Source organism: Procambarus clarkii, chromosome 47 (genome assembly GCF_040958095.1).
Source record: "Procambarus clarkii isolate CNS0578487 chromosome 47, FALCON_Pclarkii_2.0, whole genome shotgun sequence".
NCBI lineage: Eukaryota > Metazoa > Arthropoda > Malacostraca > Decapoda > Cambaridae > Procambarus > Procambarus clarkii.
This window is the reverse complement of record NC_091196.1, coordinates 21,782,482-21,833,684: the sequence shown is the minus strand read 5'-3', so window position 1 is coordinate 21,833,684 and position 51,203 is coordinate 21,782,482. Positions and strand designations below refer to the sequence as shown.

At 42.4% G+C, this 51,203-nt stretch overlaps 1 protein-coding gene across 3 annotated transcripts; it reads left to right on the top strand.

Annotated features, from left to right (window-relative positions):
* The first annotated feature begins 8,171 nt into the window (after positions 1 to 8,171).
* LOC123762920 (uncharacterized) lies at positions 8,172 to 46,782 on the top strand. 3 transcript variants are annotated; one of them, XM_045749700.2, is made up of 7 exons: positions 8,172 to 8,297; positions 22,165 to 23,708; positions 37,011 to 37,185; positions 39,724 to 39,814; positions 41,188 to 41,379; positions 41,726 to 41,892; positions 42,264 to 46,782. In XM_045749700.2, exons 2-7 carry the CDS (start codon positions 22,415 to 22,417, stop codon positions 42,502 to 42,504), a joined length of 2,160 nt encoding a protein of 719 aa, XP_045605656.2. In that variant the 5' UTR covers positions 8,172 to 8,297; positions 22,165 to 22,414; the 3' UTR covers positions 42,505 to 46,782. The 3 variants fall into 3 exon arrangements, with proteins under 3 accessions (XP_045605656.2, XP_069158191.1, XP_045605655.2); XM_069302090.1 differs by having other exon boundaries at positions 8,172 to 8,563; XM_045749699.2 differs by having other exon boundaries at positions 8,172 to 8,610.
* Positions 46,783 to 51,203: the final 4,421 nt, after the last annotated feature.

Below are 51,203 nucleotides of genomic sequence, written 5' to 3'. Positions count from 1 at the left end.
ATATATATATATATATATATATATATATATATATATATATATATATATATAAGGAGGGGTACTATATATATATATATATATATATATATATATATATAAGGAGGGGTACTATATATATATATATATATATATATATATATATATATATATATATATATATATATATATATATATATATATATATATATATATATATATATATATATGTCGTACCTAGTAGCCAGAACTCACTTTTTGGCCTACTATTCAAGGCCCGATTTGCCTTATAAGCCAAGTTTTCCTGAATTAATATATTTTTTCTAATTTTTTTCTTATGAAATGATAAAGCTACCCATTTCATTATGTATGAGGTCAATTTTTTTTTATTGGAGTTAAAATTAACGTAGATATATGACCGAACCTAACCAACCCTACCTAACCTAACCTAACCTATATTTATAGGTAAGGTTAGGTTAGGTAGCCAAAAAAAGCTAGGTTAGGTTAGGTTAGGTAGGTTAGGTAGACGAAAAAACATTAATTCATGAAAACTTGGCTTATTAGGCAAATCGGGCCTTGAATAGTAGGCTGAGAAGTGCGTTCTGGCTATTAGGTACGACATATATATATATATATATATATATATATATATATATATATATATATATATATATATATATATATATATATATATATATATATATATATATATATATATATATATATATATATTGTTGCACTATACCACAAGTTTTAATATTTTAAATATAATTACTAATATAATGGAAAACGCAAATATTAACACCAGAATCCAGAACATGTCCTGGAAAATAGGGATGTATGGCAACCTCAGCTTATCTGATCTGTTAGGTACAAACCGATAAGTGACTCGCTGCTGCAAAGATTCGCTGAGTTGTCAAACTATTATTTGTGTAATTTTAAGAAGGCCTTATGACACCAAGAACTGCTACATCGTCTAAACAGCTTCGCGAATCATATATAAACGAATCTGTTGGAAGTGCGGTCGGTAAACAAAGTGAGTTTACCATGCAATTTTTGTATTCCGTAATAGTTTCTTTGCATTTAACGTAAACTGTAAATAAAATGGATGAATACAGATAACAACAGTGGTTATTACATTTTCGAGGATGCACATTGCATTAATGACCAGATATAACAACTGTGACGACCTAATTGGTCTACAAATGTGTATATAACTCTACATACGATGCAAGTACATGGGCATATACATATGATTCAAACAGCAGTATATATACGTACATATATGATGCAAGCATAAATACACGACCGTATACACAAGCATTAAATACATACAGACAAACAAACCAGTCCAATAATAATAACTTCAAAAGTCCAATAATAGTAACTTCACCAGTCCAATAACAATAACTTCCCCACTAAGCTTTGGACTTAACTTATACCTCCGAGTCGCAACTCACAGTTCAAAATAAACTCAGTTGGTCAATACGACGGGCCGTGTCCGTCCGCGCTGGCCGCCTCGCCCAGATAGGTCAGTTTGGCCTTTATAACTGCCACACTCTTGCTCATCCGCCTTACATGATTGACACGCCAGATAATTTGTAACGCTGTTCCTCTCAAGCTGTGCTCACGACACTCATGCTGTGCTCACACCAGTCAAGTTATGCTCACACCAGTCAAGCTATGCTCGCAGCAGTCAAGCTATGCTCGCAACAGTCAAGTTGGGCTCACAACAGTCAAGCTGTGCTCACAACAGTCAAACTGTGCTCACAACAGTCAAGCGGTGCTCACAACAGTCAAACTGTGCTCACAACAGTCAAACTGTGCTCACAACAGTCAAACTGTGCTCACAACAGTCAAACTGTGCTCACAACAGTCAAACTGTGCTCACAACAGTCAAACTGTGCTCACAACAGTCAAACTGTGCTCACAACAGTCAAGCTGTGCTCACATCAGTCAAGTTATGCTCACTACAGTCAAGTTGTTCTCACAACAGAACTTCACGTGATAAATAATTATCCCTTTAATGCGCCAATCCGAGCAGAATCACCATACAGTATAATCACCATACAGTGAATCACCACACGGTGAATCACCACACGGTGAATCACCACACGGTGAATCACCACACGGTGAATCGCCACCCGGTGAATCACCACACGGTGAATCACCACACGGTGAATCACCACACGATGAATCACCACACGGTGAATCACCATACGGTGAATCACCATACGGTGAATCACCATACGGTGAATCACCATACGGTGAGTTACCCTACAGTGAATCGCATGTACAGTTAAACATTGAGGTTCTGTTCCTGAACCGATTATGTGCCTTTGTAACCCTTTCCAACACCGCCCACGGGATGAGTATGGGGTGCATAATAAAGAAAGAACAAAGTTAATCGTCATACAGTGAATCACTATATAAGTGTCCCAACGTGTGGGACAGTTGCTATAACACTGTACAACTTTAACAATTTAAGAAAGGTACACAGTTATCTTCAAGTACGTTTATTGAGACAAAATACATCTCAGAGGGATAGAGTAGCTTAGGCTATTTCTACCCCCCCCCCCTAGTGCTCTATGCTCATTCAAGTTGTCTTCAATGACATCTATTCACATCGTTACAGTAATGGCTGGGATGAACAGATAAACAGCAGTGTAAATTACTCTTAGACTTGTATACATAAGAAAAGTCAAACTATCTTGTTGACATAAGTGTACCTTGTAGACATCAATTGAATACTATTTAACGTACAATTTGAAATGTGATATATATTGGTAAGTCACTTTGCAGTGGTTTATCCATTCCAAATTTAAAAAAACGAGTAATATTTTTATTATTTTTCAACTTAACTGATTTAATTATTTGTTAACTAGAACTGCAATTTCTAGAAAGGTTATTTTTATTTGTATAAAATGTGCATAGGTATAATGAAATGGAAATTTGTTCGGAAAGTTTATGGGTAAAGTATCCATGGATGTCAGCGGACACCTCAGGGAATGACGTGTACGATGAGGAAATCTTAGTGTCGTAACCAACATCACATTTCCTTATTAGTCTTCACGTATTTATTTCAGATACTTTATATTCTTTTATCTCCTCAGTATATGTAAATAATGAGAGCTTTCATGTAAAGTCCTAATGTGTACACACAAGGGTTATATATATATATATATATATATATATATATATATATATATATATATATATATATATATATATATATTAGGTAGGGTTGGTTAGGTTCGGTCATATATCTACGTTAGTTTTAACTAAAATTTAAACAAATTAACTTATACATAATGTACAAATTAACTATATATATATATATTTATAATTAAACAAATTAACTTATACCTATATATATATATATATATATATATATATATATATATATATATATATATATATATATATATATATATATATATATATATTTGTACCTATTTGTACCTAGTAGCCAATAATATGTTGTACCTAGTAGCCAGAACGTCGTACTTGGCCTACTATGCAAGGCCCGATTTGCCTAATAAGCCAAGTTTTGCTGAATTTATATATTTTTCCAAATTTTTTCTTATGAAATGATAAATCTGTCCATTTCATTATGTATAAGTTAATTTGTTTAAATTTTAGTTAAAACTAACGTAGATATATGACCGAACCTAACCAACCCTACCTAACCTAACCTAATCTATCTTAACCTAACCTAAACTAACACAACTAAGTCAATAAATTATGGTCTTAATATAAAATAATAATAATAATTCAAATAAACTATTTGAAAAGAACATATTGAACATAAAAAAAATCACTTGGCCTATTAGGCAAATCGGGCCTTGCATAGTAGGCTGAGAAGTGCGTTCTGGCTACTAGGTACGATATATATATATATATATATATATATATATATATATATATATATATATATATATATATATATATATATATATATATATATATGTCGTACCTAGTAGCCAGAATTCACTTTTCAGCCTACAATGCAAGGCCCGATTTGCCTGATAAGCCAAATTTTCATGAATTAATATATTTTCTCTAATTTTTTTCTTATGAAATGATAAAGCAACCCATTTCATAATGTAAGAGGTAAATTTTTTTTATTGGAGTTAAAATTAACGTAGATATATGACCGAACCTAACCAACCCTACCTAACCTAACCTAACCTATCTCTATCGGTTAGGTTAGGTTAGGTAGCCGAAAAAGTTAGGTTAGGTTAGGTTAGGTAGGTTAGGTAGTCGAAAAGCAATTAATTCATGAAAACTTGGCTTATTAGGCAAATCGGGCATTGCATAGTAGGCTCAGAAGTGAGTTCTGGCTACTAGGTACGACATATATATATATATATATATATATATATATATATATATATATATATATATATATATATATATATATATATATATATATATATGTATATATATATACCGATAGATGTATCCTGTTTCTCTGTGTATATACATTCAGAGTTTTCTTTAGACCTGGATAATGTTCACGACTAAATCATACTTGCTGGTTGGTCAATAAGTTCGTGTAGTGGCGTTAATAACTCTCCCGAGGCTAACAGGCCAGACCCCAGCACCAAAATAACGAATGTTAATGTGAAGTTTCAGCGAGATAAAAATGTATTTACCAATTTATAAGGCATATTATCGGCGGAGGAGGACATCCGGCGGAAGTTGATGATGCGAGGCTGCTCCGGGAACGTGGTGGTATTCACTGTTTTTCTGGAGACGCCTGAGTCAAAGGGAGAAGAAATGAGAGAATACTCAAGAATACTATATATTCTTGCGATACAACACAACACGTGGTTGGGTCATGGAAAGAAATACACGATATATTCCAGAGATACAACACAGACGTAGTTGAGTCACAGTTGCATTAGCACAGATGCATATAGAAGCAAACTTGGCACCTGACAGCTTCACTTACTTCACAGATGGATCAGTAGACCAGCAGGGACAAGAAACCGGAGCTGTAGTTAAAGCAGGAAACTCTGTAAATAGTTGGAGACTCTCAAACGGGTGTTCGATTTTACAAACAGAGATGCTAGCTATTCAAAAGGCTTTGGAACATGCTCTAGCTGAACACCGACAACATGTTATCATACATACAGATTCGAGAACTGCCATTGAATCCTTGCAACAAGAACACATATGTGATAACATCCATCTGATCACAAATGTCCATCACAAATCCATCAGTGATCACAAATGATAACATCCATCTGTCATATCATTAATGCAACACTCAAACGACAAGGCCGGCGGGTACTTAAAACCGACGGGTACTGGGTGCCAAGTCATGTGGGAATAATAGGAAATGACACTGTAGACGAAGCTGCAAAACCTGCAACTAAGAGAAGACATGTAGACATTTACATACCACAGAGTCTATCACAGATTAAGAAAGTAATTAGAAACAGAGCAATGCAAAAGATGTACAGTGACCACAACGCAGCAGTTGCAACATCAGGATCTGCGGGTTGGTACAGAATTCAACCAACTAGGAACCACTTAGTTTCATGAAAGGGAGCAGTAGAACAATAGAAGTACACTTACATCGCATTAGGCTTGGATACCCATGTGCATGGGAAATAGGCTTACAAGTTCTGGAAGATGTGAGCAAAAGCAGGCGATGAGTCACAATAACGTGGCTGAAGTATGTTGACCAATCCACGCACTAGAAAATGAAGGGACGACGACATTTCGGTTCGTCCTGGACCATTCTCAAGTCGATCGACTTGAGAATGTCGATCAACATGATTGGTCAACATGATAGAAAATGTCAGCACTCTGGAGAAATGCCCGACAGACCACTGGAACATTATCTAAGACAGTGCAGAGTTACCCCCAAACAGAGCGTCGCATTTGACGTATACTCCACATTTGACGTATGCTAGAAAATGGTAGCGACTCGCGATATATTGACTTACTGTCCCGTTTTCTATTATGGTTTCTTTTTTTTCTGTTTGGGTAGGTTAGGATAAGTCACTTTAGTACGACAGTGTCTTGACGTTGAGAAACCTTAGGAGGACGGGCTGCATCATCTGTATTTATTATTAGTAATTATTAATTAGGATCAGGAATATGTAATAAGCAAGTTAGACCTGAGAGAAGAACTTTTGCATTTTTTTTAATACCGAAATTTATTACTAAAGAAAACGAATATTTAGCTGCGTAAAGTATGCTTTTTATAATTCAATTCACTGTGTCAAGGTAACAGGCAGTCAGCATATACATACAGTACATGTTAGGCTTATATTGAAGTCCTTCCCCCCCAGGATCGAATTTCTGACCCTCCCCAGGATGCAACCCCCATTAGAGTTGCCTAACTGCCCGAAACGATATACGTGTTAGTGGCATTGCAAGAAATATCATTATTATGTAATCTCAAACCCATTGTACCTTATTGTAAATAATTTATTATTATAACTCTCGGGTGCCTATTTTCTGATAGGTGAAAAAAGACAATAGGTGAAAGAAACGTGCCCAACCATTTGTAACCAACCTGGGAATCGAACCCCGCGATTTCCCATGGGAATTAGTCTCTGTGGCGTAGTGGTAAAGCACTTGCCTGGTTCTTCGCGAGCTCTTTGGCCTGCGTTCGTATCCTGGCCGGGGAGGATTGACTGGGCGCCAACCTTTAACTGTAGCCTCTGTTTACCCAACAATAAAATGGGTACCTGGTTGTTAAACGATTTGGCGGGTAGTATTCCGGTTAAAAATTAGGATTAAGGACTTGCCCGAAACCCTATCCGTATTTCGCTTCTAGTTCATACACGGCATTTAAATGTTGAGTGTGCGGGTTGTGACCTAAAACCATAAGCAACAACTACTATTATCTTTTGAAAAATCAACGTAGAAAACTATGGCATCATTAACAAAGACCCCGAACTCCAATGTGTAATAATATATTGTTAATACATACAAGTTACAGTGTGAGGGCTGTTATTAGCTGTCAATGTAATTATAAGGTGTGCAGATTGATGCCAATTAGGGATGTAAATATTTCCCCTGAGGTCTGTTGAAATCTTTTGTGCCCTCTGTAATCTCTTGCGCTCCCGCTCACAGGATGAGTATGGGTGTATAATAAACTACCGCTCATAGGATGAGTATGTGACGCACAATAAACTACCGCTCACAGGATGTGTTTCATTTTTGCATTGCTATACTGAGTTACTGATAAAGATAGCTGTCAGTTTTTGAGTATCTTGTTTTGATAAGCTTAGTACCCAAATCCATGATCCTCAAGGCTCTTACCTCAGGTATCAAGGACTCTGAAGCAATGGGATAAAATTGTATTAATTCAGTTCTCCATACCAACGGATCTTGGATTTCCTGTGGGTGGTAGTGCTACTTGTATACCCAACATCGAGGTTTGTGTAGGTATCAATCAAGGTTTATTTGCACGTGTTTTTCCACACATACTGCCCACCGCTCTTGCAGGAGATTACTGTAAGAGAGTTTGTGACCATTATTAAGTCGATTTCACACAATCGACTTGATAATGGTCCAGGGCGGACCGAAACGTCGTCTTCTCTTCAATTTTTGGTGCATGGTTTGGTCAAAATTTTTTGTCACGTTATTGTTGTGACTTTTCATCTGCATGAGATTATTTACTTCCCAATTCCTTAGCTAGCGAGAACGACCCGGATTTGAACTCTGGGACGATTGCGTAACATTAAATTCCCTTATTCCTTACTGTTTACCCACCACAGTAATGGGGAACTGGATGTAAATCGATTGGTGGATTGATAGGCTACTTGTGTTAAAATGTCTAAATTTGATTTGTTACTATAGCATAGCAATTAAATAATTTGGATATGCTACAAACCATTTTGCGGCCTCTTTACTCTTCTTGTTCGTGGGTTCCTGACCCTCACCTTAGATCCACTCTGCTTATCTTACAAAAACATAGCCTAATAACGTTTTATTTTATTCTGCCTAAAAACTCCCTTTCCACCCCCCTGTCCCATCCCAAATCCTAATCCTGACCCCTTCCAAGTGCTGTATAATCGCAATAGCTTGGCGTTTTCCCCTAAAAGTTCCTTATCTTATGTCTTTTTCTTTTTTTGACGGACGAAATTTAAGAAAGTTGGGCTGTATATTGTGTGAGAGAGAGCAGGGCTGAAGAGAGCTGGTGTAGCGAGTGGCCAGTGTTGCTTCAGCCTCAGGTCGGGCCTGACGCCTCCACGCTCTCTGCAGGCCGGCCAACCACCATTGATTTCCTTCGTGTATAACAACTATGGCTAAATTTGACAATGTTCTTAAGAGAAGCGGCGTATTAATTAGTTGTGAGTAACAGGACTGAAAGTGTGAGAATAATTATGCAAAGTCCCGCAGTAATCTTAGCCGATTAACTACACTTTGTTATTTCTCCATCTGTTGGAGATGAGAACAGTGAAATATTTAGAAATTGTTATGGCTTAATAAACAAAATGATTAATTATACAATTTAAAAAAATAAATAAACTTTTTAAATTAAATTAAAAACTTTACGAAATACTGAGCAAATCCTAAAAAAAACGTGGATTCGGCTATATAGGCGTTTATTTTTTGCGTAAGTAAATGCCCACAAAAAGTGTAAAATGCCTCACAGAACAGTAGGTGAGTTGTGAGGAATCTTAAGTATCTGCCTCTCTCCTGTGCTCCACGACACTGCCTCTCTCCTGCGCTCCCCTCCACGACACTGCCTCTCTCCTGTGCTCCCCTCCACGACACTGCCTCTCTCCTGTGCTCCCCTCCACGACACTGCCTCTCTCCTGTGCTCCCCTCCACGACACTACCTCTCTCCTGTGCTCCACAACACTGCCTCTCCTGTGCTCCACGACACTGCCTCTCTCCTGTGCTCCACGACACTGCCTCTCTCCTGTGCTCCACGACACTGCCTCTCTCCTGTGCTCCACGACACTGCCTCTCTCCTGTGTGAGTCAAGCTTATCAACAAGTTAGTACTGTACTCCACTTCTGCTTCAAGTGAGTTTGGGTTTTGATAAAATAAGGTAGTTAGCGAGGGTTTATAACTTCATAAGTTTTACTTAAATTCTGAGTTTTTCTAATTCAGCGACACTGCAATAACATTTGCCATATACTTTAATTTGCATAGATTTTGAAATTGACTATAGATTTTTCTTGTAGTATATGTGCCTTAATTAAATTTTTGTATGCAATGCAGTTACCCCCGCGTATAATTAAGCAGAAGTAGTTAAGTAGTTTGCCAGATAGTTTATGTTGTAAGCAGGCCACAAATAGTACGTGTCATGTTAGAAATACTGTAGTTAAATATCATAAAGTTGTCAACGCAACTGCAAAAATTCTCCATCGCAAAAACTCTTCACCAAAATCTGGCCCCAACATTAAGCATCATTCAACCATCCCCAAACACGCCCATCACTCCGTAACTCATCACTATTCACTTTGGCATATGCTTTATCAAAGTCCACGAAGGCCATGTGCCCCACGGTGAAACATATAACTCCCGTCCATCATGGTACAATATTTGATCCCCACAGTATCTTTCACCACGACCTCTATTGTGTTCATCACTGACCATTATCTCCGTTCCTCTTCGTTCTTTCCTATAACTCTCCTGCCATGCACACTCCTCACCGCATTCATCAACAAACACTTTTCCTCTATCATATCCACTATTTATATTTCTCTGACACACACACGCGTCCCTAGAATGCAGCCCGGTGCAGCTGTCTAACTCTCAGGTGCCTATTTACTGCTAGGTAACAGAGGCATGCGAGGTTAACAGGGTAACAGAGGTTAGGTGAACAGAGGCATGCTGATTTATATGTCTCGCCACTGTGCGTGTGTATATGAGAAAGAGTGAGAGAGAGAAAAATACCTAGGGTCGATGTGTGATCAGCCCGTCCTCCTAAGGATTCCCACTGTCAAGAAAACGGTCAATTTAAAGTGTCCTCTCCTAATCTACCAAAGGGCCCAAAACAGAAAACGGGACAGTACGTCAGTTTCGCGAGCCGCTTCCATTTCCAGTAGTATAAAAATTGTTGGCCTCGTGTAACGCATACGAGCGAAAAGCGACGTTCTTTGTAGAAGGACAGGTTGGTGTGAAGGGGGGGGGGGGGGGAGGCAAGTGAAAAAGAACATGGGACGCGTAAGAAAGGATCGTGGTCTTGGCTGGTAAGAAAGACAGGGTAAGGGTGGGACGGAGATGGGTGGGGGCGGCGGGTTGTTGCCATTTGATGTCAGGATTTCTTTTATAAATGACCTGACGGTGGAAAATGCTTGAATATTTGAGTGAGAGGGGAAAGGGGTGAGGGAAGAGCACGAATGAAGCCAGGACACGGGGGAGGGAGTCCCAAGCCCCCAAATCCCATCCCTGCAGCAACGCCACCTGCCCTCCTCGCTCGATAGCTTATGGTTATCAAACGTTGAAGATAGCAACGTTCCACTTGAGGGAGGCTTCATGTAGGTGAGGAAACGAAGACTAAAGTGACAGGAAGAGGAGTCAGGATTTGAATTGAAGTTGGAATGAGTGATAAAATTAAATGGGAAAAAATAAATAGGAAAAAATAATTAGAAGGATGATTGGGGGGATCTTTTGCAGACGATGTGACTCATCGTCTGCAAAAGACTGAAGATATGGCTGAAGATGTGATGACCAAACCCTCACATTAGAAAATGGAGAAATGACGACGTTTCGGTCCATCCTGGACCATTATCAACTCCACGACTTGATACTGGTCCAAGACGGACTGAAACGTCGTCGTTTCTCCATATTCTGATGTGCGGTTTGTCATCAGGGATCTTTTGCTTGGGGTAAACATTAAACAGGTAAAGTGCAAACTTTACAATGCATTTTTGAAATATAGGTCACTATTGCTGCGTCCTTGACCCAGAACAGTTGCATAGGGGCGGCCTGCAATAGAAGCCACACTGCCCGGGTACACGAGCTTCATATAAATTACAGACTATTTCTTTATGTTACATATTTACATGGTTGATTTTTTTACTAACTAGCTTTCATTTTTCTGTAAATTTACAAATGCTTTCTTTCGTCAAACATCAACATGTGAGGAAACAGACTATAATTCGATGCAAAATCAAATGATTAACAAAAATGATTGATAACAAAATGATTACAGGAGCATAATGACTAAACTGGCAGTATATAACAACTAGCAGCATCAGAAGCAGCCACCGGCGCAACAATATTAATAGCCATTTAGAGAGTTTGACAAACTAGTTACGGAGCAGAACAGCTATAAAAGCTGTCAGCAATTCAGTTTCATATTAGGTTATCAATAAATAACAAAGCCTCATCATATACAGTAGTAAATAGAGATTGATAAGTATTGATTGTTAAAAGTTTGTCTGGCAGCATATCGCGAGTAAATCAAATTGTCGTTTAGGAACTTCTAAGGTTCGCATTCTTAATCTTAAGTACTCTTAGAATACTTAACATGCTCCTGTAGGATCCACTGGGAAGAAGTTTTGTGCTACGCAGAAACACGAACACGGCTTTTGAGTTTTTAATTACCATAAATTATTATCGTACTAGTAACACAACCTTACTTATACTTTCTAAGTATGAACATAAATTCCTTAAAGTTTTAATGCACTCACACGTTAATAAATGATAGCTTTTCAGGTTCACCTTCAAAGGTACTTTCTGTTCTCATATTAACATTCTGAATGATATATCTAGATTAGAAACGCTTGAATATTCTGTGGCTTTGAGCTGTATAGCTATTCTAGCTAAGTTATCTTAGATAATTACTCGCATGCTTCCTGTATGGTACACGGGAGAGGACTACGGAATCCTACTGGAAAGACAATACCACCACTAAACCAGTATGACTATAATAATAATTATACTCATACTGGGGGCAGGAAGCCTGTATATATTTGTACAATGGGTTTGTATCAAGGCCCTCCAGGGTCTAGCTACTGACCTTTCCCAAGTTGCCTAACTGACCCTTCCCCCACAACAGTTGCCAAACTCCAGGGTATCTGCAGTATTTACTGCTAGGTGAACAGGAGCATTTGGTGAAAGGAAACGTGCACAACCATTTCTGTCCCACTAGAAAATCGAATCCGGGTTCCCCGATTCAAGTGACAGGTAAAAGCGAGTTCCTTTTAGATTATTCAATATTTGTCAACTGGGTTAACTTGGAACACGCTGAAGGAAAATGTAACTCAAGACAAAACTCGTGTGAATGCTTGATGATGGTGGTGACAGGATGGACGTCAAACTTATTGACCTCCATCTTGTCATTATTTGTTTGTGTTATTAACACAAGCAAAAGCAGGAGAACTTGAAACCATTTGGACACGGTCTCAGCACACAAGTCACCAGCAATAGACACTGAGGCAGCTCTCCAGGATCTGCCAGAAGGCTAGGGACACGGGAGGAGAATCAAGAAGCCCATGTATCCAAGCGAATAGTCTTTAGCTTAGCGAATAGTCTAAGGTCCAGAATCTGGCCGGTGTAGCTACTGACAGGGAAACCTGCGAATGATATCGAAACGTTATACATGTAAAATGTACTACACCACAAGGGAGAATATGAGCAATGCTATTAACCCCGACCAAAAATGTTACTATCAAGCGTGTGGTGGGCTGGACCTGTCCCCTTGGCCGCCCCAGTCAGACTTGTAACGTGCGACTGCAGAGAAACTAGAACACAATGCACATAACTTTCTTTCCCCGAGGTCAAAATCATTACTATTCTGAGAGATTCCACGTCTCCGGAGAGTATCACACGTTTTCTGTAGGTCAGAGGAAATTTTAGTATTGCGTTGGTTTGAGGCAAATATCGCCCGCATTGAAAACTAAGCAGAGGCTACTGCCAGAGGCAGTAGCCTCTGCTTAGTTTTTTCTTAGTAGCCTCTTTTTTTACACATAATGGTAACGACGGTCAACATTTTGTACAGCAGAAATGATTTTTCGATCCAAAGGTAATCAATCGGGACCCTTAAGTAGAGAAAATTGGATTATTAGTACAAATTTGTCTGGACTCATCGATACAGCAAGACCCAAACTCCTGCCACCTTTGTAGACAAAATATTGAAGTTCTTGCGAGGCATAGATCAAGTGTAACATTTTGGGTTTACGGTTTATGCTCGGTGGTGATATGGAAAATGGGTTTACTGAGAATTATATAAACTATAAATAAATGTTATATTTTCCCTTTTAAATTGATGTAAATATGATCTTTATATTGTATATTATTTAATAAAGAAAAAAAGCCTTCGTTTACCAGAATGAAAGAAGAACTGAAACAGTTTCAGAAGAACTGAAACTCCACATCATATTAGACACTCATACTTCAACACGACGTTTCAGATTAAAGTCATGAGATACCCTATATCTCTAGCATTGTTCAGAGACAAATTATTGTGTGCCCTCAATTCTCTTATGATTGGAACTAACCATTTCACTCTTTGTTTGATGAATAGTTAAGTAAAAATGTCTACAATCTCATTAAACTGAACATATCTTTTAAGTGTAATCTACCTGTCACTGATGTCCCTCATGCACATCCGTCACTAAGAAAAATGATGATAATCGCTTGTTTCAAAAGCTGTCGCACGAAACATTTGCCTCCTCTATCGAAGTCTGCTGTCTCACGTGCACTGCGTCTACACCGACGGCTCAGTCCAATCGTCAACAGGAAGAACTGCAGCTGCCTCTAGGTATTATAGAAACTATAATTTGTACCTGGTTGATCAGTCATAAGATCAGTCACAATATTGCTCCAAACATTTAGATCTGACTGGAGAAAAATAACACTACAAAGGCCTGAAAACACCAGTGTAAAAATATATTATTTGTATAGATCTGAAGCCTATGTATATAGGCGGCACGAAACGTCCACCAGACAGTGTGACATAGCGGCTGCCAGGATCAGGCTGGGCTACCGTCACCTGTGGCAGGTGACTACACGGGACGAATCTCTCAACCCTGAGCATTCCAGGTGTAAACTCTGTGAGCAAGTACCAGCTCATGATCTCACACACTACATAATTGAGTGCCCAGCCATTGCCCCTTCTGCCCTGCCGGTATAGGGTACCTGGAGCTTTGTAATGGCTTTATTCACCCTCGTGTTCTAGAGGATATCTACATACTGCACCCAAAGTGTGCAAGCGCAGACTACAGATGACATGGCCCTGTGTGACTAACCGTCCTGCCAAGGGGGATGTCTTAGCATTTTATAGTTACCTCTTGACAGACGCTGTGTCATCCTTCACATAGTCTGGAATAGCTGCAAGTGCCCATGTACACAATATGGTAATACTAATATATACTCGTTTTCCAGTGGCTGTTTGATGATACTGGCGGGAAGCACACGCTGCATTCTTAGTCCCTGTCCTACATTCCCAGTTCTTGCACAGCTCGTGAAGCTCCGCATCTTGTAAAGCCTGATTGCGTTCCTTTCATGTAACTAACATTATAACCAATCTTGAATACTAAAGTTTCCAAACAAACTGTGATGAAAGGAGGAGAGAACATACAGATACAAGCGGGAGCCTCGCAAGACGTACCAAGTGACTAGTTGCATTCCTTGCTCCATCTCTGCGGGGAGTTGAATATCACTGTACTGGTATATTGGCATGAGTGTTCAAGTTATTATCTAATATTGGTCAAATTTGACTTTAGCGGATCTTACTGAGGAATACGCGGCTTATTTAGATTCGGATCAAATTGCTCTGCATTCGTGTTATTTTTAGCGTAAATGTAAACAATGAGGTGTGTCGTGGGTGTTGCACTTAGAATGAGACTTGTGTCACATGACAATGGTCGAACTCTTCAACACCATCTCGGTCGTTCTTAACCAGAGACTTCATCAATCTCATTACCCGTACCTGATGCCGTAGACATCATTTAAAACCAGTGTCGTTTGAGCCCTACTAGCATGACGTCAGAGAGTAAGGGGTGTCAAGAGGCACTGATCAAGAATAAGGTATATGACATCACCAATATTAGTGTGTCCCGCACTTATCATACAGTGTTGTTCTATCTGAACGTCCGCACGAATTTTTTTATTAGTCAAGAGATTCATTCAATATTGCTGGGATTACTGGAGACATGCGACCATATACGTTGCGTACAAAGATGGTGGAAACGTGAATTTCTAAATGAGGCTTCGGAACAACAGTGGCGGGAGGACAACGACGATGTCGGGTTACAAGAATTTAAGTGATCACCAAAAAATGTTTTTAAGGCTAGTGAGGCTGTAGCCATCGCGGGGCTTCAGTACACTGAAGAACATCTCATTTATCGAGTTAACGTTTGTGAGTGATTTCGAAGGAAGATAGACAGGATGGACATTGCCACGAGTGTATAGACTTGATGAGGCTGCCTTCAGGCTCAGTGGTGCTGGGAACCAACACATCTGCGCCTACTGGTCCCCCTCAGACGCCATAACATTCATGTGGAAAAGCAGAAAATTAGCCAAGACGTAATGTGTCACGGTGTCTCCCCCAGGGCTATTGTGCAGCCATTTGTCTTTGACTAGTACTGGGTGCCTGAACGCTGCAGTCATTCATTGTATATCTGTCATTCATTAAGTGTATGGAGTGGAAGAGATTGACACAATATTTCCATAGCTACGACAGCACTTACCTGCATCACCATTTCCAAGACTGGAGACGAGGGTTTGTGTGAATGCGCTCTCACCACAGCTCGCCGGAGCGTCCACCTGTGGGGTAGGTAGCCTGGAGAATGTTGCTTGCAGTAGCAACCTGCTACACTCCAAAATCTTTGGCTTGATATTAATGTGTCAATTGTGAAGCCCCAACAGAAGCCTTCACGCTAAATTGATTCTTTTGTGATTTGTCGCTATAGATCGACAGCGACTAGCTTTGAACATTTTGAACATCTGTCGTAGCGAACCATGTTGATGGTGCTGTACTACCAACAACAGTGCCCCATACAACAGCATCACAACTATATCCCAAACAGCGTTACCTACAACACCACCACCATAACTGCACCTCCAGCAACAGCACCACCAACAACACTTATCAGCCAGAGCAGAGTCTACACCACCATAACCAACAGCATCAGCAACAACATCAGCAGCATGATAAGAGGCATCCGGCCAACAGGTGTGACAGTGGGAGAAGATGACGTCACATTGTCAACAATAATCAGCTGTTTCCTCCGCGTCCTCTCCAGTCCCATTCACGTAACCTCATCATAAATACAAATAAAATTAGGCCAACGTCTTCAGAACTTGATACAATTATCTCCTGGAGAACATTTTTTGAGAGTAAAATTGTACTCTATATTGGCCAAAAAGGTTTAGAAAAGGTTGCTGATGATATTGAGTATAGGTGGTGATGGTGGCAATGACTACAGGTGGAGATGGTGAGTACATGTGGTGACGGTGACAGTGAGCACAGGTGGTAGCGCTGATAGTGAACACAGATGGTAGAGTTAATAATAGGTGGCGGTGGTGACACCTCAGTGCGCGGTGAGAATGATCACGTGTAAACCGAGAGGAAAATCACCATTTCACGTGTGTGTCAGGCGACGTTGCTAAGTAAACAACAGCTGGTGGTCATGGGGACACGAGGTTGGCACTGGTGCCACGCTGGCTAGCACCACAACGCTGACTGGCACTGGTGCCACGCTGGCTAGCACCACAACGCTGGTTGTGCTAGCCAGGAATTACGAAATATCACAATTGATATTTCGTAATTCCTTATTCCACCAAATGATAGAAAATAGCTAATATTCCCCCTCAAAGGTTGCTACTGTGGCCAGGACCAGACCTTGCAGTATGGTAATTACGACTGGGAGGTCACTGGAGACCTTCACATACTGGTATTACTAATGGCTCTCCAAGGCGGTTTGACCAAGTTCCATCCTGTCTTTGCCTTGGGACAGCAGGGACGCCAAGGAGCATTGCCACAGGTGGGAGCGGTCAAGGCGGATCAAGCTCTCTCTTGGTAGGAACAGCGTCTAGTGGAACCCATCGGTACCGGGAAGGTGTTCATACTACACATCATACCTTATGAAGCAATTTGTCACAACTGGAGGTAAGGAGTCGGCAGACTTCAAGTAACTTCAAGACTGCTTCTCTAAAGTGCCTGAGACAAAGGTCAAAGTCGGTGTCTTCGTCGAAACACAGATAAAGAAGATCCTGGAGTACAAGGAATTCCCCCCAAGAAGATCACTAGGAAGGAGCCAGCGACTTGGGGCAGGTTTGTCGCGGTGATTCAGGGCTTCCTGGGCAACCACAACGCCGGAAACTACTCAATAGCTCGGGTGATAGTCCCTCGGCCTCACTCTCGTGGGGTTCACGGTTCGAGTCTTCTACGGCCCAGGGGAATGGAATGTTTATTTCCGCGGAAATGTGGATGGCATTTTATGTTATTTTTAGTTTTAAACGCTGTGTTTATATGTACCTTGTGTGTGTGTGTGTGTGTGTGTGTGTGTGTGTGTGTGTGTGTGTGTGTGTGTGTGTGTGTGTGTGTGTGTGTGTGTCTGTGAGAGAGACAAAGCCCGACAGTAGGATACTAGCCACTTTAGTACAGGGATGAAGATTCAATGAAATCGGGGCACGTAGCCTCCTGCTCAAGAGGACTAGAAGGGAGTATTGAAGTAATTTCTTCCTCGCTGAACACAGGTGAGAGCCCCGATGATCACAGGGATAGCTGTATAACCAGGTGTCCCAGGTAGACACCTGCTGCTCTTCCTCCCGCTCTCTGGGGGACAGAAGGAAGCCCAGTGAGTCCCCAGAGGTGCTGCGAGGTCCCTATGTTTCAGGGGCCAGATTCACGAAGCAATTACGCCAGCACTTACGAACCTGAACATCTTTTCTCAATCTTTGGCGGCTTTGTTTACAATTACTAAACAGTTAATGAGCTCCGAAGCACCAGGAGGCTGTTTATAACAATAACAACAGTTGATTGGGAAGTTTTCATGCTTGTAAACTGGTTTAATAAATGTAACCAAAGCCATCAAAGATTGAGGAAAGATGGACACGTTCGTAAGTACTTGCGTAACTGCTTCGTGAATCTGGCCCCGGGTTAAGCGCCGACTTTACCACCAGGAAAAGTGAGCACAGAGCCCACAGTAAAGAGAGCAGTGACGGAGTGTCACCGGCGGAGCTCCACCAGGCTCTGCCCTTGTCGTCCCCTGTCACAATATATCATAATATTTATTAATTTTTTTACTTAATGTAAACGAAAAGACACAAATTCACTCGCTTTCTCATTGGAACTGCGTAAATTTCAAAATATTACTGTCCTGGGGCCAGATTCACGAACCAGTTACGCAAGTATTTACGAACGTGTACATCTTTCCTCAATCTTTGATGGCTTTGGTTACATTTATTAAACCAGTTTACAAGCATGAAAACTTCCCAATCAACTGTTGTTATTGTTACAAACAGCCTCCTGGTGCTTCGGAGCTCATTAACTGTTTAATAATTGTAAACAAAGCCGCCAAAGATTGAGAAAAGATGTACAGGTTCGTAAGTATTTGCGTAAGTGCTTTCGTGAATCTGGCCCCTGGTCTCAAAAGCAAAGATTATGCGGAATAATAGCCATTATCTATACTTTTTAGGCATGAACAATTATCAATCAACACTTACTACCCCAGGAACATAAATTGTGTTGCATTAATGGTAATCTGTCTGTGTTAATCTGTCTGATAATTAATATGCCTGCCTGGAAATCTGACAGCATGTCTATCTGTTAATCTGCACATTTGTCTGTATGTTAATATATCTGCCGACTAATCTGCCTGTCAACTAATCTACCTGTCTATTAATCTGCCTGAGGACTAATGTACTCACCTAATTGTGCTTGCGGGGGTTGAACTTTGGCTCTTTGGTTGGTAATGTATGTATGTGTGTGTGTGTGTGTGTGTGTGTGTGTGTGTGTGTGTGTGTGTGTGTGTGTGTGTGTGTGTGTGTGTGTGTGTGTGTGTGTGTGTGTGTGTGTGCACTCAGGGAGTGGACGGGGGGACACTAGTCCACCTTCCACCACTATAATATACCTGTAGTAAAAGACACGCAATGATGGAGGTGTGACCTTCCCTCCCCGGGGGTGAGGGAGCCAGTCCTGCTCATGTTAACCACTCCATCACTTCCCTCCACCTTCCTTACTGCACTTTACACCTTGTGCAATGCACCTTGCAACTTGCTTACTGCACTTTACACCTTGAGCAATGCACCTTGCTTACTGCACCTTACACCTTGTGCGATGCACCTTGCAACTTTGAATACATTTAGTAGTGTTCAGGCTTACACGACATTATCCAGTTTTTAAAACAGTTTTGCTGGAAGCTCCTAACACACTATTTTCTTCAACTGAATGTAAATGCCTTTTTAATCGCATTAAAAAAATGTTTCAACAGCCATCCACACACTACTGCCTTTTCCAGAGTATGAAACTTGATCCACAACACAACACTATTCAGTGTCGGGTAATGTGGCTTCCAGTGTTGTGATATGTAAGTTACCGAGATCCCCCAGGATGCTGGAGGAGGGGTGGGGGGTGTCTATTTTACTGCTGGGTGACCAGAAGAATCAGGCAAAAATGTGCCCAACCGCTTCTATACTGCGTGGGGATTGATCTCTGATCCCTCAAGTGTGAACCCCAGGACGTAGATCACTTATGATATATGTGAGCGTGTCCTGTAGTTACACGACGGCCACTATAGATGACGGCCTAGACGCGGACAGGAAGCCGGTGGCTTGTCAAAGGCACCCCCCCCCATCTTTATTGATCACGAGACAATACCTATTTTTAATTAAGATTTGTAAATTGCATGAAAGCTCAATAAAATGAGGGACATTTTTCAAAATATTTTCAGGAATTGGTAGTGTTATGGGGGATGGCTTGATTGTTTCAGGCGTAGGTTAGACGTATATAATAATGAGTTCGGGCGGATATAAATAGGAAGCGAAAGGGGGTGGGGTGGGGGGAAGGGAACTATCAGGATAAAGCGCCAAGCCATTACAATTATATAGCACTTGGAAGAGGTCAGGATAAGGATTTGGGATGGGACGGGGGAAGGGGGGGGGGGGAGAAAGAATGGTACCCAACTAATGGGACGGTCGGGAATTGAACGCCGACCTGCATGAAGCGAGACCGTCGCTCTACCGTCCAGCCCAAGTGGGTGAATATAGGAACCCAACCCCAATATGCTCGGGTATGAGGCAATGATTGTTAGGTGGTGGTGGTGGTGGTGGCGTTATCTGTGGTGTGGTGAGGGCTGGTGGGTGGGGGGGGGCGCACGCCACAGTCCGGCCCCTGCACGCTAATTGTCATGCAAGGTGAAACACCAGGTCGTGTGAGGCACTCAAGTACGCTTGACTCCACTCTGTTGACAACATGCAAGTACATGTCAGTGTATTTACATATAGCGTCATTCAGCTGCATATATTATCCGTTTTCAAACTATTATAAGAATAAATACAATACAAACTGGTTCTCGAAAAACGTTACGACCAGGGGCCAGATTCACGAAGCAGTTACGCAAGCACTTACGAACGTGTACATCTTTCCTCAATCTTTGACGCCTTTGGTTACATTTATTAAACAATTTACAAGCATGAAAACTTCCCATTCAACTGTTATTATTGTTATAAACAGCCTCCTGGTGCTTCGGAGCTCATTAACTGTTTAATAATTGGAAACAAAGCCGCCAAAGATTGAGAAAAGATGTACAGGTTCGTAAGTGTTTGCGTAAGTGCTTTCGTGAATCTGGCCCCAGAGCAGTCCAATCAGGAGCGTTCATTACGTCAGCATAGCACGTCCCACCAATCAGTGGCGGCATTATGGCTTTAAGTGGCGCAGGAGGAGTAGCGGTGACACGTTATCATCACTCGTCTCTTCTACTACTGTATTAGTGACATTGTATGGTGAACATTTCTCACCCTTCTTGAGCTTATCTTGAGATGATTTCGGGGCTTTAGTGTCCCCGCGGCCCGGTCCTCCATCAGGCCTCCCCCCCCCCAGGAAGCAGCCCGTGACAGCTGACTAACACCCAGGTACCTATTTTACTGCTAGGTAACAGGGGCATAAGGTGAAAGAAACTCTGCCCATTGTTTCTTGCCGGCGCCCGGCAAGCGAACCCGGGACCACAGGATCACAAGTCCAGTGTGCTATCCGCTCGGCCAACCGGCTCCCTTGATACCCTAACGCAACTTTCTCCGTCTTAATCATACTTCTTATCTCAGTACCGCTGGGGTTGTGTACTTGATGCTTTCGTTAGTCATCATTTCTGTGCTTTTCTTGAGCACCTGGGGCCAGATTCACGAAGCAGTTACGCAAGCACTTACGAACCTGCACATCTTTTCTCAATCTTTGGCGGCTGTGTTTACAATTATTAAACAGTTAATGAGCTTCAAAGCACCAGGAGGCTGTTTATAACAATAACAACAGTTGATTGGGAAGTTTTCATGCTTGTTAACTGTTTAATAAATGTAACCAAAGGCGTCAAAGATTGAGGAAAGATGTACACGTACGTTAGTACTTGCGTAACTGCTTCGTGAATCTGGCCCGAGGCTCTTTAACTTACACGCCAGACCTTGTGCAACCCGTGTCAATGATCCAGCAACATTCAGGGCTGCGACACCTTTATTCTCTCCATTTCGTTGTCGCATATACAAACAGTTTTACTATGCTGTTATCTCCTAAACCAAATTGCTTGTCCTAAATAAATAATTCACGTCAAAGATGTTTTCCTAGTCTCTCAACAAATATATTTTTTTGGTCAAATATATTTCCAATTAAGAGCAGGTTGGGTTAGGTTGGATAGATAAGTTTTTCATATAAATTGGCAAACCATCTTATTAGGAAGTAATGTGTCCGCAGGGAAGGGGGGTTATCTTGAGGTTATCTTGAGATGATTTCGGGGCTTAGCGTCCCCGCGGCCCGGTCCTTGACCAGGCCTCCTTTTTGTTACACACCTCCAGGAAGCAGCCCGTAGCAGCTGTCTAACTCCCAGGTACCTATTTGCTGCTAGGTGAACAGGACCAGCTGAATGAAAGAAACTCTGCCCATTTGTTTCCGCCTCCACCGGGGATTGAACCCAGAACCTCAGGACTACGAATCCCGAGCGCTGTCCACTCAGCTATCAGGCTCCTACTCGGCTGTCAGGGGGGCTACTAGTGAACGCAAAAATAATTCATGTATCTTTAATTACATTTTTCTATCTTTGTTTTCAGAGGCCCATCGGCGAGGAGCTCGAAGTCGGACGGAGGCGGACACGAACTCACATTCTTCACCAACAACAATCCATCACAACATTTAGTAGTTAATTGTGGAACGTTCTTTAGCACCTCCTGCACTGTTGACAGCCATTCAGTTCCCTGCCTTGATGCAGAACTGAAGAATCGATTTTAAAAAGGTAGGCGGAGCGTTGTTGGTTAAGTGGAGGAAAGTCAAAGGAATTCTCAGAATGAAAAGACAAGGTAGATGGGCAAGAAAGAGTTCGAGGCGGAAGAGGCTAGCGTAAACAGCTTTCAGCGAAATCTCAGCGTAGAAAAGGCCCTCAACCGGAACAACAGGAGCGCTGCGGAAAGTGATGGCGGCCATCCAACAGGTAGTGATGACAACCATCCAACAGGAAGTGATGGCGGCCATCCATCAGGTAGTGATGACAACCATCCAACAGGAAGCGATGGCGGCCATCCAACAGGAAGTGATGGCGGCCGTCCAACAGGAAGTGATGGCAGCCGTCCAACAGGAAGTGATGGCGGCCATCAAATAGGAAGTGATGGCAGCCATCCAACTGGAAGTAATGGCGGCCATCCACCAGGAAGTGATGGCAGCCATCCAACTGGAAGTAATGGCGGCCATCCACCAGGAAGTGATGGCAGCCATTTAATAAGAAGTAATGGCGACCGTCCATTAGAAAGGGAGGATGGCCGTTCATCAGGAAGTGATAAAAGTCATCCATTTTTCATAGAAGTGAAGGAGAGTGAACGGGGCGTCCGCTGTGACCGCAAATCCAACGCGTTCAGAGATCAGGCAAAGCATTTCTTTCGCCCATGGGCAGCAGCAGCGTCCGAGCCAGGGCTGCAGAAGGCAAAAACGTCGCGTCCAAAAGGGCGTGGGTTCTCCTTGTGTAATTTCCGTTGGTCAGGCCGGGAAGATAAGGAAAGGAACTTACGTAAGGTCGATGTTCTGCCACTAGACAAGGCCTCAACCCTCACTGGTATTGAAAAAAATGAGAACTGCATGACCCACTTAACCAACTTCACACTTTTCCAGGCAATCAACAACCCCGCCATCAGGAGCCACGAGCCCACGGCCAGCCTCCGAGCACTAAGTACGGCACCTCAGCTGCTGTCTCAAGACCTGGACGCTGAACACGGCCTTCAGGACCTCTCACCCATCTATTGCATCCTCAACAACCGGGATAAGGGTGTTGGGAACTTCAACTCCGTCTCCTACGAAATCAAGGACCTCAGTGTGCCCAGCGGACACCATAAATCCCGCCAGGATCATCTGTCGCGTCCTGGCACACAGGAGAAGATTATTAAGCATCACTGGTTACGTCCACTCACACAGCACAGACGATATCCTGAAGATAGCAAAACCATCTTCGTCGCGACCACACGTCTCCCCAACATCCTCCCGCCATTAGCAGTAAATGAGAACACGAAAGCTGTCGCCTTCGATGTTCTCAGTCTGGACCTTGAATCCTGGATGTCCCACCTGCCGTCGCCACTAAAGGACATCCCAATCAACCACCTCTTTATACCAGGTGAGTCGTGGGTGCTGTTGGGGGGGGACGTTGACGAGTGAGACCAAGTGCTGATGAATCTCAGGTGAGTGAGGCGACGTGCTAACGAAAACCAGGTGAGTAATGATGGCTGTATTGACCCATCTGGCGACGGGGGTGAGGTAGTGTGGTATAAAGATTTAAAACAAAGCAAACAATACACTTGGCTAATTTATTTACAACTCCTCTTCAAATCACTTTCGCACGAAGTGGCGTAAGAACCGGCGCCTTGGACCCTCCGAGTCACAACTTTTACCATACCCGCCAAAACCCATTCAAAATTCAAAATTCTAAATGTTTATTAAGGTAAAAATACATACATAGAAGATGAGTTACAAACATAATGGATTTATATATAGAGCTAGTACATACAACAACCTAAAGCCACTAATACGCACAGCGTTTCGGGTAAATTCTTAAAAATGTTCCTTAGTGTCTGTGAACAGTTCCCGGCGGCTGAACTAAGCAATAAAAGATGTAAAGGTCGCTTTCGCAGTCAGTATTCTAGCCTCTTGGAGTCTATAAGGCTAGTTGAACCTTTATAATGTTTGAACTATTGCTTATAACACATTTCACACCGATATTTTACATTTGACCACCATAATAAGTTGTAATCGCTTCTTTTTTAATAATTTGTATATTAAGAAAGATTAAATCTCAATACATTACATTCCAAAAGGTTTTCAAAACAGTAATCTGCCTCAGTAGCACTGAACCCCATGCTGGCCGAGCACAAGTAAGTCACGAGGTACGGGAAGAACCCGTGCTGGCCGAGCACCAGCACGTCACAAGGTACGGGAAGAACCCATGCTGGCCGAGCACCAGCACGTCACGAGGTACGGGAAGAACCCATGCTGGCCGAGCACCAGCACGTCACAAGGTACGGGAAGAACCCATGCTGGCCGAGCACCAGCACGTCACAAGGTACGGGAAGAACCCATGCTGGCCGAGCACCAGCACGTCACGAGGTACGGGAAGAAAGCTTCTTCACCGAACACTGAACGAAATCTATTTAACTATACCGGAGGCTGAGAAGGTGTTGACAGTGCCGGCGTGAGAGCGCGCGTCCACCTCCAGCCCAAGATTAACGCCTCTAGTTCACCCGTTGACCGCCTGGAGGCAGAGACGCCGACTCCAGCTGCCAGCTGACGCTCTCTTCAACACTTTGTCAGTAAAAACATTTAACACATTTTACGATTAACACAATTATTTATCTATTTTTCATCGCGTTATCATTTTTGGCAAAGTATAACAGTGTTATTGAAATTTATTTGAATTGATTAAAGTTCGCAATTTTGGTAATTTGGTGTTCGTAAAGTGTTATGATTTTGATAATGTTATTAATGCTATACAAGGTCAACCCGACCTTAAATTCCTCCAGCTTGTCGCGAAGGGGGCGAGTGGGGGGTGGTGGGGGCGAGTGGGGGGTGGAGGTGTGGGGTGTGGGGTGGGGTTGTGAATATGTGAGGAGGGAGAGGCCGGGACACGTCCGTCTCATGACTGATGCTGCAGGAGGCGGCGGGTGTGAGGCGGCGGGTGCTGCAGGAGGCCAGGAGGGCGACGTGGTGACAAGGGCGGCTCCTGATTAACTTGGTAAGGGAGTGTGCCGGGCTGTGGTCTGGTGCGGCGCCGTCACCGCCATCCCTCATGCAGGACCTTCTCTCTCACCGCTTGTATGGCGTGTGTGTGTGCTACATTCGAATAACACATGTTTCGTTTGTTAGGTAATCCAAACCATAGAGGAAGACACGGACACACGCACGCATGTACACACAAACACTCACGCGCGCGCGCACACACTCACACACAAAAGAGTAAATGCTCGATTCTGCAGGCCCAAATAGACGAGTACAAATAGGTGAGTTCACTCACAGATACATGTGGAGCACATCAACACAGACGAGGACCACACTAACACTACACGAGACATAATAACTAGAGACACACACGAATGGTTGGGGAAACTAGTGCTCAGTGACCAAGTTCACATCTTAGGCAGGAAATATAGCTCTTCTGTGAACAAGAAGAGCCACGTATTGAACCTAACGAGGAAGGCAAGCCAGAAACTTTTAGCCCCAAGGTGCATTTCAGACTTTCTTGAGAGTTCGGGGGTTGAAGAACCTTCCATGAAGGACAAGTTCGGTACCATCTTCAGTACGCACCGCTCTCCTGGACGGCCTACGCTCCTTAATATATCAGAGTTACGTATAAAGTAGAGAACCAGGAGAAGACTCGTCTCTAGCTTGACCCGTTATGGTTTGATTGGCTTGTACATCAGAGCCTTCAACGCCGGAGACCTTTTGGCGGCTTTACTGTTATGTAGAAGGCCAGTGTTCTTAGGGTTCCCCCTCCCCTACTGGACCAACTTTGTAGACACCCAGAAGTTAGAGACTACAACCCAAGGCGCTCAGTCATCAACACCCTCCACCAGTGACCACTGATCCTAGGCCGACTTGCATCTGCAACACCTTCACTCACCAGGTAAATACACGTGAACTTTAGTCAGCACTAGTCAGCACACACTTGGTTCTGGCGCATGCCTTAACCTGATCATTGCTCAGCATTAACTTTTATTCCTAATGGAAGCTAATAATAAGTTTACCAAATAAATGAGCTTCTCGGGTCAGTCTTCAGACGAGTTGATGTCTGACTACCAACTCAGTTTGTAACTTCACTAGGAACATCAGCACCTCTCCTAATGAGTCCTGGGGCTAGATTCACGAAAGCAGTTACGCAAGCACTAACGAACCTGTACATCTTTTCTCAATCTTTGGAGACATTGTTTCCAATTATTAAATAATTAATGAGCTCCGAAGCACTAGGAGAATGTTTATAACAATACCAACAGTTGAATGGGAAGTTTTCATGCTTGTAAATGATTTATTAAATGTAACCAAAGCCGTCAAAGATTGAGGAAAGATGTACACGTTCGTAAGTGCTTTCGTGAATCTGACCCCTGGGCTTGGTGTATACCTATATGTGTGCTACAAACTGAATCAATGTATAAACTGTAGTGTGGGTGAGGTGCGAGCGAGGGTCTCCAAGCGACGGGTGTGTTTACAGTGATCAGGGTACTGCTGTATGTGGCGGTACAGTGCCGCGCCTCGACGGCCTCCAGCACCCAAGACAATAAATACAGTCAGTTCAGTCAATACAGCCACTATGCTCCCATCCGTCACGGCACCTCTGGCCCGCCCCCACCACCACTACCGCCGCCTCTCCATTACAAATGGATAATACTGAGGTGAGGGGGATATTATTCTCATGAGATCTGTCATGTGGGAAAATATTCCTCGTCTCGCCTTCCATTAGTCTACAGAGCGACGCTGGGTAGGCCTAGCAATGTTTTCTCCAGCTTACTCTTCCACTGACCACACTCTCTCTCTTCCCTTATATTGTCTATCTCCTCCATTCTCTTTTTTTACGGGCTATTCATGCCTGTGCCACTTATTGGGTAGCTTGATCTTTATCCATCAATCATTCTCTTTCCATTATACGACATGTTAACAGTCCAGGAGAGACAGAAACGTCGTCGTTTCTCCACTTTCTGACGTGTGGTTTGGTGACCAGTCGTCCGGCCCCCGTCACAGTCCCCCCCCCCCACACCACCACCAAGGTCATGTCAGTGAGTCAAGGTTCAGGTCCCTAATATATTTATTGTGAGGAAATGTTCACTAAATATAAATGCTGCCATCCCTGACATATACAAATTGTTATTTATTATTGTATATATATATATATATATATATATATATATATATATATATATATATATATATATATATATATATATATATATATATATATATATATATATATATATATATATATATATATATATATATATGTCGTACCTAGTAGCCAGAACTCACTTCTCAGCCTACTATTCAAGGCCCGATTTGCCTAATAAGCCAAGTTTTCCTGAATTAATATATTTACTATAATTTTTTTCTTATGAAATGATAAAGCAACCCTTTTCTCTATGTATGAGGTCAATTTTTTTTTATTGAAGTTAAAATTAACGTAGATATATGACCGAACCTAACCAACCCTACCTAACCTAACCTATATTTATAGGTAAGGTTAGGTTAGGTAGCCAAAAAAAGCTAGGTTAGGTTAGGTTAGGTAGGTTAGGTAGACGAAAAAACATTAATTCATGAAAACTTGGCTTATTAGGCAAATCGGGCCTTGAATAGTAGGCTGAGAAGTGCGTTCTGGCTATTAGGTACGACATATATATATATATATATATATATATATATATATATATATATATATATATATATATATATATATATATATATCTACATTTGAGTGAGGTGGGAAGGGTGATGTGGCATTACATTTGAGTAAGGTGGGAAGGATGATGTGGCATTAGAGGATATTAATAGGGTATTAAAAGTATCAACACAAGACAGAACACGAAACAATGGATATTGAATAGAAGTGTTTGTAGAAAGCCTATTGGTCCATATTTCTTGATGCTTCTATATTGGAGCGGAGTCTTGAGGTGGGTAGAATATAGTTGTGCAATAATTGGCTGTTGATTGCTGGTGTTGACTTCTTGATGTGTAGTGCCTCGCAAACGTCGAGCCGCCTGCTATCGCTGTATCTATCGATGATTTCTGTGTTGTTTACTAGGATTTCTCTGGCGATGGTTTGGTTATGGGAAGAGATTATATGTTCCTTAATGGAGCCCTGTTGTTTATGCATCGTTAAACGCCTAGAAAGAGTGAACGCCTCTTTCTAGGCGTTTAACGATGCATAAACAACAGGGCTCCATTAAGGAACATATAATCTCTTCCCATAACCAAACCATCGCCAGAGAAATCCTAGTAAACAACACAGAAATCATCGATAGATACAGCGATAGCAGGCGGCTCGACGTTTGCGAGGCACTACACATCAAGAAGTCAACACCAGCAATCAACAGCCAATTATTGCACAACTATATTCTACCCACCTCAAGACTCCGCTCCAATATAGAAGCATCAAGAAATATGGACCAATAGGCTTTCTACAAACACTTCTATTCAATATCCATTGTTTCGTGTTCTGTCTTGTGTTGATACTTTTAATACCCTATTAATATCCTCTAATGCCACATCATCCTTCCCACCTTACTCATATATATATATATATATATATATATATATATATATATATATATATATATATATATATATATATATATATATATATATATATTGTTGTATTCACTCGCCTCTGACACGCGGTGAACAAGTTCTTTACAAATTGTTATAGAACTTTCAGTTACCTCTAACAACTTGTAAACGACAGTTGGGGCTCACTCCACACACACCTAGCACACCTCCACACACCCCCTACCACACCCTCACACACCTTACCATACTCCCACACACCCTAGCACACCCTACGACACCCCTCACACACCGTAGCACACCCCCACACACAACACCCCCACACACCACACCCCCACACACCACACCCCCACACCCCCACACCACCACACCGTGACGCGGGCCGCCACACCACAGCTCCACAGCAACAACCTCAACACATACAAATCCTCAAATTATACAGAATAAAAACAATTATTAACGCTCCTAGTCGACATTTACTTACATTACCAGAATAATTAATTTATTCACAAAGACGCAGTCACTTGCTGAGGATAGAATGTTCACTTGCTGAGGATAGAATGTTCACTTGCTGAGGGTAGAATGTTCACTTGCTGAGGGTAGAATGTTCACTTGCTGAGGATAGAATGTTCACTTGCTGAGGGTAGAATGTTCACTTGCTGAGGGTAGAATGTTCACTTGCTGAGGGTAGAATGTTCATTTGCTGAGGGTAGAATGTTCACTTGCTGAGGATAAAATGTTCACTTGCTGAGGATAAAATGTTCACTTGCTGAGGATACAATGAGGGTATGGTAAAACTGTATGGTAAAAATGATAAACTGTTGATGGGTTGTCACGAAGTCCCTTCTCTCCAGATGTGTTACCAGGTTTTTTCTCACAATCTTCTCCATCACTTTGCATGGTATACAAGTCAAGGACACTGGCCTGTAGTTCAGTGCCTCTTGTCTGTCACCCTTTTTGTATATTGGAACTACATTAGCAGTCTTCCATATTTCTGGTAGGTCTCCCGTTTCCAGTGACCTACTATACACTATGGAGAGTGGCAAGGAAAGTGCTCCTGCACACTCTTTCAATACCCATGGTGCGTGCGTGTGTGTGTGTGTGCGCGTGCGTGCATACGTGGGTGGGAGTAGGCGTGCAGGTGTGAGAGTAGGTAGGAGTGGCGTGAGTGCACAGGTATGCGTGTATGCGTGCACGACTGTGGGTAGTAACACAGGGAGTGGTGGTCTACGTGTTGCTGGGGCCGCCCTCACCTGCTCACACAACGTTGGTGTGTCAGGTGGCGGGAACACACGCCACGGGGGGCCGCAGTATGCATGTCTCGCGTGGGCATAGTTGCTATGTTTATAGTCCAATTATTTCTCCTATCGGAACGACAATGACCAATAGATTTTAAGCTACAGTAGTAAGTAATAACTCTTTATTATATATATATATATATATATATATATATATATATATATATATATATATATATATATATATATATATATATATATATATATATATTAGCATTTGGCGAACCATTTGACGGACGATACCTGACAGGGGGCTATTTGATCGGCTATTTAATTGGAATATTTCACACAGTATGCGACATGTCAGCAGTCAGCCTGTCACTGCCCAAACACCACAGTTGTCATCCGACTGAGTGACGCTCACGGCTATTGAAAGGCTATTCGACATAATTAGACAAGAGACTATACGAGGTCTGACTTTGGTAATTTTACCATCGGCCTTACAGAGCTCGGCGGGGCCGCTCTAGCACACATGAAGCGTTCTCCATACGTGTCTCCCACTCTCTTAGCGAGCGGAGACTCTAACACGCGAAGATGACATCATAGAGATGGAAGACGTCACCGCAGTTTAGGAGAGAGGCTTCAAGAAATAAACACAGCAAAACAACTCTAGACATAACACAAACACCTAGGGTGTGAAGGTGTGGGTTCTGTGTACTCACCTAGGGGTGTGTGTACTCACCTAGGGGTGTGTGTACTCACCTAGGGGTGTGTGTACTCACCTAGGGGTGTGTGTACTCACCTAGGGGTGTGTGTACTCACCTAGGGGTGTGTGTACTCACCTAGGGGTGTGTGTACTCACCTAGGGGTGTGTGTACTCACCTAGGGGTGTGTGTACTCACCTAGGGGTGTGTGTACTCACCTAGGGGTGTGTGTACTCACCTAGGGGTGTGTGTACTCACCTAGGGGTGTGTGTACTCACCTAGGGGTGTGTGTACTCACCTAGGGGTGTGTGTACTCACCTAGGGGTGTGTGTACTCACCTAGGGGTGTGTGTACTCACCTAGGGGTGTGTGTACTCACCTAGGGGTGTGTGTACTCACCTAGGGGTGTGTGTACTCACCTAAGGGTGTGTACTCACCTAGGGGTGTGTGTACTCACCTAGGGGTGTGTGTACTCACCTAAGGGTGTGTACTCACCTAGGGGTGTGTGTACTCACCTAGGGGTGTGTGTACTCACCTAAGGGTGTGTACAGGGTCGAGCAAGAGCACCCTATTACATTTATCTTGCGACACAGACCCCTGGTTTACACAGCCTCACCCCCGTGTTCTCTGGTCCTGGCCACTCTCACTTTGATCATTACTCCCACCCTCTCAAATCCCCATAATATCTTCCGCTCTCCAGCGCTTAGTTGGGCTGTAGTTCTCTGGCCCCACCTCGCTCCCACAAGCGCTGTAGGGGGCGAGGAGACCCCAGCATGGAGAGCCACGGCCTGGGGGGCGGGGCAGGGGTGAGAAGAGGGGGCGGCGCCCCCACACCAAGTGGTCAATATGTACCCGCGACACGCACGCGGCTCTGGCGGAGAGTAAGAAGTATAGTGTCTGTTATTATGTGTGACCGAGGTCACCTGCCTGGTGCCACGAGTGGGGGGGGGGGGGGTCAGTGTTGGGGGTGTGGAGTGGGGGGGGGAGGGTTAGTGGGGAATGTGGTGGTGATGATAGTGGTGGTGAGTGTTGTGACCGGGGGAGGGGATAATAGCGGTGGGCTGGTGATGTGGTGATAGTGGTAGTACTGGCTGCAATGGTGGTGGTGGTGATAGTGGTAGTGGTGGTGATAGTGGTAGTGGTGGTGGCGGGGGAGGAGTAGTAATTGTCGATGCGATGGTGGTGGGAACTCTTGCCTATAATTAAATAATAAATAAATGCTTTAAATATTTGATCAGAGCAACTTTAAAGTAACAATTAAACAAAAGTAATTGTAAACAATTATACATGAGATCCCTTAACAAGAAATAACGATGAAAAATAATGCACATTTGATGTGCATTAAACATAAACTTCGAAGCATAAACTTCGCAATTTAATTTTCAATCTATATGTATCAAAGAAGAGTGTGTGTGTGTGTGTGTGTGTGTGTGTGTGTGTGTGTGTGTGTGTGTGTGTGTGTGTGTGTGTGTGTGTGTGTGTGTGTGTGTGTGAGGTTGTAGGCCAGACGCCTACGGTTAGTCTCACGTAACTTTCCATGGTGAGTTGTGGTTGTATGGGACGTGTTGTGGTGGGGGGGGGGAGGGAGGGGGAGGGGTCGAATCCCATGCCCTGTCTTAATTAAGTAGGATTGGATCTACTTCTTGATTAGTTGGATCTGAAATAGGGGTTTGGTTTTCCACAGAGTTGTTTCAAAATTTATTTCAGGTGTTACCAACGTTATTACAACCCTTCATCACAGTATAGATAATAAATATAATGTTGTGGTCATATTGTTTGTTGGTTGTGTATGAGAGAGAGAGAGAGAGAGAGAGAGAGAGAGAGAGAGAGAGAGAGAGAGAGAGAGAGAGAGAGAGAGAGAGAGAGAGAGAGAGAGAGAGAGAGAGAGAGAGAGAGAGAGAGAGAGAGAGAGAGAGAGAGAGAGAGAGAGAGAGAGAGAGAGAGAGAGAGAGAGAGAGAGAGAGAGAGAGAGAGAGAGAAAGAGAAAGAGAAAGAGAAAGAGAAAGAGAAAGAGAAAGAGAAAAAGAAAGAGAAAGAGAGAGAGAGAGAGAGAGAGAGAGAGAGAGAGAGAGAGAGAGAGAGAGAGAGAGAGAGAGAGAGAGAGAGAGAGAGAGAGAGAGAGAGAGTGTCAACTGCCTCATTACCCCATCAGTAATAAAATCAACATTTTGAATGGCGAGAAAATATGAATAACTTCTGACAAAATGACACACTGGAAAAGGTGATACTATGATAATCTAGTTATGAATTAAAATGAGCTAGACACTTGACACGTGCCAAGGAGGAACCAAAGCAGCTGCGAGATCTCTGACGCTGGAATGTCACGATCAACCGAAGCCTCCTGGTGTTAGTCACGGAGGAATAACACATGTTGGAAGTTATCAATTATTTTATACCGACGACTGGAAACAGATCAGTAATTCTCAAAGAAATTGTCAATACGTGTTGCACGTGTCTAATGAGTGAGTGGAAGTGACACGTGTTTTGACACCTGTCAGTCATAACTAAGGTGGTGGCACCTGTCATGACTAAGGTGGTGACACGTGTCAGTCATTGCTGAGGTCTTGCGTCTGGTCCGTCAGGTGTTTATGGGCTGCTGCCCCAACACGCTGACAGCCTCCTCAACACCTGCACAATACCCGCGCAACACCTGCCCAACTCACCAATGACCTTCCCAGCGACCCATAACACTCTCGCTAAACTGGAAATGATGGTAATGCATTCTATTGAACCCGGAAATACTCCTAAAATGTTATATGTACCAGCTATAGCACCTCAGGCTGCGAGCAGCCGCGTCCAACAGCCTGGTTGATCAGTCCGGCAACCAGGAGGCCTGGTCGACGACCGGGCCGCGGGGACGCTAAGCCCCGGAAGCACCTCAAGGTAACCTCAAGGTAACCTCTTGGCCCACCACTGTACCATCTATAGCACCTCTTGGCCCACCACTGTCATCATTAAGATATACTTTGCTCTACCAGAAGACGACTAACAGTGTCTCAGACCAGTCCATCCTCCTATATAAAAGTACTTGTAGTAACAGTGTGGGTGACCGTACTGTTATGGACCGGACGGACCAATAGAAAGTAGACTGTACTTCTGAATTTAGACAAACCGGAGAAGTTTGTCTATATATGTTGGTAATGAAGCCTAACCTAACCATCCTAGGCCTAATGCGCGCTATCTGAGGCCTAAGAATATTTAAGTTTGCTTTTAACTTAATTTTTTACAGTCAATAAAATAAATAGTATCAAATTGTACTTTCTGTTTGTTCATTACGTCGATATGTTTACCATTGTACATAGTTACAAAAAGTACTATCTTATCAGGAGGATGGGTTGGCACTTGCTTCATAAGTGCCAACACAGGTTGACACTTATGAAGCAAGTGACACGAAGCAAGTGACACTTACGTCAGGTTAATGTAACACGACATAACACGAAGCAATTGGCAGTTACAAAACCAGAACACGAAGCAGCGGGCCACTTACATCCTGGGAATGGTAATAACAGGACACGCAGACGTCACCGAGCACCGTGACCTCACCTCCAGCCTGTGGCCGATGACCTCATTCTTACCCCCAAGATCACCGGCTGGGTTGACCGTCACTCTCCAACTCAAAAAGTTATCCACTGCCTGTCTGATAACTTGTGTCGGGAGAGCCACCTTCTCTGGCGTCACATACAATAATTAGAGTTATAACAGTAACTGAAACTGTTAGAATCATGAGTACTTGCTGATGTTAAGACAATACGACCCAAGGTAATGGAGCTAACCCCCCCCCTCCCCTGAGTCAAAACACCGTTAATGACAGGTAATTCGCCATGATATTCAACCCGTGGTTGGTGTTAATGAGCGAGAAGGTTAGGGTTGAAGGGAACCACCAACAGGTCTTCCACGTGTAGAAGGGCTAATGGTGATTAGCCCAGTACAGTTAACCACGTCATTGGTCGACTTAACGAGACAAACATGGCGGCTGGTATACTAATGGCTAATTGAATAACAACATTATTATATAAGAAAAATGTATTTTGTTTGGACTGGCTTAGTGCTTTCTCTTCATAATTACCTTAGCTTCTCTACCATACCAAGATACACAGGAATACAATGATGTAGTCTCCGTGGTGTAGTGGTAAGACACTCGCCTGGCGTTCCGCGAGCGCTTTGTCATGGGTTCGTATCCTGGCCGGGCAGGATTTACTGGGCGCAAATCCTTAACTGTAGCCCCTGTTTAACTCAACAGTAAAATGTGTACTTGGTTGTAACAACGATTCTTCGCGGTGGGGATCGTATTCCAGGGACCTGCCCGAAACGCTACGCGTACTAGTGGCTGTACAAGAATGTAACAACTCTTGTATATATCTCAATGTGTAGTTAATTCACTCGTACACAGAGACAGCCAATAATCATGTGTAATACAAGGTGATACTCCTCTAACCCGCCCGCTCCTCTAACACAGGTTGTGTTAGAGGAGCGGGCGACCTCACCTACAGTGAGGTCCAATACTGTGGCTGTGGTCGTGTGTGAGCGAGCACGACCCAATATATATGCATTAGGCGCCAGGTTAACAACACAGGTATGCACGGGAGTAAAGTAGTGAGTGTGAGTGTAAGTTAAGTGTAGATGCTAACCCCCGAGAAGTCGCACTATTCTACACCATTACTCTAAAACTAAAAACCCTTATTTAGTCAAGCTTTCCAGAGGAGCGAGGCGTTCATGGTGTAGTGGTCTACACTGTGAGGTGAGGTATGCGGTCAAGCTTGCTCACCACTACACTGTGAGGTGAGGTATCTGTACTGTCTATAACGTATCTGTAATGAATACTGTCACCACTGTGACAGTATTTCCCCGCCGGAGAAGAAACGTGACAACTGAAACTGTAAAACACGCCGACCAGTACACCGAGATGTATACCCCACTTCTAGGTGTAGATGCATTGACAAGTTTACTTTAGCCTTGACCAATGGTCAGCACTAAGGTATACTTGCTGGTTGGTCAGCAAGTTACTGTGGCGACCTTAATAACCCTCTAGAAGTTGACAGGCGTGACTAGGCCACGTACTAGGCACGGATAAAAAAAAATGCACTTACAGCTGAATGATACGTGTAAATGTGTAGTCATTTCACTACAAAGGGACTTAGTGTGCACCTTACCTGTGGGACAGTGTCAAGGCCGCGGCGGCGTCCTAAAGTTGACCACCAAGCCTATACGCCCTAAGCGATACATATTTTCCAACTTGTTTTAGTTTTAGAAATATAAATATAATCCTTTAATTTGTGTCGTATATGGTGGAGGGTTGAGACAGTTGAGGGTTGACAGACCTCGTTCAGCACTTACTGGGGAGGGTGGCGTATGTCCCACACACGGGTGACGCAGCCAAGGCCATCATCAACTCCACAGGAGTATAGTGGCGGTGTGCGTGCGTGAGGTCTCGCCACGAACGGTGTAAACAAGCCACAATATAAAAGGCGTAGTGATTGTAAAAGTCGCCGTCACATGAACGCTTAGCGCGCGTCATTTGCAGTGACGTGTTGCCAGGGTACGCCACTCATCCAACCATTTGATAGCATGGCCAAAATAATTTTAGAGAGTGTGCAGAAAGAATTAGAGAGTGTGCAGAAAACGTATTGGCACATTCGAGTCGGCTCACATTTATACCCAACTATTCATACTTGTATATTTGTCTAACCTTCACTTGAAACAATCCAGCGGCTCCGCGTTAATTACGTTTCCCGGTAACCTGCTCTATAAATTTACAAACCAGTATTTACACAATTATCTGAGTGTAAGCTTACTCCTTCTGTATCCATCAGTGTGTGTTAGTATTAGTGTTGAAATATTTAGCACCTTATAAGTACTCATCTTGTGCGCTTTATTTATATACTTCAGTCATGTCACACTTTCCTCTATACATATCTAGTGAAGGCAAATTAAGCTTCCTTAATCTCTCTTCATAAGACAGGTTCTTAATTTCTGTAATTAATTTTATCATTCTTCTACGTCCATTGTTTAAGGACTAAGTTCACTGCATAATACGGTGCTCAAAACTAAGCTTTATAATATAAATGAGGCCAAATAAGTAGCATAACTAGTCCAAGTGGCGAACAGTTTTACTATTTATTGTATTACTTATAAATCGAGACTTGTACGGTACCTGTCTAAACACTGACTCTCCCTGTACACACACACACACATGTGACACAACCTCTTGGTCCTCCTACAGGTTCCCACGACTCCTTCAGCTACAGCCTGACGGAGGGCGAGGAAGTAGGTCCCGACGCCCCGGGCCTCATCTCGCAGTTAGACTCGTGCATGCCGTGTGTGGCTCGCCCCGCCATCCTCCGCTGGTGCGTCACTCAGCGGGCCTCCGTCACCGACCAGCTCAGACACGGCATCAGGTGACACCTATAGTCCTCTCAATCAATCCCTTAATCAATCAATATAACTGTGAACAATGTGTCGACGAGGTGCTGGAGGTGTTCAGATGTGTTCTCAGACTGGCAACAAGCATGCATGATCATCAGGCTAAATCTAAAACTGGTAGAAGCCAGAAAAAGCAAATGCTTGCAAGTGGGAGCGGTGAGGGTGATGACTGACTGGTGATGCAGGAAGCTGTCATAAGAGCAGCCCTGCTATGTTAGACATACTCAAGTGCACCACAAATACCTGTGATAATGGAGAACCTCTATAGTGCCATTGGGACAGAATTCTTGTTATCGTGTTTAAGGTTGTCAAGAGGTTGTCTCACTTCAGATGTTGTATACAGCAGGACTATTATTTGTGTGTTTGCTGAACTAGAGTCCAAAACCCTAACCACAGCTCCAAGTCACTGCCATACTTCCTGTACCTCCAGGGACCCTCCTCTTCCTGTACCTCCAGGGACCCTCCTCTTCCTGTACCTCCAGGGACCCTCCTCTTCCTGTACCTCCAGGGACCCTCCTCTTCCTGTACCTCCAGGGACCTTCCTCTTCCTGTACCTCCATGACCCTCCTCTTTCTGTACCTCCAGGGACCCTCCCCTTCCTGTACCTCCAGGGACCCTCCTCTTCCTGTACCTCCAGGGACCCTCCTCTTCCTGTACCTCCAGGGACCCTCCTCTTCCTGTCCAGGGACCCTCCTCTTCCTGTACCTCCAGGGACCCTCCTCTTCCTGTCCAGGGACCCTCCTCTTCCTGTACCTCCAGGGACCCTCCTCTTCCTGTACCTCCAGGGACCCTCCTCTTCCTGTACCTCCAGGGACCCTCCTCTTCCTGTACCTCCAGGGACAGGAAACCTCATAACCTGTACCTTCCTGTACTTCAACTTATTTTTGCACCTGTCATATAATTTGTCACAATGGATTTTTAGCTTAATAAAGCCTAGAGTTGTCTTCAAACAGCCGTAAAATAAATATATCAGGTAACGTCAAGTTTACTGTAACGTTACTATCGTATTGTTACTTGTTTGAAAGTGCAGCTTAAGTTTAAAGCTTTCTCCTGAGAGGTAATTATCAGGAGAAAGCGCTAGGCCATCACGACTATGTAGCACTTGGAAGGAATGAGAATAAGGATTTAGGATGAGACGGAGGGAAGAAATAGTGCCCAACCACTTGGATGGTCGGGGATTGAACGCAGACTTGCAAGAAGCGAGACCGTCTCTCTACCGTTCAGTCCAAGTGGCTTTCTCCCGAGAGTGGCATCCTCCTCTCAAGACGGCGTCTTCGATACTGTGGAAACAAAAATTTGCGTTTGGAAATAAATACCCAAAATTCCTGAATTGATTTCTTAATGAAATGTACGTCAGTTCCTGTCATGGTTGCTAATTGTGGCGGTCTTTATGGGCTCCGTCTTGCGTGTTGTCTCTCTGTTATAGCCATAACTCTGGTGGCATTACTGTGTTAAGGCTTATTACAGTTACTCTTCACTGGGAGTCTTAACTCCATTAACTGCTGGAGAAGTACTACTATTTTGGTGGCAATATTTTATTGTATTCCACGATATATAACATGGTTTAAGGATATTTATTTTAAGATATGATTTTTATTAATTTTTTTAGTGTAATTTTAGGTTTTTATTCATATTTCTGTAGACAGTTTTCCTGGTGATAAATGTTTCACGAGGGTGAATTATGCCGTAATAAATCAACTCCCACACAAGCCAACCTTCACTCCGCGCTCCGCTACTGGGTACAACACCTCACACAAATTCAACTCTAGACATATATATAATGTTTATAATATATAATTAATTTGAATTAATTATATGTAATTAATTATCAAAGGAAGGCACCAAACCGGGAAGGCTATGTAGCACCACTAATTAATTATAAGCGGTTATAATTAACAGGTGGTTATAATTAACCACCTGTCTTTACTTATAAAATATATATATTCCTTAATCATTTTGTTGACGTTTCATCCTTTTTCTCATTCTATCATTATATTCTCACTGTTGTTATATCCCCGCGCTGTGTGTCCTCACTTTAACTGTTGCCACAACACCCGACCTTGCGGAGGTGATAATGTGGGGGTGATGCCGTTATCCCACAGGTGCGCCCCGCCCCCCTGGTCACTACCCCACACTCTCGCCAGGGGCGCCTCCACCCTCCACACTCCATGAGTGAACTCTACACAAGTTCTTCTAATGGACGTGCCTATTATTAAGATTTACATTTAAATCTGCTTATAAACCTAAAAACTTAAGAACGCTTCCCTAATCTATACAACAATATGCCGCATGACTGAATTTTGTCGGCGACAATGAAAAATTCTTTTGCAACCATTTTCTTGAAATCCATCCATTTTTGAACGGTTCTATACCTTGGGTACACATATGACTGTATTTAGGATGAGGACGAGTTAAACAATAGACTCGTTTATGGTATCTGTATAGTTAATCTTGCTTCTCTTATGTGATCACTTTCTCCCGTGCTGGTGCATGATGGTGACGCCCTTCGTCAGGTACTTCGACATACGTGTGGCGGTGCGGAGGTCCAGGTTCTACTTCGTGCACGGCCTCTTCGGCGATGACCTGGAGCCCATACTGTCTGAGGTATATATATATATATATATATATATATGTATGTATAGTTTGTCTCTTCGAGGCTGGAGGCCGGACGTTCGGGGCCAGCCTCACCAAACTTTGCCGTGATGGCTGTTGGTTGTTTGGGGCTGGACAAAGGTGGACTGGGGTCGACGCCTATGCTTCCTCTCTCTATGTAATGGCAAATAATACAAATTTCCAGTCTCACTAAATACCTGACTCCATGCTCACTAAGATTGATCAACCCAGCTAATTGGGGAGTTTGTGAAAGATAGAGAAGGGGTCAAGGGTAGTGAAGGTAATGAAGGAGGGGGAAGATAGTGAAGGGTAAGGAAGGTTGTGACGGAGGTGAAAAGTAGGAAAGATGGTGAAGTGTAGGAAAGATAGTGAAGGGAAGGGAAGGTGGAGAAGAGTAGGGAAGGTGGAGAACTGGAGGAAGGCTAGTTACTAGGTGCTAAAATACCTCAGTCTCATAGGAGGGTTTGTTATACAGGAACATGCGATCAGTAGCCTGCACTGACAAAATTTCGGTGTATTTATGAGGATATCGTCAAGAACGCGAGAGTGAATAAAGTAATTGCAAAGTTCCAGGTACCTCATGCCGACAGGTATGGAGGGTCTAATGAGTAGACATTCAATATTATAGTGTGGAAGATCATGCCGCAGTTCCTGCTCAGAGTTTGCACCTGGAGTGCTCAGGATTGGGAGATCCGTCACCTGTAGCCACCTGCCACAGGTAACGGTAACTCAACCTGATCCTGGCAACCACTGTGTCGCACAGTCTGGTCGACGTTTCGTGTTGCCCACATACGCAGGTTTTCGGATCTTAATATATTATAGCTTTTTGTACTAGTCCTTTCATTCCTTTCAGATTCTGTAATTTCTGATGTCACTACGAAACTCTTCGGGTCGTGACACCCATGTTTCACTAGTACAGTCTTACCAAAAAGCCAGCCTAAATTTTTCAAAGTGATACTACAGTATCAGTTTAACAATTATAGTTTGCAATTATGGAAACCAGGAAGACAAGTTGTTATACATACATCTTAGACTAGTGTGTGTAAACTACTCAGATTTACTTTATACACTGATATAATTATTGTTACTTTATATAGTGATTATATCTCGAGATCTACTAAAGCTCTCCCACAAATGCTTTTATTTTCGAGAGCAGGTACAATGTCCATTCACAAAATTATATAAAGTTTAACTGGATATTGGAGGAGCGTGTATATTGACCACGCCTTTATATCCGATCAACTTACATACAAGACAGGGTGCCTTCAAATATTATACAGTGGCTTCACCTAAAGTACAAAAATCAACATACCGTTCAGACGACAGAGCAGATGTAGCTATATATCCAGGGACTACACTTGCAGATCCGGCACTTCCTGGTGAGACACCCGGGTGAAGTAGTGCTCCTCGACTTCCAGCACTTTCACGGGTTGAGCGCCAGCGACCACACGTCCCTCGTTGCCTTCGTCGAGCAGGTCTTCAGCGACCTCCTGTGCCCGTACTTCCACAGGGTGCACCACCTCTCCCTCTCCTACCTCTCTCACTCCAAGTACCAGGTGAGGACCTCCTGCGACTCGACCTCCTTAGCTACCAAACAAAAAAGCTAAATTAATAAGATATGAAATAGATATCACTAAGAAATTAACAGAACCTCCAGAAAACACAATTATCACTAAAACCTTCACTGCACAGATAACATTAAAAACAATCAGCACAACAGATATTAAAAAAGACAAATTAAATTTATTTTCCTTTAGAATATATCAGTTTACCCTATATGATTATTGTGGAGCAACTGAAGATGAGAACTGCGAGGAATGTTAAGCTTGTGTCTCAGCTGTTTATTTAGCTTGGCTTCCATGAGACTGTTTGAAGTATGGAAGCACTGCCATAATCTCTCAGGTGCTGGTGTTCTACCGTCACTCGGAGACGATGCAGGCGGTGTCGTGGCTGTGGTCGAGCGCCTCTCTCCCCAACCCCTGGCCGGAAGCCACCACCGTCTCCAGGATGCTCACCTTCCTCGAGGCCAAGCTTCAGGAGAGGGACCCCGCCAGCTTCTTCGTCACCCAGTACGTCAACTCCAGACTAATATTATGTATACTAATTAGTGTACGAGCAATCGTGTAATGCATATTACTGTGACCACCCGTAGTAAATACACAAGTCTTCGTACACTGGTTGCAATCAGTGCTCTCATTCTAAGCACTTCAGCTCAAAGATAAAATCTAGGACGTGCTTGTCCTATGAAAGTCTTCAATAGGATACCAGCGGCTCACGCTTAGGGAAAATATAATGTGAAACCCTTATGGCAGATAAGTTAACGTCTGAAGTTTTGATATTTACAATGTAATATTAAATAAAACTAAATCATTCATACAAGCGAGAGCGTTTAGTTGGTTATATATATTTTCGTTATCTGTACGACTCGTTCATCCCGCAGGTGTGTACTGACGCCGTCATTGGCTTACGTCGCGAGGAACGTGTTCGCCAGGCTGGAGAGAGCGATGGTTGCTCCCACCAACAGAGTAATACCAGACTGGCTGGAGAAGCTGTCAAATGAACCCCCTGGCGCGAATATCATCATGGCGGACTTCGTTGAGCACGACAACTGGGCCGTTCCAAGAGCTATCGTTAGAAAGAACTCTTCTTCCCTCCTCCGTGACTCGCACAACAAATACTGAGCAGACTGGCGTAGCCCTCAGAAGAAACATTGTCTAGCAAAAAAAATATTTACGACTGGCAACTGGGTTGCAACTGAGTACTTTATTCCCTGTTGTACACAATCTACATGCTAGCTTTAAAGTACACAATAGAGAATGTTGGTTCTCAGTTTTTAAGAGCAGAGGAATCGCATTTATATCTTCCCTGGACGTTAGTCCCAGTAAGATCCCTCATTCTCCGTCATGTCTTAGGTTCATCAACCGTGGATTTCGGGTCCTTTATACCGCAATATATTTTTTTACCCTTCATACTGTTATCAACATTCTTCAACTCCTTCATACTGTTATACGTTATGCTGATGTATGTCTGAGTTCTATCAAATGGCTAAAGCTGAAACAAGCGTCACTTGAGCTCACCAGTATGAATAAAAACACAGACTCGGTGTGACGATCTGTTCCACTCGTCGGCAACCATTTATGCTCAAGAAGATGCGGCGTAACATTCTCTTAGACAGTGAAACAAGTGATACAAATTTGTGAATTGTTTTGCGTCAAAAGAAAGGACGTGTAAGGCCCTCCAAGCTGGCGCAGAAAGCCTGGGGTCTCCCTGCTGTGGTAAACAAGTTTCCTTTCATCCTCGAGACTCATCATACCTCATCGTTAGATACAGACGAACAAGACGTGTATCCGAACTATATGTTAATTTGACAGGAATACAATGAATACATGAACTCAAGAAGAAAATGATCTGTAAACTAATAAAAATAAACTGAAATGGATTCAGGAAACCTTTGATTCAACAGATATTAGTTAGAGATGACACAATGACGGGCAGACGATGAAACAATGATGTAACAGAGCTTGTACACTAGAAACACTGGTCATATACCTCAAGATAAACGAAACATCTGGCTACATACGTGACGTACATGTTGTAACATATGTTTGCTAAATGTATACCTACGAGACGATTATCAGTATTGTCACTAACTGTAATAGTATGCATGTAGTTACGTCTAGTTACATTGGTGTTCATCCAGTGACAAGTGTAAAAATCACTGGTCAGTGGCACAAAGGTACCAACATGGAGAAAGAAAAAGGAATTAAATGAGCTTTTGTATATTTTGGTCTCTATTGAGACCCTCTTCTTTACAGAGACAGACATGTACAGAACTAATTCAGGTTCAAAAGAATTCAGGTTCTTACTCCATGACGGCTCCTTTGTTTCGTTAATGTTCATGTTTGCTGATCTTTCCATTCGTCTGTCTTATCCTCTCGTGTTGTCCTTGCGTGTCTCTCTCCACCAGTGTCTCCTACAGAGGAACTCCTCCCTCCCCACTACGGCCACTCACGGCTCTCTCGCCTGCCGGACCATCATCTTGATGCACACTATTTCCTGTGCCAAGACGTAACCCAAGTACCATCGCGGTTACGTTAACAATATCCATCATCAGTTGTTGCCCAGAATTATATTAGTGTTACCAAATTAAACGGTGCACCAATATGTTCATTAATATAGAGAAACATGTTAAAATATTTTACTTTGCAAAAACTGATGAAGAAATTGTGAGTGTCGAAAGCAGATGGCATATTAATGTAATTTTCTTGGCAAGAGCAGATTATATCTTATTTCACAAGGAAAAATAAATATATCTTATTTGACGAGGTCGGATTATAGTTAACTTGCTTGACCGGTAGTTTTATGCAATTAGGCAGTTATCTTTAAGAGTGTCAACTGCGTGCTGTTTTATGTTTTATTCTAGTTTGTTTAAACTTTAAGCTTTGATAAGAATTTTTTATTTTTTTAGGGAGGGGGACGGTTTTGAAAATGAATTTATTTCCAAGATTTGTGTGTGTGGCTGTTAGTGCAACTCTTCTCACTTTGCCTGTTTAACATCAGTGTTTAAGTATTTACAACAAACTCCTTTCCTTATATGCTCGTATTATAACCAATGATCATGTTTACATACGTGCATGGTCGTATGTGTGTTTTCTAAGCGCTATAATGCTTTATAAATGTTTCCTCAGAATGTGTACCTTTGTGTCCTCGTCTTGTCATAGTGCCTTAAGACTCTGTATAGCCTGTGATGCCAACCATGTTAAGTTGACACTTTTTCACCCGTTTCCAGCTCATTTAATCACATTTGACCGTTGCCTTAAGACACTAATTAGTGGTGTGACGCTCATGTGTGCAGGTGACACAAGGTTAACATGGCCGCCTCCAGCCCGGTGTTCGTATGCACTCCCAGTTACAGGCGCCACTGTATAAAATATATCTGGGATAAGTCAGTTCTCGAGAAGAATTAATTTCCATAATAATTAGTTTTTCTTAGACTTCCACCACATAAAATATAAACTTGGGTTTATTATATCGTTACCGAGGTGGTAATTGTAGAGGTAAATGGATCGTCCGCTGTTAATACGTGGTGCGGTAATCCTGTAGGGGAGTTATTTATTTTATTTATTTATTTACGTATATACAAGAAGGTACAATGGGATTGTGAGGATACATAGGATAGTAATTACAATCTTGTAAAGCCACTAGTACGCGCAGCGTTTCGGACAGTAAATCCCGGGCAGTTATCCCGCCTCCTCGGTACCGGCAGCACTCGCATCAATTTAAGCATTTTCCTAATAACAATGTATTGCCAAAAGAGAGTATATGGATCAAATTAACTTTTTTTTTATTCAGTAATTATGGTAAGGGAACCGAGATCTAGAGGCGGTCAAATGACTACTTTTTGTTGTGTTTATTATTAGTTTTGAAGCTCCGACTGTGATATCCAATACCCCGCGCAGACCTTAAACCCTTTGTTGGTTTCCTGGCGTGGTTTCACTTGTAAATACAGTGCAATCAAGACAAATATACGTACATATATACTACGTGATGAGTATTGTCTAGCCATTTGACTCAAGTTTAGTTCACACGAAAATTACTAATTATTCGTGTTTCTTGTGCAAGTATCTTTGTGTGATTAACTTTTGAACGCGTGGTTTTTCTCCAGACTAGAACCAAACAGCAAATAGTAACATCTAGCGGTTAATATTAAAAAATTTAAGGCATTGGTTGCGTTCGTGCCTACGCCATACTAGAAGGCAGATTGGAATGAATGAATAATTTCAATAATATTATAGACACGTTAATAGTCTACCCATCCTAACACAACATGAGCCACGTCCTCAGTGTGAGATATTTGCTGACGACATCCCATCGACTCCATCTTTTTTGTACTAAGACGAAAGCACTTACGCAAGCACTTACGAACGTGTACACCTTTCCTCAATCTTTGACGGCTTTGTTTACATTTATTAAACAGTTTACAAGCATGAAAACTTCCCATTCAACTGTTGTTACTGTTATAAACAGCCTCCTGGTGCTTCGGAGCTCATTAACTGTTTAATAATTGGAAACAAAGCCGTCAAAGATTGAGAAAAGATGTACAGGTTTGTAAGTGTTTGCGTAAGTGATTTCGTGAATCTGGTCCCAGATCCTGTGCTCTGTGGGAAGCAAGATAGCAGCTTTTAGCGAGTTAAGCTCGACAACTGGACGCAGTATGAATTACAAGCGAATTTTATACGAAGTTGATAGCAAATCGAGATTTGCAAAGTCTAATTGTGATTTTCTGTTATGTTAATATAACTTAATATAATTCAGTGTTATTAGATAGGTCTTAATGTTACTTGGATAAAGACAATTTAATCTTATCATAATCAGATAAAAACTATTTTTCCTCAAGCCCAAGTCTTTTAAGTTACTTTCATTGTTTGCATTACGAGCATAGAGTTTCATTGTGCTGTGTGCTCTACAATCTTTTATTGCCACCTATATTTATTTTATTTCCCATCTATTTAATTTTCATTATCAATTCTAACTTTATCTAACCTATTCAGTGGAAGTGTCAGAAATCCGTAACGAGCATTTTGTGTTACGTGAATATTTTAAATGTGATAAATGTGTTCTGGGCTTCACCAAGAGGCATAACTTCTGTTAAAACTATGGTAGCTATAAGAGTTGATCATTTCTTTCTACTACCGCCCACGGTATGGGTATGGGGTGTATAATAAATGAATGAAACAAACTTTCCTCCCTATATATTAGGTGTAAAATCTGATTATGGTTATGATTTATCTGTACAAATACTTGTATATTTTGTTCTTACCAATGTACAATTTAACTCCAAATGCTTGTGCCATGTTATTATTTCTTGCTGTTGATCACATCCTGAAGAGTGTATTATGGATAGCTACTTATTCTCGTTTATCGATATTTGATAGAATATAATAAATTATAATGTTACAGTGGATTTTTCTTACTGGTTTCATTATTGTGTGACTTTAGGCTATATGCATGAACTATAGCTATTCTATGCATACATAATTTTTGTGACGGTATTCATGTATCCTTCTAAAGCCCAGCCCTAAAAATATCCCCCAGTTTATACACAATAACCCAAGTCGAAATACCTACAACAGCTGAGCTGCCCAACCTCAAATTAAAACTGGCTACCGTCAAATCGTAAACAAAAAAGCTCGTTTTCTAAATGTTCAAACCGTATATAACATTAGGTGTAGATGGCTATTAAGTTTGGCTAAATTAGATTAGGTCAAGTTAGGTTTAAATACAACAAAAATTCCTATAGCGAACCATTTAATGTGCAAAATTTGGTATAATCTTTAAAACTAGTCCCATCTCAGTTTCAGATAAATCTAAAAAAACGACAGAAATTAGTGTTACTATTTGCATTTGTATTAGCTGACAACAGCAATATGTCATGTGCAACCTTCATGCAATGTATCCTTGCACCTGGTTTATCTGAACTAAATTGCGGCCCTTCCTCAAGCCTAAGTGACTATACCAGAGCGGACTTCCTCGCTCGTTAACCCCACTCGGTACTCTAGATATATCATCACATATCTGTGATGCACTGAAGACTTATTTAGCTTCCAATATAATAGTCTACTGGTAAACGTAAGTGAACATTTTGTCCTAAACAGAATATTCTCGGTAGTAGTTCGGTTAATTTTCGATTCACAATCGGGAAGCCCAGGTTCGAAACCCCAGCGGAGCAGAGATGGTTGGGCGCGTTTCCTTTCACCTAATAGAAAATAAATATCCGGGAGTTAATCAACTGTTGTGAGGTTGCGTCCTGGAGAAGGTCGTTTGGCCTTAGGGGGACCTCCATACAAGCCTAATGCATATACAGTAGATACATTATAGAATACCGACAGTAAATATATGTGTTGACCAAACCACACATTAGAATCCCACACAATCGACTTGATAATGGTCCAGTATGGACCGAAACGTCGTCGTCTTTTCATCTTCTAGTGTGTGGTCTGGTCAGCATATATCCAGCAGTTAAATTTTACGTGTACTCTGATATACATGTTTTATTTAATAAGCCTAAGGGCAATGTTTTCTTTAATGTTAAATTCCAGGGAATATTCAAGCAGGCCAGAATTTCACGTTTCACATGTTTGAGGATGCAATGCATTGGCCTAGCCTAACCTAGACTAGCCTAGCCTAACCTAGACTAGCCTAGCCTAGCCTAACCTAGACTAGCCTAGCCTAGCCTAACCTAGACTAGCCTAGCCTAACCTAGACTAGCCTAGCCTAGCCTAACCTAGACTAGCCTAGCCTAACCTAGACTAGCCTAGTCTAACCTAACCAAATCTAATTTAACCAAACCTTAACCTAAGTATAGAAAGTACATAAAAACACTAATTACGAAGTGCGTTTAGAAGTGGTTACCGTGTACATCCCCCTCCCCCCCAGGACACTGACACCCCGGGGCCACATCACTGTGCACGTCCAGGTCCAGCCGGTGAAGTCTCTGGTGACTCCAAGCAGAGTTTAGACTGCATTAATAAGACAGGGCAGTCTGTGGTAAATTGTCCAACTGCCCATGTAACAGTAGCACATTATGATCGTGTGTAACCACATTACGAAGTGGAGTGTTATCACTGTGGATAAGTAACCCGAGACATCTATTTTCTTATCCTGTACTTTACTAAAAAAGTTCTGCACCTGAGCCAACTAGCGATGTGGGCGCCATGCTGCTAGCACATGCAACAGCGGCCAACCCCTTGCTCACCTCCTGCGGTAGAGCGACAAGGACAACAGCTTCAATAACACAGTAATGAACACGTACCATTACGAGGGTTGACACCTGCTGCACGCCGTGGGGGTGCAGAGCCGCTGGCTGCGACCGGCTGTGACTTGGCGCAGCTGCTGGCCGCCTCTTCCTCCTGGGCAGGGGACCAGAGTTCAAGTTCAAGTATGTTTATTGAGACAAGAAAGAAATACATCTCAAAGGGATAGAGCAGCTTAGGCTATTTCTACCCCCCTACTGGGACCAGAGGTTGCTCCCTCACCCACCTACACCCATGGGCTTAGTTATCTAAGCTGGAAAAAAAATCGGAATCTGTGGACATCCAGATGGGGAGGGCCTGTTTGAAAGATTCACAGTCGGGTTCGTTCTCAACTAAATCGATAATTCCGGGTTCGAATCCGAAAAAGGGAGCGGGGAGAAAAATGGTTGGGCGCATTTCCTACCAATCTAATGCAAATGCTCACCTACAGTAAATAGATACCCATGAGTTAGTCAGCGTTTTGTGGGGTTGTATCCAGGAAAGGGTAATTAATTCGACCCTTTTGGGGTGGACCTCGATATAAGCTTAACATACACGTATACATTGGCTTCCTGTTTCACGACACAATGAATTATTATTAATTATTATGGCTATCAGCTTAACTATGTATCCAGATTCAAATACTATGGCCTTGGGGGTACTAGGGTACAGCCACATTGAACGCAAACTGGATTGCCAATGTAGAGGGCCTCAGGCTTCTCGGGTTGTTGCAGGGTATCATCCCAGCAATCGTCAGTATTGCAAAAATTATGTGCCTTTCATATACCCAATATTAAATTCATGACAGACCATGCTGCATCCCTGCTTGCTCTAGTGCCCAAAAGAATGCTTGGTGAGCTGAAAAAGTCATGATCATTCTCGGATACCCTCATACAACTAAGTTACTTAAATGAGAAGGGTACTTATCAATTCAATCACTTATCTTATGCATAAGTGATTGAATCATTGAAATCAATGCTTTAATTGTCATTAAGAGGCTTAAGCTAACCCACCTTAACACCTGTACAAATGCCTTTCAAGCCTTCCTCATAAAAAATCAGCACCTCAAAATACACTAGTAAAACTGCAACTGAACTCTAAATGTATCATGTTAATGATCTTTCTCTTAAAAAAAAAAACAGGACACTTTTCTCGACTTGAAACAACATAAAATTTTTAAGCTACATCTCCGAGCATCCTTCTCTCAAACCATTTGCACTGATGATTCCCTACACCATTCCACTGGTGCTGCCAGAAATGCAGTTATCATGATAATGAGATGGTTCCTATTAGGAGTGGGGAGATTGTATAAATAACTGGGCCTCCACTCTTCAAACAATTACTGTATGTATTCAAAGTTGACACATTAACTTAAGTAACTTGTCTCTAATTGCACTCAACTCCTCAAGACATAACTGTAATATGCTTGTGTCTGAAGCAAGTAAGTAATTATCAAAAGAAGAAACCATGCCAGGATGACTGTAGCACCATCTGTGTCGCAGGTTTTTCAAAAGGTGCTAAATATCACTCAGGATGCCAACACAAGAATAAAAGAACATAAGGCAAGAGTCACCAAAGGTATCGAATTTGCCGAGGATTCTATCAAGGGACAAATGACCTGGAAGGAAGCAGACGATGAGTTACAATAAGGTGACTGAAGATATGAAGACAAAACCACAGACCAGAAGATGAGGAGACGACAACGTTTCGTTCCATCCTGGACCATTATCAAGTATGATATCTGAACCATGTGTAATTACCCCCCATTATTACACCCATCCCATCCATACCTTTTGCCTTCCCGTGCCTCCTTTGCTCCCATTACAATCAACTTTATAAAAGGTCCAGGATGGACCAAAATGTAGTCGTCTCATTTTCTGGTGTGTGATTTAGTCTTCACCTGGAGGGACACTTGGAAATGCAAAACCAATGATCATCCTGAAATTCTGAACATTCTATAAGGTTCATGAATGTAAGTGAGACTGTAATATGGACAAAAGGGAGCCAACTGTAAGTAGTGCTTGCACATGACTAATCTTCCCAGCGCTGCCTACTATAGCGGGTGTGGGGTGTATGAGGGGGCAATTTACAATTATATTTAACTAGCTCACTATAATGTAATTTATTAGCAGAGATTGTTGGGAATCCAGTTCTTGGACCCATAATGTCATTAAAACTTTTTTACCACTCGCCCACAAGATGGGAGCGAGATCCATAATAAATAAACTCACTTCTTGTGTCAGGCCCTCTTGGGATCAGTTATGTAACTTGCTTAGCTCAACATTCTATTGGGTTCAGTTCCTGGGTCTATTATTCCTAGTGCTGGAATAATATAATTTTCATTTTAATATGAATAAGTATAGTAACAATTTATACATTTCTACCAACAAGTGAGTTGCAAGGTCATTTCTTTTCTGGATTCAGAGTTAAAATTCTTATAGCAAGAGGGTCTTTCTTTATAGTGTCACCTGTCAGAAAAATAACCTGCAGATTGTTCTCAGACTCCCAAGTGTAAAACTTAGACAAGTATGAAAACCATCTTGCGTCCTTATGTAGTACTGTATTGCATTTTTGTTCCTCCAAAATTG

Coding starts and splice junctions, on each gene's coding strand:
- LOC123762920 (XM_045749700.2), top strand. CDS start 22,415: ATGGGCAAGAAAGAGTTCGAGGCGGAAGAGGCTAGCGTAAACAGCTTT. Junction 23,709..37,010: donor CAACCACCTCTTTATACCAG/GTGAGTCGTGGG, acceptor GTCCTCCTACAG/GTTCCCACGACTCCTTCAGC. Junction 39,815..41,187: donor TGGAGCCCATACTGTCTGAG/GTATATATATAT, acceptor CTACACTTGCAG/ATCCGGCACTTCCTGGTGAG.